Genomic DNA, 71,474 nt, shown 5'->3' with positions numbered 1-71,474 from the left:
AAAACAAACATAATAATTATATTTAGTGCAGAACATGATATTCTTCTTATGGTCATGACCGTACAGGGAAATACACACACACACACACACACACACACACACACACACACACACACACACACACACACACACACACACACACACACACACACACACACACACACACACACACACACACACACACACACACACACACAGTAGGAGACAGACAGACAGACAGACAGACAGACAGACAGACACACACACAACTTCTCATCCAATAGAGGCAACCAATAAAGTACAATTGATCAATTTGAAAGGCATCAATAATTGTAATTGATCAAAGTCTAATTGATCAAGCAAATGTATACAATAATATATTATATGTATTAATGTGTATAAGAAGAACACTTAAAAACAAAGTTGCAATAGTGTAAGTACCTCACCAGTCTAAGGATATTTAACACGTCCTATACCAGATAGAGACCTAACACCTATGTAAATCAAATCAAAACATTCCATAGGTATTAGATATACAGTTATATCTCTGGACAGGTTAAGTGCTATTTCCTCCATATTGCTTCCACCTATCCACACACACTGACTCCGGTGAGGGCTTCCCAATCCTGGTCCGGGGACCCAAGGCGGTGCACAGGTTTTGTTTTTAGCTTGATTCAACTAATCAAACTATCATCAAGCATTTGGTTGAATCAGGTTTGTGAGTGCAGAAAACTAAAATGTGCCCCCCTTAAGGGTCCGCGGGACCAGGATTGGGACACACGGGTAGGGGCTTGGAAAGGATTTGGAATTTTGATTTGGAACACAAACAACAGGAAGTTAAAATCAAATCAATCAAATCAAATTTTATTTGTCACATACACATGGTTAGCAGATGTTAATGCGAGTGTAGCGAAATGCTTGTGCTTCTAGTTCCGACAATGCAGTAATAACCAACAAGTAATCTAACTAACAATTCCAAAACTACTGTCTTGTACACAGTGTGAGGGGATAAAGAATATGTACATAAGGATATATGAATGAGTGATGGTACAGAGCAGCATAGGCAGATACAGTAGATGGTATCGAGTACAGTATATACATATGAGATGAGTATGTAAACAAAGTGGCATAGTTAAAGTGGTTAGTGATACATGTATTACATAAGGATACAGTCGATGATATAGAGTACAGTATATACGTATGCATATGAGATGAATAATGTAGGGTAAGTAACATTATATAAGGTAGCATTGTTTAAAGTGGCTAGTGATATATTTACATCATTTCCCATCAATTCCCATTATTAAAGTGGCTGGAGTTGAGTCAGTGTCAGTGTGTTGGCAGCAGCCACTCAATGTTAGTGGTGGCTGTTTAACAGTCTGATGGCCTTGAGATAGAAGCTGTTTTTCAGTCTCTCGGTCCCAGCTTTGATGCACCTGTACTGACCTCGCCTTCTGGATGATAGCGGGGTGAACAGGCAGTGGCTCGGGTGGTTGATGTCCTTGATGATCTTTATGGCCTTCCTGTGACATCGGGTGGTGTAGGTGTCCTGGAGGGCAGGTAGTTTGCCCCCGGTGATGCGTTGTGCAGACCTCACTACCCTCTGGAGAGCCTTACGGTTGAGGGCGGAGCAGTTGCCGTACCAGGCGGTGATACATCCCGCCAGGATGCTCTCGATTGTGCATCTGTAGAAGTTTGTGAGTGCTTTTGGTGACAAGCTGAATTTCTTCAGCCTCCTGAGGTTGAAGAGGCGCTGCTGCGCCTTCTTCACGATGCTGTCTGTGTGAGTGGACCAATTCAGTTTGTCTGTGATGTGTATGCCGAGGAACTTAAAACTTGCTACCCTCTCCACTACTGTTCCATCGATGTGGATAGGGGGGTGTTCCCTCTGCTGTTTCCTGAAGTCCACAATCATCTCCTTAGTTTTGTTGACGTTGAGTGTGAGGTTATTTTCCTGACACCACACTCCGAGGGCCCTCACCTCCTCCCTGTAGGCCGTCTCGTCGTTGTTGGTAATCAAGCCTACCACTGTTGTGTCGTCCGCAAACTTGATGATTGAGTTGAGTGAGTTGAGTTAAGTGCTGAGAGGGTGGGGTTTCTTTCCTTACATCAGTGATTTCCTGTCCTCCAGTTCCTCTGTGTACGTTGGCTCTGAAGGGGTTAACACAAAGAGCAAACCTGTTAAAACAGACCCAGGATAAAGGTAGTGTGTGTGTGTGTGTGTGAGCTAGCTGTTCCTGTAAACTTCCCGTCATTATGCTAACGCTAGTTAGCAATGGGCCAGAAACTACCTTCAAACTGCACACTGAGACATTCAAATGTCCATTAGTGATAGAAACCACAAACCTACTCTAGACTTGATCAGTATCTACAGATAACTTCAACATAAAAGTCATTATAAAAGCTACAAGAAGAAACAGATCACACAGCAGCATCTTCAAAGTGGAAAAGCATAAGAGATCGGTTCTCATGCTTGGTTAAAAAAAGGGGATTGACAACCTGTCAACTGCTTGACAGCCAATCAATTGGTGAGAGGCAGGGACATTCTTGGCCACTGCTGTACCCTGATTGGTCCAGATCCATACCAATCATTCTGATTTCAGTGTCAGGGTCCGTTGAGTCGAGTGTAATCGGTGTACTCAGCAGGAATTGGTTCAGGACAGCATAAAATATATATATATATATATATATATATATATATCACTGTTCTCGTCTGTGATTGGTTGGTTGCAGTGTCAGTCACTGAGTGCTACCCGATAGGATGGTTAGTGCCGCCTCCACACTGGCGGTGTGTCTAAGATCCGGCAGGTCTGCTGCCAACAGGACCTCCAAGACCGAATACTGAGAGAGGGAGACAGAGGGAAGAGAAGAGAGAGAGGGAGACCGAGGGAAGAAAAGAGAAGAGACAGAGAGAGATGCAATCAGTCTGATTATACTTCATCATTGTTGGTCGACTAATGTACCTGCAGGCCAGAACACACCCAGTCAGTCAGTACCTGCAGGCCAGAACACACCCAGTCAGTCAGTCAGTACCTGCAGACCAGAACACACCCAGTCAGTCAGTACCTGCAGGCCAGAACACACCCAGTCAGTCAGTCAGTACCTGCAGGCCAGAACACACCCAGTCAGTCAGTCAGTACCTGCAGGCCAGAACACACCCAGTCAGTCAGTACCTGCAGGCCAGAACACACCCAGTCAGTCAGTACCTGCAGGCCAGAACACACCCAGTCAGTCAGTACCTGCAGGCCAGAACACACCCAGTCAGTCAGTACCTGCAGGCCAGAGAAGATGAGTCCGACCCCTCGTAGTTTGAACTGTCGTAGCAGGTCCCTGAGCTCGTTGACAACTGTATAGTCTACAGTATTGACATGATGACAGTCCAGGACCACTGACCTAGGAGGAGAGGCTGAGGGAGACAGGGGGGGGGGGGGCACGCACAAGAGGAGGAAAGATTAGTCTCCCTAGGCAGACGGATTGCCTCCCACATTAACAATGTTCCAGCATTCCAGAATACACACACTCTCTCTTACCCTGCAGTGCCTGAGTGTATAGGACAGTGTTGAGGTACTCTGTGGAGGGGAAACTGAGTCCACTATCTAACTCCATCACCAAAACACCATGATCACACACCTGTACACACAGAGAGAACACACACACACACCTGTTACACACAGAGAGAACACACACACACACACCTGTTACACACAGAGAGAACACACACACACACACACCTGTTACACACAGAGAGAACACACACACACACACACCTGTTACACACAGAGAGAACACACACACACACCTGTTACACACAGAGAGAACACACACACCTGTTACACACAGAGAGAACACACACACCTGTTACACACAGAGAGAACACACACACCTGTTACACACAGAGAGAACACACACACCTGTACACACAGAGAGAACACACGTTACACACAGACACACCTGTTACATGCGCACGTGCACACACACACACAGCCCATAGTATTATGCACACACACACAAATGAATGCACGCACGCACACATACATACACATTACCTTTATGCTGGGCCTGGCTACATTGTAGAGCAGCATGAGTCCAGAAACAACTACACCTCCCACAATGCCGTACTGCACCTCCCAGAAACTCAACAGGAAGGTGATCAGGAACGGCACCAGATCAAGCTCTAAGACACACACACACACACACACACACAGATTTGAAACACACACACACACAGAGATTTGAAATATACACTGACACACAAAGATGTGAAAACTGTGAGACAAACACACAGATTCAACACAAAAGACTCACTGCGTATCCTCCAGAACTGCATGACGACACGGTAGTCGACCAGGGGAGCTACAGCACAGATGATGACTGCTGCCAGAGAGGCTTTAGGGATGTAGTAGAACGCTGGCATCAGGAAGGCCAGGGACAACAGCACTACCACACCTCAACACCAGACAGACATCACACATTAATTACAGTATACTAACTACTACACAACCCCACCTCAACACCAGACAGATACCACACATTAATTACAGTATACTTACTAACTACTACACAATACACTACCACCTCAACACCAGACAGATACCACACATTAATTACAGTATACTAACTACTACACCTCAACACCAGGGGGCGTCAGACACTACACAATAATTACAAGTATACTGCTGTATTATACAGTAAACAACTATACTACAACAACATTGCAGTACAGTACAGAGAAAGAGAGAGATGGATGGATAGGAGAGAGAGAAAGATGGATGGATAGGAGAGATAGAAAGATGGATGGATAGGAGAGAGAGAAAGAGAAATGGAAGTGATATTTGTAGTAAATTCTGTCTTACCAGTGACTATGCCTCCGGCTGGTGTACACACCCCTGTCTGGGAGTTCACTGCAGTCCTGAACATGGGCAGATTATACATTAGTGTGTATATAACACAAACACACACACTACACAGGAAACACACGGACATTAGTGTTGTCACCATGTCAGTATTTTCCATGGCAAAAAATAAAACACTAAGCAGACTAAACTCCTTTAAAACCTACTTTTGTAACATATTGTGTGGTACAACTTGCAAAATAAACAACTGTGATTCTGGGTGACAACATCAGGCTGTTTGTTTCCAACATTAGGACTGTTTCAAGAGCTTCAGTCTGCTTCATGTTGCGTTTCCTTTGTTTCCTGACTTCCTAGTATCACCATACTGGTGTCATGGCAACACTAATGCACACACACCTTCCGAAGCTTCCTGTGACTGGATAGGCTGAGACGAAGGATCCCATAATGTTGGTTAGACCAATAGCAAACAGTTCCTGGTTGGCATTGATCCTATAGTCATTCTGACTGGCTGGGGATTCAAATCAAATCAAACTTTATTCAAAGTGCATTTAAACTCACTTAACAGCAAAGAAGATAGAGAAACAGAATAATTATGCAAGATTTTTGAGATATTCCATCTTCAATGTGACTTCTCTGGTCAAATAAATAACAAATAAACATTTAACAACACACGTTGGTACAGAAGGAGCGCACCATTAACATCGCTCAAACACACACACACACACAGCTCTCACCGAAGGCTTTAGCGATGGCAATGCTCTCCAGTACTCCCATGAAGGGGATGACAGCCAGTCCTCCTCCAAAATCCTGCCACGGGATTGGTCAGAAGGGGTTTTCAATCACTCATATCCGAGATGTGATTGGACAACGGCGTTCTAATGACTAATTACTGTTCCCTGATTGGCTTAGCATACTGACCAAGAGCGACTGGGGGCCTTTGCTGTAATAGCTACTTGTTACTTTTCACTGTAACCTAATTGGAAACATAATACTGTGACAACTCAACACTGTAACAAATCAATACTGTAATATCATTGGTTCAGCTCACTCTCCCCCTGCTCTCCCCAACGGTGATAACTAAATTACGACACCCACTCTCCAGTGTCAACTCTGTATCCAAATTGGTCCATCCACCTGCCACTCCCCCACCCTGTATCCCTATTGGTCTGTCCCCCTGTCACTCACCAACTCTGTATCCCTATTGGTCTGTCACTCACCTCTATGATCTCTCCGAAGCTGATGCTGGTACCGTTGGGCGTGGTCTCGAAGAGGGGAGGGGCTCTGAACGGCGGCAGGCCCTGGGATGTTTTCCCGGTAATGGTGAAGACCGGTGAGCCAAACGCGTTCCATGAGAACGCCACGAAGGTCGCCGCCACTACGACCAACGCATTACGCACTGAGGTGGGGAGACACACACATTATACTCTCTCTCTCACACACACACACACACACACACACACACACACACACACACACACACACACACACACACACACACACACACACACACACACACACACACACACACACACACACACACACACACACACACACACACACACACACACACACACACACACACACACACACACACACACACACACACACAACTGACCGGTAGCGATGCCCCAGACCAGACTGTGAGCGGCCCTGGTGAGGAGGGCGTTCTGTTCTGACGGGGGTTCCAGGGTACTCTTCATCCACTGCAACGTCACCAGCAGACACAGACACAGCAGACCTAGAACCACGTCTCCTATCCTACACACAGACACAGCAGACCTAGAACCACGTCTCCTATCCTACACACAGACACAGCAGACCTAGAACCACGTCTCCTATCCTACACACACACACACACACACACACACACACACATTACAACGATATTACACAAACACACACACATTACAACATTACACACACGTTACAACAACATTACACACACACACACACACACAAAAGTGTAGCCTACTGTAGGCCTACTCTACCTGGTCTCAGGTGTCCTGTAGAAGGTGTAGACCGGTCCTCTACTCTACCTGGTCTCAGGTATCCTGTATAAGGTGTAGACCGGTCCTCTACTCTACCTGGTCTCAGGTATCCTGTATAAGGTGTAGACCGGTCCTCTACTCTACCTGGTCTCAGGTATCCTGTATAAGGTGTAGACCGGTCCTCTACTCTACCTGGTCTCAGGTATCCTGTAGAAGTTGTAGACCGGTCCTCTACTCTACCTGGTCTCAGGTATCCTGTAGAAGGTGTAGACTAGTCCTCTACTCTACCTGGTCTCAGGTATCCTGTAGAAGGTGTAGTAGACCTGCAGGAAGAACTCATGAGGTATGTCCTTCAGTCCCAGCACATTCTGGAGACAAAACAACACTGAATTAACACTGTCCTCACACAGGGATGGTGTGTGTGTGTATGTGTCTCACCTTGACTTGACCGAAGCCTATGGTTACCGCGGCAGCACAGGTGAAGCCTTTGATCACCGGAAATGAGATGAAGTCCAGAAGAAACCCTGAAACCAGAAATTATCTAGAAATAGAACTTTGAGGATGATCTAGAACTAGAACTATGAGGATGATCTAGAACCATATCTATGAGGGTAATCTAGAACCAGCACTATGATGATCCCGAACCAGCACTACGAGGATGATCTAGAACCAGGACTACGAGGATGATCTAGAACCAGGACTACAAGGTTAATCTAGAACCAGGACTACGAGGTTCATCTAGAACCAGGACTACGAGGTTCATCTAGAACCAGGACTATGAGGTTCATCTAGAACCAGGACTATGAGGGTGATCTAGAACCATAACTATGAGGGTGATCTAGAACCATGAGGGTGATCTAGAACCAGAACCATGATCCAGAACTACGAGGATGATCTAGAACCAGAACTACGAGGTTGATCTAGAACCAGGACTACGAGGTTGATCTAGAACCAGGACTACGAGGTTGATCTAGAACCAGGACTACAAGGTTGATCTAGAACCATGACTACAAGGTTGATCTAGAACCAGGACTACGAGGTTGATCTAGAACCAGGACTACGAGGTTGATCTAGAACCAGGACTACGAGGTTGATTTAGAACCAGGACTACAAGGGTGATTTAGAACCGGGACTACAAGGGTGATCTAGAACCATAACTATGAGGGTGATCTAGAACCAGAACTGAGGGTGATCTAGAACTAAAACTGAGGGTGATCTAGAACCAGAACTATGAGGGTGATCTAGAACCAGGACTACGAGGTTGATCTAGAACCAGGACTACGAGGTTGATCTAGAACCAGGACTACGAGGTTGATCTAGAACCATGACTACGAGGTTGATCTAGAACCATGACTACGAGGGTGAACTAGAACCAGAACTACAAGGGTGATCTAGAACCAGAACTATGAGGGTGATCTAGAACCAGAACTATGAGGATGATCTAGAACCAGAACTATGAAGACAATCTACAACAAACTATTATTTCTCCCCTACCCAAACGTAGTAGAGCCATGGCGGTTTGTATGGTTCCACAGATCAGGCTGAGGAGGACGGCTCGGACCGGGTCTCCCCCCACGTAGGAGGCACACAGCAGGGACATGATGGCAGTAGGACCCAGGGTTACATCCTTGGAGGTTCCCAGAAACGTATAGATGAACCCACCCATGAAGGCTGAGTACAAGCCGTACTGTAGAGAAGGGGATAATTTGACTTAAAGGAAGTAGAGAGAGCTGCACTTCCTAACCTCCTGCCAAATGTATAACCATATTAGAGACACATATTTCCTTCAGAATACACAGATCCACAAAGAATTTGAAAACAAATCCAATTTTGATAAACTCCCATATCTACTGGGTGAAATACCACATTGTTCCATCACAGCGGCAAGATTTGTGACCTGTTGCCACAAGAAAAGGGCAACCAGTGAAGAACAAACACCATTGTAAATACAAGCCATATTTATTTATTTTCCATTTTGTACTTTAACTAACTATTTGCACATCGCTACAACACTGTATATAGACATAACATGACATTTGAAATGTCTTTATTATTTTGGAAAATGTGTGAGTGTAATGTTTACTGTTAGTTTTTAGTGTTTATTTCATGTTTGTTTATCCATTTCACTTGCTTTGGCAACGTTAACATATGATTCCCATAACAATAAAGCCATTTGAATTGAATTGAGAGAGAGAGAGCGACAGACAGACAGACAGACAGACAGACAGACAGACAGACAGAGAGACAGAGAGACAGAGAGACAGAGAGGGGTCTGGGTAGGAAACAAAACGAGAGTAGAGGAGAAGTGAGGGGGATTGTAGGAGAAAATGGAGGGAGAAGAGTGTTATGTCAGGTAGCAGGTAAAAGAGTCCCTAAGGTAAAGCTGTAGTGTACTAAAACATGAGAGGACTTGATGTCTATGGTCTATAGACACTCAGGCCTATGAACTGTGTCCCAACTGTGTCCCTATTCTCTAAACTATTCATTCCCCCATAGGGCTCCGGTCAAATGTAGTGCACTATATAGGAAATAGGGTGCCATTTGGGATGCACTCTGAGGTCTATAAAGCTATATGATCCAATAACATGTTCAACATTACACTCAACTATGCTTACTGTGAGGGGTTGGAAAATGTAACAACATGGGTGTGCCAAAAGTGTATTAATACAACACTAGAAACAGCATGTGATCCTTCTGGTGTGAGAGGCCTTGTCCCAGAGATATAGCAGGTACTTCTACTACCACTCACCTGTACAGGTAGGCCGGCCACCTCAGCATAAGCCAGGGCCTGTGGTACGGTGGTTAGACCCACGGTGAGACCTGCTATCAGGTCCATCTGGAGCCAGCTCAGCCTGTACCTGGAGGTGGAGAAAACACAGAAAGACTTGTGTTAGCTCCCCAAGGATTTAGATTGAAAGAGAGAGAGAGAGAGATCAAGACATATTTGAAAGTAAATAAATACCGTGCTTCAATAAGACTTACTAACCCTGCTAGTTTAGTTTGGGTTAACTGTTCTGAACTCCCAGCACAGATAAGCAGATGAATTCCCATGTGTCCTAAGTATCAATCAGGCAAATACATGTATTTTTTATTGTGGCAAGGCGTCAGTGACATTCATATCTGTGCTCTTCTGTTCTCTATCCATGGAATTAGTCCACTGCGCCACCAGGATGGAGCTAGCAGGCCATGTTTTCTTAACTCTTTCAAAGCTGTTCCTTTTAGCTCATTTAGACCCAATATCAAAGTAATCAACCACTCATTAAGATCAGGGTTGGCCAATTAGTGGGCACGGGGCCAACAACTGAACATTATGTTAAAAAAATAAAGGAGAGAGTTTTGTTGACGCTGAGAACGGAATGTATATGTTTTTAAATAACATTCTAAGAACGTTTAGAATGTTTTCTCGTGGTTTTTCTGGAAGGTTCTCTTAATGTTCTGAGAACATGACTTTAAATCGAACCATGAAGAAACCTGTAGAAAACGTCATGCTGAAGTACTGACGTTTCCACCTAAGAAACACGTGGTTCTCAGAACATTATGTGCTAGCTGGGCAGCCTTTGTCTCTCATCACCAGAGAAAGAGATGAGGGTGGGACACCTACTTGGGTAACCAGGTGAGGATGGGGAGCCAGGCCTGGAGGGTTCTGTAGGAGCAGCAGGAGGCCATTCTCTCCCCCAGAGAGGACCTTCCTATCTGGGGCCCGGGCCGGTCGACTAGGGGCTCCATCATGTTGCCTGGAAGCAGGACGGAACAGGACAGAGGAGGGTCTGTAGTTGGTGAAGGGCCGAACATGAGATGGAGGAGGCGGAGAGATGTTAATGTAGACAGAGAGCAGAGTCATAGACAGACAGGCAGACACACAAAGTGCTGACAAGCAGATTTTGAGACTACAGTACACACACACACACACACACACACACACACACACACACACACACACACACACACACACACACACACACACACACACACACACACACACACACACACACACACACACACACACAAATCCAATGTCTTCATTCCATAGACACACAAACAGGTAAAACCAGGAAGGTACTGTAGGTGGCAGCAGTAGGCCAGGTAGGTTGTGTTTGCTTACCTCAGTCCTCAGACCTCAGTCCTCAGACCTCAGTCCTCAGACCTCAGACCTCAGACCTCAGACCTCAGACCTCAGACCTCAGACCTCAGTCCTCAGTCCTCAGTCCTCAGTCCTCAGTCCTCAGACCTCAGACCTCAGACCTCAGTCCTCAGTCCTCAGACCTCAGTCCTCAGACCTCAGTCCTCAGTCCTCAGGGTGGGTGAGGTTCAAACTCGACTATAATATGACATCCACGTCTCCACACTCCAACTAGGCAGGTAAAAGAGGACGAAACACCAAGAGAGCAGAGAATCACCAACGTTCCCAGAACCGTCAGATCTCACATCATTCTAGAATCCAGAAAGGCAAGATCCTCCCAGTGTGTCTCCATTCCATGTGTGGTATTACTGGTGCACTCACTGTGATGAAAGAACAGAAAGAAAGGAGAAAAGTGGTCAATTAAATCCAGCAATAAAAGCCCATAAAGAACGAAGACAAAGATGGTAAAATAGAGGACATACTGTAGACTGTCGTCTCCTGACAGACTTAAAGGAAAATGGTTTTGCTTGTCAGCAATCGAGTTTTCAAGATAAGCTACTTTCAAAATACAGAAATCATCCTCGTATGACGTATTCGGCATCATATGGTGATGATGTCGCTATTTTGAAAGTTGCTTATCTTAAAAATTGGATTGCTGACTGGCATAACATGTTGGGACTTTGTCAACAATGGACTCATGAAACAAATACTGTACCAAAGGGTTGTTTTTGGGTGGAGTTTTCCTTTAACTATTAAAATCCTACCCACAAGTCTGAGATTTATATCAGGGTGCCAACCAAGATGAACTAGACTGTGAGCTACGTGCATTTATCAGTCAGTCTACTGTACTCTACTTTCACGAGTTCTGAGTTCTACTGTACTGCCAACAGAGCATGAGCAAAATATTTTTGTCTCACTTATTTATTGAATCTATAGTTTCTAAATTCAGTCGAGGCAAAAGAACATACGCAGATTGATTTAACTATCACCATGCCAACCCACTCCATTTAAAATCTATGGCTATGGTATCACCATGCCAACCCACCTGATTCCATTTAGAATATACGGCGATGGCATCAACATGCCAGCACACCCATCCCATTTAGAATATACAGCTATGGCATCACCATGCCAGCACACCCATCCCATTTAGAATATACGGCTATGGCATCACCATGCCAGCACACCCATCCCATTTAGAATATACGGCTATGGTATCACCATGCAAACACACCCCATCCCATCCAGAATTTATGGCTATGGGGTCACCATGCCAACCCATCCCATTTAGAATATATGGCTATGGTATCACCATGCCAACCCACTCCATCCCATTTAGAACATATGGCTATGGTATCACCATGCCAACCCACCCCATCCAGAATTTATGGCTATGGGGTCACCATGCCAACCCATCCCATTTAGAATATATGGCTATGGTATCACCATGCCAACACACACCATCCCATTTAGAACATATGGCATCCCCATGCCAACCCACCCCATCCCATTTAGAATTTGCTATGGTATCACCATGCCAACTAACCACATCCCATCTAGAATATACGGCTATGGTATCACCATGCCAACCCATTTATAATATATGGCTATGGTATCACCATGCCAACCCACCCCATCCCATTTAGAATATACAGCTATGGTATCACCATGCCAACCCACCACATTTAGAATATATGGCTATGGTATCACCATGCCAACCCACCCCATCCCATTTAGAATATACAGCTATGGTATCACCATGCCAACCCACCACATTTAGAATATATGGCTATGGTATCACCATGCCAACCCACCACATTTAGAATATATGGCTATGGTATCACCATGCCAACCTATCCCATTTAGAATATATGGCTATGGTATCACCATGCCAACCCATCCCATTTAGAATATATGGCTATGGTATCACCATGCCAACCCACCCCATTTAGAATATACAGCTATGGTATCACCATGCCAACCCACCCCATCCAGAATATATGGCTATGGTATCACCATGCCAACCCACCCCATTTAGAATATATGGCTATGGTATCACCATGCCAACCCACCCCATCCCATTTAGAATATATGGCTATGGTATCACCATGCCAACCCACCCCATCCCATTTAGAATATACTGCTATGGTATCACCATGCCAACCCACCACATCCCATGTAGAATATACTGCTATGGCATCACCATGCCAACCCACCACATCCCATGTAGAATATACTGCTATGGTATCACCATGCCAACCCACCACATCCCATGTAGAATATACTGCTATGGCATCACCATGCCAACCCACCACATCCCATGTAGAATATGCTGCTATGGTATCACCATGCCAACCCACCACATCCCATGTAGAATATACTGCTATGGCGCTGGCTGCCAAATTTATTTGACACTGGCTAGCCACGATCACATGACAATTTGGTTGAAGATCTACTTTACAATTTGCATTCTGGTCTCATACAGTTTTAAATTTGTCATTGGGTCCACAGTCATTTTCATAGCTGCTCAGGCCTCAGGCGCGCACGCACGCACGCACACAATGGTATGTACGGCCTGCACCAGGAAGTCCATCACTTCAACTCGTTTGACAGAGTACAAAGCCTACCTTTACTGCTGGGTCAAGCTAACATACGTACAGGTAGTTAACACACATTCACCCGTCACAATCATCATTACACGTACCCACACACACACACACACACACACAGCATTGCCAAGACCTTACACACACACACACACACACACACACACACACACACACACACACACACACACACACACATTGTAATGACCCTGGGTTTATTACAATATACATTGTACAGACAGAGACAGACACACACGGACGGACGGATACACACACGGACGGACGGATACACACACGAACGGACGGATACACACACGGACGGACGGATACACACACGGACACACATACTGGGCAGGCAAATACTGATTGGAAATAAAATGATCCAGTGGAATGGACATAGAATGAATTACTTAAATAGACAAACCTATTTCCAGGCGATCTATTCTTTATGAAACGCCTGTGTTCTTCAATCACAATACATCTATTCTTTCGTTTACTGACCGCAGCAACTAAGCGAGGTCAGCAACATAATCACTGCAGTGACCACTTCCCTTAAATGTAACTTGTGCTGATCAAGAAACCACCTTCCCTAAATGTCACTTGCGCTGAGCAAGAAAGTAAAAAAGAGAGACTTCCGTTGCGTCCACTCTTCTCCAGGCAAAACTTAAACACTCCGCCTCATGTGACCACGATCATGTGACCAAAGTGGGCGGGGTTTGAAGCGCTGTGTTCGCGCTGTTTCCGGGAGTAGATCAAATTGATTTTCACACGGCATTTTGTTTGAACAAGAGAAAACAAAACATTGATTATTGCGAAAGTAATCAGTAAATAGAGGATAGGCTTACTTCAATGTAGAATATGTCAATCATGTCAAACAAACACTTTGACTGGAGTGTTTGAGATAAGCTTTATAGAGCTGATGCTATATTTTCTTAAAAAGTGGACTCTGCAATTTACTGCAACTGAAAAGATTGTGTTTATGATTTGGAACTTTATGAGACGGATATGGCCGTTGGTCATGATGTGATAGTGTTGTTGCTGGCGGTAATATGCTGTGTTGTAGAGTGCAAGAAGAGGAATGTACTTCTTATTATCGGTAAGTCACTTTTTGCTTTGGGTTATATTAACTGCAGTTAAATTAATCAAAGATCGACACTGCGTGTCACTTATCAATGAATACGATCAGATGTATTTGTGAGTTTTTGACATCAGTTCTTCTACTTAGCTACTCGGTCAACACACTTCATCTCTCCCCCCTTCACTCTCTCCACTCCCCCAATCCCTTCCCCCCTCGCTCTCTCAGCGGACGACGCAGGCTTCGAGACGTCGGTCTATAACAACACCGTGGTCCGCACGCCTCACCTAGCCGCTCTGGGTCGACGCAGCCTGGTGTTCCAGAATGCCTTCACCTCCGTCAGTAGCTGTTCTCCCAGCCGATCCACCATACTGACAGGCCTGCCACAGGTGTGTGTGTGTGTGTGTGTATAGAGAGAAAGCAAGAGCGAGAGAGAGGAAAAAGTGTGTGTGTTCACCTCCTCCCTATGGTTCCTGGTCAAAAGTAGTGTACTAAATAACAGGGTGCCGTTTGGAACACACTCCTAATTTTCCTTCATGATGCATAAATCAAATCAAATTTATTTATATAGCCCTTCGTACACCAGCTGATATCTCAAAGTGCTGTACAGAAACCCAGCCTAAAACCCCAAACAGCAAGAAATGCAGGTGTAGAAGCCTGCATACAGCAACATAAAGTGGGGACATCCCAGATGGAACACTATACCCTATACAGTGCACTACTTTTGACCAGAGCCACATAGGGAATAGGTTGCCTTCCAGGGCAGGTCTAATATTCATCCATTTTGTTTTCCCGTGTTCCTCTGTCCTCAGCATCAGAATGGTATGTACGGCCTGCACCAGGGAGTCCATCACTTCAACTCGTTTGACGGAGTACAAAGCCTACCTTTACTGCTGGGCCAAGCTAACATACGCACAGGTAGTTAACACACATTCACCCTACACACTCATCATCACACACCCACCCGTAGCATTGTCAAGACCTTACACACACACACACACACACACACAGGTAGATAACACACACATCATCACACGTAGCATTGTCAAGACCTTACACACACACACACACACACACAGGTAGATAACACACACTCATCATCACACGTACGCACACACATTCATGACACGTGCGCGGGGACATGTGTGTTTTGATGGAGTGTACCAGAGTGCCAGTTTCCCTGTTCCTCCTCCATACAGGGATCATTGGGAAGAAACACGTAGGCCCTGGTCCTGTCTATCCCTTTGACTTCGCCTACACAGAGGAAAACAACTCTGTACTTCAGGTACAATCATTAAACCATTATTTTATATAGTTTGTTTAGCGTTATTATGCTATTTTAGAATCTTATTTTATGACAATCTATGATTGTAAATTGGTGTATAATTAATAAACAGTTAATCAGCTCAACCAATAAATTGTACTGCTACTACTACTACTACTACTACTACTACTACTGCTACTGCTACTACTACTGCTACTACTACTGCTGTTACTACTCCTCCTATACTGCTACTACTGCTTCTGCTACTGCTGCTACTACTACTACTGCTACTACTACTACTCCTCCTCCTATACTACTGCTGCTACTACTACTACTACTGCTACTACTACTGCTGTTACTACTCCTCCTATACTGCTACTACTACTGCTACTACTGCTTCTGCTACTGCTGCTACTACTACTACTGCTACTACTACTACTCCTCCTCCTATACTACCGTTGCTACTACTACTACTACTACTACTACTACTACTACTACTACTACTACTCCTCCTATACTGCTACTACTGCTTCTGCTACTACTACTGCTACTGCTACTACTCCTACTACTAGGTGGGTCGGAATATCACCCGGATCAAACTACTGGTCAGGAAGTTCTTCCAGACCCAGAGAAAGGAAGAGGAAGAGAGACCGTTCTTCTTGTATGTGGCGTTCCACGACACCCACCGCTGTGGCCATTCCCAGCCGCAGTACGGAGCATTCTGTGAGAAGTTTGGGAACGGCCAGAGTGGAACGGGGAGGATTCCAGATTGGAAGCCAGAATACTACACCCCAGACCAAGTCAAGGTAAGGATTTGGTGCTGGTTCTGTTGTACTCTGTTCTATGCTCATCTATTCTAAGACACTATATCACTTTACACCTGCTATTTGAGAGTACGGTCATTCATTATTTCATTGAATATATTATCATATGTAATTTAACACTTACCCAGGTGCCCCACTTCGTCCCAGACACCCCTGTAGCGAGAGCTGATTTGGCTGCCCAGTACACTACAGTTAGCAGACTGGACCAGGGTAAGAGGAGGAAGAACACACACACACACACACACACACACATGAATAGAGAGAGGAACACACACACACACACACACACACACAAACACCGATATGAATAGAGAGAGGAACACACACACACACACGAATAGAGAGAGGAACACACACATGCAAGAACACACACAAACACCGATATGAATAGAGAGAGGAACACACACACACACACACCGACATGAATAGAGAGAGGAACACACCGACATGAATAGAGAGAGGAACACACCAACACACACACACACACACACACACACCGACATGAATAGAGAGAGGAACACACCGACATGCAAGAACACTCACAGACGTGTATTTGAACTCTATTTATCACACAGCTAATACATGACTGGTAAACTTCTCCGCTGTAGGTATTAGTCTGATTCTACACCATGAATCCATCCACGGCCGTGTCCCAATACCCACACTAGCGTACTACATACTTAAACTGCATACTCATTTCTAGTAGAATTCACTCGTCTTTTCCCACCTCACGTGTTTGACAACAGCTGATAATCAGATAAATTGACTCACTACCAAAATGAACTAATGGCGGGAGGCAACACAATCGCTCATCACATGACCCATTCAGAGTTCTGTTTTCTACATTTCACAAACTATACTGAACAAAAATATAAACGCAACAATTTGAAAGACTTTGTCTGAGTTACAGTTCATATAAGGAAACCAGTCGGTTGATATAAATTCATTAGGCCCTAATCTATGGATTTCACATGACTGGGAATACAGATATGCATCTGTTGGCCACATTACCTTAAAAAAAAATGGGCCTCACAATGGGCCTCAGGATCTCGTCACGGTATCTCTGTGCATTCAAATTGCCATCGATAAAATGCAATTGTGTTCGTTGTCCGTAGCTTATGCCCATACCATAACCCCACCGCCACCATGGGGCACTCTGTTCACAACGTGTCCTCTCCTGTCTTCCATAGGTATTGGTCTGGTGCTGGCTGAGTTGAGGGAGGCTGGTTATGAGAATGACACCTTGGTGATCTACAGCTCTGATAACGGTATCCCTTTCCCCAACGGACGCACCAACCTGTACGGATCAGGCACCGCAGAACCCATGTTGGTGTCATCACCTGAACACAGGGAGAGATGGGGAGGGACCAGCCAGGCCTACGTCAGCCTACTGGGTGAGAGGGTGGGAGGGGGAGCAGGAGGGAGGGAGGGGGAGCAGGAGGGAGGGAGGGACCAGCAGGAGGGAGGGAGGGACCAGCCAGGCCTACGTCAGCCTACTGGGTGAGAGGGAGGGAGGGGGAGCAGGAGGGAGGGAGGGACCAGCAGGAGGGAGGGAGGGACCAGCCAGGCCTACGTCAGCCTACTGGGTGAGAGGGAGGGAGGGGAAGCAGGAGGGAGGGAGGGGGAGCAGGAGGGAGGGAGGGACCAGCCAGGCCTACGTCAGCCTACTGGGTGAGAGGGAGGGAAGGAGGGACCAGCCAGGCCTACGTCAGCCTACTGGGTGAGAGGGTGGGAGGGGGAGCAGGAGGGAGGGAGGGACCAGCCAGGCCTACTGGGTGAGAGGGAGGGAGGGGGAGCAGGAGGGAAGGAGGGACCAGCCAGGCCTACATCAGCCTACTGGGTGAGAGGGAGGGAGGGGGAGCAGGAGGGAGGGAGGGACCAGCCAGGCCTACATCAGCCTACTGGGTGAGAGGGAGGGAAGGAGGGACCAGCCAGGCCTACGTCAGCCTACTGGGTGAGAGGGAGGGAGGGAGGGGGAGCAGGAGAGATGGGAAGGGAGGGACCAGCCAGGCCTACGTCAGTCTACTGGAGGGAGGGATGAGAGAATGATGGTTGGAGGGAGGGAGAGAGAATGATGGTTGGAGGGAGGGAGAGAGAATGATGGTTGGAGGGAGGGAGAGAGAATGATGGTTGGAGGGAGGGATGAGAGAATGATGGTTGGAGGGAGGGATGAGAGAATGATGGTTGGAGGGAGGGATGAGAGAATGATGGTTGGAGGGAGGGATGAGAGAATGATGGTTGGAGGGAGGGAGAGAGAATGATGGTTGGAGGGAGGGATGAGAGAATGATGGTTGGAGGGAGGGAGAGAGAATGATGGTTGGAGGGAGGGATGAGAGAATGATGGTTGGAGGGAGGGATGAGAGAATGATGGTTGGAGGGAGGGATGAGAGAATGATGGTTGGAGGGAGGGATGAGAGAATGATGGTTGGAGGGAGGGATGAGAGAATGATGGTTGGAGGGAGGGATGAGAGAATGATGGTTGGAGGGAGGGATGAGAGAATGATGGTTGGAGGGAGGGATGAGAGAATGATGGTTGGAGGGAGGGATGAGAGAATGATGGTTGGAGGGAGGGAGAGAGAATGATGGTTGGAGGGAGGGATGAGAGAATGATGGTTGGAGGGAGGGAGAGAGAATGATGGTTGGAGGGAGGGAGAGAGAATGATGGTTGGAGGGAGGGAGAGAGAATGATGGTTGGAGGGAGGGATGAGAGAATGATGGTTGGAGGGAGGGATGAGAGAATGATGGTTGGAGGGAGGGATGAGAGAATGATGGTTGGAGGGAGGGAGAGAGAATGATGGTTGGAGGGAGGGATGAGAGAATGATGGTTGGAGGGAGGGAGAGAGAATGATGGTTGGAGGGAGGGATGAGAGAATGATGGTTGGAGGGAGGGATGAGAGAATGATGGTTGGAGGGAGGGATGAGAGAATGATGGTTGGAGGGAGGGATGAGAGAATGATGGTTGGAGGGAGGGATGAGAGAATGATGGTTGGAGGGAGGGATGAGAGAATGATGGTTGGAGGGAGGGAGAGAGAATGATGGTTGGAGGGAGGGATGAGAGAATGATGGTTGGAGGGAGGGAGAGAGAATGATGGTTGGAGGGAGGGAGAGAGAATGATGGTTGGAGGGAGGGAGAGAGAATGATGGTTGGAGGGAGGGATGAGAGAATGATGGTTGGAGGGAGGGATGAGAGAATGATGGTTGGAGGGAGGGATGAGAGAATGATGGTTGGAGGGAGGGAGAGAGAATGATGGTTGGAGGGAGGGATGAGAGAATGATGGTTGGAGGGAGGGAGAGAGAATGATGGTTGGAGGGAGGGATGAGAGAATGATGGTTGGAGGGAGGGATGAGAGAATGATGGTTGGAGGGAGGGATGAGAGAATGATGGTTGGAGGGAGGGATGAGAGAATGATGGTTGGAGGGAGGGATGAGAGAATGATGGTTGGAGGGAGGGATGAGAGAATGATGGTTGGAGGGAGGGATGAGAGAATGATGGTTGGAGGGAGGGAGAGAGAATGATGGTTGGAGGGAGGGATGAGAGAATGATGGTTGGAGGGAGGGAGGGAGAGAGAATGATGGTTGGAGGGAGGGAGGGAGAGAGAATGATGGTTGGAGGGAGGGATGAGAGAATGATGGTTTGAGGGAGGGATGAGAGAATGATGGTTGGAGGGAGGGATGAGAGAATGATGGTTGGAGGGAGGGATGAGAGAATGATGGTTGGAGGGAGGGATGAGAGAATTATGGTTGGAGGGAGGGAGAGAGAATGATTGTTGGAGGGAGGGAGAGAGAATGATGGTTGGAGGGAGGGATGAGAGAATGATGGTTGGAGGGAGGGAGAGAGAATGATGGTTGGAGGGAGGGATGAGAGAATGATGGTTGGAGGGAGGGATGAGAGAATGATGGTTGGAGGGAGGGATGAGAGAATGATGGTTGGAGGGAGGGATGAGAGAATATTGGTTGGAGGGAGGGATGAGAGAATGATGGTTGGAGGGAGGGATGAGAGAATGATGGTTGGAGGGAGGGATGAGAGAATGATGGTTGGAGGGAGGGATGAGAGAATGATGGTTGGAGGGAGGGAGAGAGAATGATGGTTGGAGGGAGGGATGAGAGAATGATGGTTGGAGGGAGGGAGAGAGAATGATGGTTGGAGGGAGGGATGAGAGAATGATGGTTGGAGGGAGGGATGAGAGAATGATGGTTGGAGGGAGGGATGAGAGAATGATGGTTGGAGGGAGGGATGAGAGAATGATGGTTGGAGGGAGGGATGAGAGAATGATGGTTGGAGGGAGGGATGAGAGAATGATGGTTGGAGGGAGGGAGGGAGAGAGAATGATGGTTGGAGGGAGGGAGGGAGAGAGAATGATGGTTGGAGGGAGGGAGGGAGAGAGAATGATGGTTGGAGGGAGGGAGGGAGAGAGAATGATGGTTGGAGGGAGGGAGGGAGAGAGAATGATGGTTGGAGGGAGGGATGAGAGAATGATGGTTTGAGGGAGGGATGAGAGAATGATGGTTGGAGGGAGGGATGAGAGAATGATGGTTGGAGGGAGGGAGAGAGATGGTTGGAGGGAGGGAGAGAGAATGATGGTTGGAGGGAGGGAGAGAGAATGATGGTTGGAGGGAGGGAGAGAGAATGATGGTTGGAGGGAGGGAGAGAGAATGATGGTTGGAGGGAGGGAGAGAGAATGATGGTTGGAGGGAGGGAGAGAGAATGATGGTTGGAGGGAGGGAGAGAGAATGATGGTTGGAGGGAGGGAGAGAGAATGATGGTTGGAGGGAGGGAGAGAGAATGATGGTTGGAGGGAGGGAGAGAGAATGATGGTTGGAGGGAGGGAGAGAGAATGATGGTTGGAGGGAGGGAGAGAGAATGATGGTTGGAGGGAGGGATGAGGAATGAGAGAGGGAGAGAGAATGATGGTTGGAGGGAGGGAGAGAGAATGATGGTTGGAGGGAGGGAGAGAGAATGATGGTTGGATGGGGAGATGATGGTTGGAGGGAGGGAGAGAGAATGATGGAGGGAGGGATGAGAGAATGATGGTTGGAGGGAGGGAGAGAGAATGATGGTTGGAGGGAGGGTTGAGAGAATGATGGTTGGAGGGAGGGAGAGAGAATGATGGTTGGAGGGAGGGAGAGAGAGAGAGAGAATGATGGTTGGAGGGAGAGAGAGAATGATGGTGGAGGGAAGGAGAGAGAATGATGGTTGGAGGGAGAGAGACAGGAAAAGGGAGGAGGGAAGAAGGTATTGGTGGATTGACTGATAATAGCTGGGGAGAATTAATTAATGGATGTGTTGATGTATTTCTTGATGCATGTGTAATACCACTGTTACCTATAGGGGGAGACATAACTACCCTTCTACGGTATATGTTAGGGAGATCACCTCAAGGAAAGGAGGAAGGAAGGCTTTTAAAAGTAATTTAACCACTATGTTTAAATCTCAATTTGCCTTTCCACGATTCCTCACATCCTCTCTCTCCTCTTTCTCAAAGCCCATTGGTGGAGAAGTTCAGAGGGGGAAACCTTGGATGTTCTCCTCCAATGTGCTTTAAGGAGGCAAGGAAATTGGATAAATTGTGATAGAACCTAACCATCTCTCCCTCTCTACCTCCCTCCAGACATCACCCCCACCTTACTGGACTGGTTCTCCATCCCGTACCCCTCATACTTCCTCCCGGGCACCCCCACCACCCCTGTCAGCCTCACAGGCCGCTCCCTCCTCCCTGCCCTTGTCTCCGAACCCTCACCTGCCGCCTGGCACACCGTCTACGCCAGGTAAAACCCTCACCCACCGTCTATGCCAGGTAAAACCCTCACCCGCTGCCTGGCACACCGTGTATGCCAGGTAAAACCCTCACCCGCTGCCTGGCACACTGTCTACACCAGTTAAAACCCTCTCCACTGCCTGGCACACTGTCTATGCCAGGTAAAACCCTCACCCGCTGCCTGGCACACCGTCTACGCCAGGTACAAAGGAAGGAAGGAAGGCACGGTGTGTTATATGTTGGTGTTATAACCAGTTAACCACTGAGACTATATATATATATATATATATATATATATATATATATATATATATATATATATATATAAATAGGGTGATTTCCCAGACACTGATTACACCTACTGTAGTCCTGGACTTAACAGCATGTTCCATGCAGATTCTCCGTTGAGAATGATTTTTAGTTCAGGACTAGTTAGAATCTGTGTCCGAGAAACTGGCCCATAGTGTGACTTTCTTTCTTTGTGTGTATTAGGTAACACTTTACATTACAGGGTCCTTATTACTGTTTAATTATTATTTCAGTCTAACGAGTATTGTAATTACTCATTACTACACTGTACTTTGGATTATTGCTTTTTTAAAATGTTTTCTTTGTTCTTCCGCAATGTCTACGGCAGCCAGTCCCTCCATGAGGTGACCATGTACTACCCTATCCGCTCCATCCACCAGGGGGCGTACCGCCTGCTCCACAACCTCCACTACCGCATGCCCTTCCCCATAGACCAGGACTTCTACGTCTCTCCCACCTTCCAGGACCTGCTGAACAACACCCTGACCGGACAGCCCACAGGCTGGTTCAAGACCCTGCAACAATACTACTACAGGTACTGGTATAATACTATTATACACTATTATATTATACACTATTATATTATACACTATTATATTATACACTATTATACACTATTATATTATACACTATTATATTATACACTATTATACACTATTATATTATACACTAGTATACTATATTATACACTATATTATACACAAGTATACTATATTATACACTATTATATTATACACTATTATACTATATTATACACTATTATATTATATAATATTATACTATATTTTACACTATTATATTATACACTAGTATACACTTATATTATATACTATTAAACTATATTTTACACATATTATACACTATTATATTATACACTATTATACTATATTTTACACTTATATTATACACTATTATACTATACACAATTATATTATACACTAGTATACTATATTATACACTATTATACACTATATTATATACTATTAAACTATATTTTACACTATTATACTATATTTTACACTATTATATTATACACTAGTATACTATATTTTACACTATTATATTATACATTATTATACTATATTTTACACTACTATATATCTGAATAACACCCTGGCCAGGCGACCCACAGGCTGGTTCAAGACCCTGCAACAATACTACTACAGGTACTTTTTGAAGGAGATCCCTTTCTGTATCTGAGTTTAGAGAGGACAGATAGACATAGTGAGAGGTGTAGAAACCCCAGAGAACCCCCGTCGCTGCAGTGGCGGTTGTGGTTCGGAGTCAGGAGCTTAGACCGATACATCCAACACTATTATACTAGACTATAAACCGGGAACTTTGGGTCCTGGATGCTGATTGGCTGAAACAACTTTTCAGCCGTATGTACAGTGCATTCTGAAAAGTATTCAGACCCCTTGACTTTTTCCACATTTTGTTACGTTACAGCCTCGTTCTAAAATGTATGAAATGGTTGTTTTTTCTCATCAATCTACACACCGTGATGATAAAGCAAAAACAGGTTTTTAGAAATGTTTGAGAATAAAATAAGTGAAATAATACATTTCCATAAGTATTCAGACCCTTTACTCATAAAGGCCTGATTGGTGAAGCTGCAGAGATGGTTGCCCTTCTGGAAGTTTCTCCCTCCACAGAGGAACTGTGGAGCTCTGTCAGAGTGACCATTGGGTTCTTGGTCACCCCCCTGACTTAGTCCCTTTTCCCCGATTGCTCAGTTTGGCCGGGCGGTCAGCTCTAGCAAGAGTCTTGGTGGTTCTAAACTTCCTCCATTTAAGAATGATGGATGCCACTGTTCTTGGGGACCTTCAATGCTGCATAAATGTTTTGGTACCCTTCCCCAGATCTGTGCCCCGACACAATCCTGTCTTGAAACTCTACGGGCAAATCCTTCACTCTCATGGCTTGGTTTTTGCTATGACATGCACTGTCAACTGTTGGACCTTATATAGACAGGTGTGTGCCTTTCCAAATCATGTCCAATCAATTGATTGGAGTCCGCCTGTGGTAAATCCAAGTTGTAGAAACATCTCAAGGATGATCAATGGAAACAGAAAGGACCGGAGCTCAATTTTGAGTCTCATAGCAAAGGTTCTGAATAATTATGTAAGTAAGGTATCTGTTTTTTTATTTGTAATAAATTTGCAAACATGTCTAAAAACCTGTTTTCACTTTGTCATTACAGGGTATTGTGATGTCATTACAGGGTATTGTGATGTCATTACAGGGTATTGTGATGTCATTACAGGGTATTGTGTATAGATTGAGGATTTTTATTTATTTAATCCATTTTAGAATAAGGCTGTAACGTAACAAAATGTGGAAAAAGTCAAGGGATCTGAATACTTTTCAGAATGCACTGTATATCAGACATTATACACTGTGTGGTTCCAGCCCTGAATGCTGATTGGCTGACAGCCAGGGTATATCAGACCGTACACCACATGTATGATGACATGTATTTTTACTGCTCTAATTTAGTTGGTAACCAGTTTATAATAGCAATAAGGCACCTCGGGGGTTTGCGGTATAGCCAATATACCATGGCTACGGGCTGTATCTCCACGTTGTGTCGTGCCTAAGAACAGCCCTTGGCCATATACCACACCCCCTCGTGCCTTATTGCTTAAATATACCACGGTTGTGCAAAAATACTTGTTTACTTTTCTATTTATGTTGGTAACCAGTTTATAATAGCAATAAAGCACCTCAGGGGGGTTGAGGGACATGTCAATAGGGGGGGTTGAGGGACATGTCAATAGACCACACACCTTTGGGCCTTTAGTATTTGCTTAATTATTCTCTTATGTAGCGGTATAAGAACAGTAGTACCATCTTCATTACCATAGAAATGAAACCATACAATATAAACACTATACAATATAAAACTATACAATTTAAAGCATAGGATTCTATATACAATATAAAACTATACAATATAAAATAAATGGTTCTATATCTATGATACTACTATTACCATAGAAATATAATTAATAGAATGGGCTTGGAACCTCTAACCCTGGAAATTCATTCTATTTCTATGACTACGACAGGGACCGCTGGGAGCTTTTTGACTTGCGGTCGGACCCAGAGGAGGCTGTGAACCTGGCTGGGGACCCGGCTCTCGCCCCGGTCCTGGAGAGCCTCAGAGACAGGTTAGTATTACTGTTCTATAGGGATGTTATGGATAGATTAGTGTATCATCGATATGGATATTATGGAGGGTTGCAAAATTCCCAGAAATCCGGTTTGGAAGATTCCCAGAACCAGGATGGAATCAGCAAGAAATATGGAATTCTTCAAACACAAACTTGGGAATTTCGAGAAAGCCAAACCATTTCCCCCTTGGGGGTATTTCTTATGTAATATCTTATGTTATGTGTTATGTTAATTATTTCCTAATGTAATGTTGCCAGGCTGCTGAAGTGGCAGTGGGCCACTGGGGATCCGTGGGTCTGTGGACCAGACGCTGTGCTGGAGGACAAACTGGAACCACACTGTCGACCGCTCTACAACGGACTCTGACCGCAACTAGACCACAACTGGACTGTGATTGATTGTGGATCCAATCATATTTATTTTATAAAGCCCTTTTAACATCAGCAGTAGTCACAGTGTGCTTCATAGTTAGCCGGCCGGAACCTCCACAGAGCAATCAATGCAGAAGACGAATCACAGTGGCCAGGAACATCTCCCTAGAAAGAAGGACAGGAATCCGGCTCCGACGATGACCCATCCTTTTCTGGCTGTACCAGGTAGAGGTTAAGGGTACATGTGGCCATTAAAGGAGTACTTGGGGATTTTGTGCCAGCCACAACTGTCTTTATTTTAATGTGAGTTATAACCAATGAGTTATGACTATAGGGCCAGGGGTTTTGACCAGAAACCACCTCGTGACCTGAACAGGAAGAACTATGGGTTGTGATTAAGACCATCGATGGCTGAAAAACAAAACAAATGTGGTATAGCTTCAGTGCAAATGTTCTGGACTTCACACAATGTATGTTTTGTACGATGTCAGTTTAACATCTAGATGTCGTTGGGATTTGATTTATGTTCTGTATGATGTCAGTTTAACATCTAGATGTCGTTGGGATTTGATTTATGTTCTGTATGATGTCAGTTTAACATCTTGATGTCGTTGGGATTTGATTTATGTTCTGTATGATGTCAGTTTAACATCTAGATGTCGTTGGGATTTGATTTATGTTCTGTATGATGTCAGTTTAACATCTAGATGTCATTGGGATTTGATTTATGTTCTGTATGATGTCAGTTTAACATCTAGATGTCGTTGGGATTTGATTTATGTTCTGTATGATGTCAGTTTAACATCTAGATGTCGTTGGGATTTGATTTATGTTCTGTATGATGTCAGTTTAACATCTAGATGTCGTTGGGATTTGATTTATGTTCTGTATGATGTCAGTTTAACATCTAGATGTCGTTGGGATTTGATTTATGTTCTGTATGATGTCAGTTTAACATCTAGATGTCGTTGGGATTTGATTTATGTTCTGTATGATGTCAGTTTAACATCTAGATGTCGTTGGGATTTGATGTATTTTGTCAAATAAAGTATTTTTTTGCTTCTCCTATTTGTTGTTTATTTCATAATGTCATCTGTATTTAAGTTCTTAAAAGCTGATATCGTTTTATGAACTTTGGTATCAAACTTATATTTGGGGATGGGATGAACGGAAATGTAAGAAGGAAACAAATGTTCTGTTTTATTTACAGACCTTTTCATTCCAAGCTTGTGTTAAGTATTTCTGATGATGAAAACGCATGTGTGATAGGCTACGTAGGCCTAACAGTGCACTGAAAACATATTTTATAGCCCAAGACGAAAATCTAGGATTGTTTCTAGGCTATATTATATCATCAGCCTGTTGCATGTGGATCACACAAGTCGGCTACCATCAGATCAGGCTGAATCACAAGAACCACCGACGATTTGATTCACCGATTCGTTTTTAAATCAGACTACTCAATTCCATTCGCGTTATTTGGTCAGATTATTGATGATCTGTTCTCCAATATTGGAGATGGCCTTTGATCAGCACTTTTAAGTTAACCTAGTTTTTAAAAAAACAGTTAATGGAGCCTCTGCGTAATTATTATATTCCCATTTGGTCATGTATGGACGACAAGGTGGTATTTGGTATTTAATTAGGATCCCCATTAGCGGTTGCGATAGCATCAGCTACTCTTCCTGGGGTCCACACAAACCATGACATAATACAGAACAGTAATAGACAAGAACATCTCAAGGACAGAACATCAATTTTTAAAAAAAATGGCACATGTAGCCTACATATCAATACATACTGTACACCCAAACTATCAAATAGGGGAGAGGCGTTGTGCCTTGTGGTGTTGCTTTATCTGTCTTTTGAAACCAGGTTTGCTGTTCATTTAAGCAATAAGAGACGGGAGTTCCCTTCAATAATGACTATATAATACTGTACGCTTTCTTGAATTTGTTCTGGATTTGGGGACTGTAAAACAAAAGACCCCTGGTGACATGTCTAGTGGGTTAAGTGTGTGTGTCAGAGCTGTGTGTAAATTGAGCTCTCTGATTACAATGAAGAGCAAGACGTGTCGCTCTGTTCTGGGCCAGCTGCAGCTTGACCACTCGACTGGGCAATAATCAAGAGAAGACTAAACTAGAGCCCACACTTGCTTTTTGGAGTGAGATGTCATAAAAGCAGATGATTATTTATTACGGACAGACCTCTCCCCATCTGTACAACCGTTGAATATTTATGTTTTGACCATGACAGTTTAGACTCTAAGGTAACACCAAGTAATTTAGTCTCAACTTGTTCAGCAGCCACACCATTCATTGGTTATATAGGCTGTTATCTAAAAATGGGGATCTTATTTACACTGTTGTGGGGGTACGGGGTTCTACAGAAGGATAAACTAACAACTGAAAACGTGTGCTTTTTAGGATAGCCTATAATTTACGAGCACTTGAACACATTTCCTAATCCATTCAGTGGGCTCTCTCTCTCTCTCTCTCTCTCTCTCTCTCTCTCGTTAAAGCATCTGAAGCTGGACCATTTATGACGAAATTCAAGTCATATGCCAATAAACGTAATTTACTTTCTAGTTTTCAAGAAACAGATGAGGATCGGTGTGATGTCACTATGTCAACCTCCCCAAACACAGGGGTAAAGAGAAAACGCATAAATCCGGATTGGATTGTTCATCTGCGTGCGTAAAAGATGAATCATTCAATCTTTCTGATCCAATTGACAGGTCACGATCGTGCCGCGCGCCTATATAAAACGGTCACAACATTCGAGAACACCCAACCAACGGAAGAACCCGCCAACAAGAACGTCCGTTGATATTGGTAACCTAGGCTACAGCTCACCAGAGAAGAAGACAAGAACAGAAGAACCAAAAACATCCCGAAGACAACCGAACCAACCAACCGAACCGAACCAACCGTCAAACCAACATTCCATCCAGCTGCGTAAAAAAGGCGTCACGAGATGGAGAGGTCTGTTAGATTCGCCGTGGTGTGCGTCTGTATCTCCATGCTTATCTCGTGCCACCCTATCGAGGCGTGGTACAAGCAGTCCACCGGACCGAGCTACCACTCGGTCGGCCGAGCCTCGGGTCTGCTGTCCGGGATCCGGAGGTCCCCGTACATCCGGAGGTCTGAGTCAGAAGAAACGGTGATGGACAGCGGGGAGAACACCGGCACCGAGAACAACTTGGTGACTGACGGTAACCGACAGACCCCCGTACTCAAAAACATGGTAAGTGTGATTTGGGAGGTAAAATCGTTGAATTAAAGTCTAAGGTAGATGGTACCCAAAGAGAGGCCCTATTAGTTCGATATGTGGTAAAATACAGTACATTTCTGCTGAGATTCTACCTGCACGCAAATTAATGAAGTGAATTGATTACCATTATAACAATGGCCAAATTTGACAATGTATTTTTGGGGGGCAAAGTGCCGTAGTCACATTTAAAAGTTTAAACATCTTTTAAACGTGAGATTATATAAATTGGAATCGACTAGGAAGTAGCGCGCCAGACATCAGACCACTGCGTAAAAGGCGCTGTCCTTCAGCACCAAAGAGACGCGCAATTTGCCTACTGTCAGAGAAATTAAAACGTTTTAGCAGTCTTTATACCCGATAAAATACATTGTAGACTATAGGCTAGACCTACTTGAATAATAGCCTATAAATAGTAACCTGAATGTGACAAAAACGGAACTAAAACCAACCTTTGACAAGACAATTTCTCAGTAGTCGGTCTATATTTCAATGTGACAATAAGTACAAATCATTTTCATTTCTTGAAAATTTGTATCCATTTCTATTTTTCTACATTTCAGCACATTTCCCCCAAACAGGTCTACTTTAATGTGCCACAATTAATGACTGAACATCATTTAACTCGCCGTTTCTCTCTCAGGCTATCTGTGTGACAGACATCTCTCCCAACCTGAAGAGCTGCGAGCTGCTGCGGGACGGGACGAGTACGTTCCAGTGCAAGGCTGACGTGTTCCTCTCCCTCGACTCGCTGGACTGCCTGGCCGCGTGAGACCCAACAAATCTCCCGCCGGCGCCAACAACAACAGTTGACCGAGGTAGACGGGCGAGAACGCAGGCAGCGTGAGAGAAAAAGGACCGGTGATCGATGATGACATTGAATGTTTTCTCATCATTTATATATATATATAAATAAAAAAAACGGATGTGAATAATGTTTGTTTAATACTAGCGGTGTAAAACAAAACAAAAAAAGACCAAACGAAAAACCCAAAGTGCAATGTGTGTGAGAGGAAGTTGTTACTAGGCTACAAAGCTATCTTTTGTCACCCCCCTATATTCCTATGCCGACCCTCACCCAGACCCTCCCTTGTAGGTTACCTGCGTTGCCTAATGTAGGCTATTATTACACGTTCATAAATCGTTGCCTGCTGAGCAGAACCTGTCCAAGTACTTTTATTTATTTTATTAAAATGAACAAATATTGCTAATTTGATTGGTGTACATTTTGTATTTATGCTTGACTGATAGTAGCCTAGGCTACATATTCATTGTGGAAACAAATGAAGATGTTCTTTTGTGCAGTAGGACCTAGCCTATTTCGAAGCCTCAGCAACACAAATCACTTATATTTAAGTATTTTCATCCAGACAATGGTTTTCACTGAAACACATTTTTCTGCAGTCAGTTGCACTACATAGCCTATTCTAAACTGGGTAGTTAGAGCCCTGAATGCTGATTGGCTGAAAGCCATGGTATATCAGACCATATACCATGAGTATGACAAAAAAGTACTGTTCTAATTACGTTGGTAACAAAGTTTATAACAGCAATAAGGCACCTCAGGGGTTTGTGGTATATGGCCAATATACCACGGCTAAGGGCTTTATCAAGGCACTCCGCAGTGTGTTAATCAATCTGCTTTAATCTGACGAGAAACATTCAAATAATTACATCGGCATAGCCAATTATTTCACAAGATCGACTGAATTATAATCCAATTCTGTGTCCAAATCTCAACCCAAAAACTCAAGATTAAAATGTTATTAGATGACAGAAACATATTAAACAGAATTTAAATACTACAAGGCGTACATAAAAATATACTTTTTTTACCCCCCAAGACCCCCATAAACGGGCACAATTAGGAATGATTCACATAAATACATAATGGTAAGATTTTATTTCTCAAATGCTTAGACAATAGTTTGATAGCAATAGTCTTCCAACAGATACTTGTCTGTTGAGCAACTTAGACAAAAATCCCCAAATGAATGACAGAATAAAACATGTAAATTAAGAAAAAAGAGGAGCGAGAGAAAAAGGAAGAGGTGTTTGAGAGAGGGAGAGAGAGAGAGGGGGAGGGAAAGGAGAGCAGGACACAAGAGTGATGAGATTTACTGCAGTTAAATAATGCCAGTTGTTTTCTGTGATCTCTGTCCCATTAAGGAGTGATAGGCATTGATGGATGGAAGGAAAATGCACGTAGTCTGTATGCATGAGTGAACCCCTTAACACACACACACAGTATGGATGAGTGAACCCCTTACCTCACACACACAGTCTGTATGGATGAGTGACCCATAACTCCACACCTCCACATCAGTACCACACTGCCCGCGCATCTAATGGACAAACGGTAAATCCTCCTGCCTGCCTGCCCCCACACACACTAAGACATGCACTAAGCTGAGTGAGCATTTAGCTGGATGACAGTAACCGAGCAACCAAAGCTGAGAGGAAGCCTATCATTACCGTCTACAGGGTCCCTCCTATGAGCTCTGGTACGAATAAGAAATATAACAAGTATGTTAAGAATTAAAATGTTGATGTTGTATTATTCCTATTCTGATTAGGGTTGCATAACAACAACAATAACACAAATAAATATGTACCATAGTCCATGATTGTTCACAAAAACAAGGAGAGGGAAGTGAAATGTTTCCCCAAAGGACCTCGTCCTCGTTCCAGGAAGAGAAATGTTTCCCCAATGGACCTCCTCCTCGTTCCAGGAAGTGAAATGTTCTCCAATGGACCTCGTCCTCGTTCCAGGAAGTGAAATGTTCTCCATTGGACCTCGTCCTCGTTCCAGGAAGAGAAATGTTCTCCAATGGACCTCGTCCTCGTTCCAGGAAGTGAAATGTTCTCCAATGGACCTCGTCCTCGTTCCAGGAAGAGAAATGTTCTCCAATGGACCTCGTCCTCGTTCCAGGAAGAGAAATGTTCTCCAATGGACCTCCTCCTCATTCCAGGAAGAGAAATGCTCTCCAATGGACCTCGTCCTCGTTCCAGGAAGTGAAATGTTCTCCAATGGACCTCCTCCTCGTTCCGTGAAGTCATGTAAACAGTTCCTGAGGAACTGAACCGAGGGGTCTTTCATTATGAAGTCGACTTCAACACGCTTTTCTTCCAGAACCAGAAAACGGAGTAGGGTGCCGGAGCCCCTAGTCACTGATCTTGGGTCAGTTTTCCATTATCCCCACTAACGGTTAAAGGGGAAATCAGCAGTTGATCTTGGGTCAGTTTTCCATTATCCCCACTAACGGTTAAAGGGGAAATCAGCAGTTGAAACGATAACAAACCGTCTCCCCGCCCGTTTTGGTAAACAGCTGAGGGACGGGGCTGGAGAATTGTAACCTCTCTCAAATGCATAGCTAGAGCTATGGATGCAAAGACTGTCAATCCATGATATCAACATTCTAGTTTTAACCATGTTGAGGCTATTTGTTCACATTTACGTTGTTTACAAACGGAGTAAAACAAGCTTATATTTTGAATTAAGCTCATGAGGCATTTATTTATAAGTTACATTCAAGAATCAATGGGCCAGTTGCTAAGTCCAAAAATGGACGTAGCAACAGCTGATTGACCCTTTAAGGTTATGATTTGTTGAGGGGAAGCTGCGTCTAGCTCTGTACCGAGGGAAACTTCACCCCAGAGTCCAGAAGCCAACCAGCACCATCGGAACTGTTAGAACTCATAGGAACTCTTAGAACCAATCATAGCAGAGAGACGGCCTCTAGGTTCTCTTTGATGATGGTGTCCATGACGACCTGGAAGACAATCTGTACGTTGGAGGTGTCCGTTGCCGTGGTGAAGTGGTGGTAGATGAGTTTGCTGGGCGTGGCGTTGAGAGACACAAACATTCCGGCAATGTACCGGGCCGCAGCGTCAACGTCACAGTCTGCACCTGAGGAGGGAGAGAGCGAGAGAGAGAGGGAAGAGGGGGAGATGGAAAGAAAGAGGGTTTAAGGCAATACCGTTTTCAGAGTTAGTTTCATATCTTGATAAGATGTTGTATTATCATGATGGCTTCATCTGATCTCAAGCCTGTATATTGTTATTTTATCAATGACAAAGGCGGCCATTTCATGTCAAACACCAATGGATTGCAATAGCATTATCAGTCTGGTCACATATGTTTTACCTATTGCGTGTGGTGCACGTGTCGTGTGTGTGTGTGTATTAGGGTGTGGTCAGCGTGACTGACCTTTGAACTGCGGCACATACAGCCGCAGATGCCGCCCCGAATGTAAAATCTTCTCTTGAAAAAGATCGATCTTGTTCATAAATAAGATCTGCAATAAATAAACAAATACATTAATAAATACAAAATATCCGACATCCCTGGCCGGCAATTATACACAAATACATTAATAAATACAAAATATCTGACATCCCTGGCCGGCAATTATACACAAATACATTAATAAATACAAAATATCTGACATCCCTGGTCGGCAATTATACACAAATACATTAATAAATACAAAATATCTGACATCCCTGGTCGGCAATTATACACAAATAAATAAAGTGGTAAACAAACATACAGATGAACAACAGGGAGGACGTTTAATCAACGTTCAAACAACGTTCAATCAACGTTCAATCAACGTTCAAACAACGTTCACACAACGTTCACACAACATTCAATCAACGTTCAATCAATATTCAATCAATATTCAAACAAGAATAATATTGTGGTTACTGGTGACAAACCATTTACTGTAAATACCACTTCCATGTGATACGGATATAACTGCAGAACTATATTGCTCATCAATCAACCGTAAATGCCAGTTGATGATTGGTCAAATCTGTACATGAGATTGGGAGAGCGATCACTGGCGAATTCAGATCAATTACCTAGTGAAGCCTTGGCTACAGGAGGATTGATTGAGCTAGCTGTCGCAAGTATTGTGGGGTGAGTCAACACACTGTCCCTCCACTGACTGTCCCTTTCACAGTACACAACACTCTGACTCAGAGGCTTGCATCCCAAATGGCACCCTATTCCCTATATAGTGCACTACTTTTGACCAGAATGGCACCCTATTCCCTATATAGTGCACTACTTTTGACCAGAATGGCACACTATTCCCTATATAGTGCACTACTTTTGACCAGAATGGCACCCTATTCCCTATATAGTGCACTACTTTTTACCAGGGCCCATATGAAGGGACATAAAGGGAACCGGGTGACATTTGGGACGCATCTTAGTTCACTAGTTGACCAATTAAAAGTCTATGAGGAGTTCTCATTCTACCTGGCTTTGGTTCATTTGGTTAAAAGAACAACAACTGGCTAGATAATGATGGATGAACTGAATTGAATGAAGAGAATAATGAGAGTGTGTGTGTGTAATTAACACAGTGGAACAGTGGGTGGAGGGTTATAGGTTAGCAGACTCACAGACACGCCCTGATAGATGAATTACTCGGTCTCACACACGTACGCATGCACACACCACCACACCAAGTGGGCATGAAAAACACACTAAAGGAGGTCCCATTAAACAACAAGCTCGTTACACTGTCCTTCATTTGATGAGGGCGGGTGCGTGTGTTGGTGTGTGTGTGTTGGTGTGTGTGTGTGTGTGGGTGGGCTGGAAGCAAGCAGAATGCACATCTAAATTACTGTTCGCTGTTTAATTACGAGTGACAAGGGACCTATTAGAACAAAGGCTGTGGTCGGTCGGTCGTGTGTGTGTGTGTGTGTGTGTGTGTGTGTGTGTGTGTGTGTGTGTGTGTGTGTGTGTGGTGACAAAGACATTGCAGAGGCATGTCCACTCAGGAGCCACGAGTGACATAAATGACAAGTGAGAAAGAGAGAGAACGAGATGGAGAAAGACTTCCTCCATGTTTGCTTCACTCATCCGTTCCCACTCACTCTGTCCTCCCCATGGACTCTCTATGCGTAACAGTGAGTGTGTAGTGTGTGTATCGTGTGTGTGTAGTGTGTGTGTGTGTGTGTGTAGCGTGTGTAGTGTGTGTGTGTGTAGTGTGTGTAGCGTGTGTAGCGTGTGTGTGTAGCGTGTGTGTGTGTAGCGTGTGTGTGTGTGTAGCGTGTGTATGTGTGTGTGTGTGTGTATAGTGTGTGTGTGTATAGCGTGTGTGTGTGTGTGTAGCGTGTGTGTGTAGCATGTGTGTGTGTGTAGTGTGTGTGTGTGTAGCGTGTGTGTGTGTGTAGCGTGTGTGTGTGTGTGTAGCGTGTGTGTGTGTGTGTAGCGTGTGTGTGTGTGTAGCGAGTGTGTGTGTGTAGCGTGTGTGTGTGTGTAGCGTGTGTGTGTGTAGCGTCTTCTCCATCCTGTCCATTAGCAAAAGGACAACTAGAGGACAACCATGTCAACCAAACCCTGTTTAGACTTGGCCAAGTAGCTGTAACTACCAATGGAAGAGTTTCTGTACGGATGGGACTTTTCTAGCCATAATAAAATAAAATAAAATAAATCATGGCAAAATCTGTGCACTACAACATTTGAAAAGATAAATAAATGAACTTTGCATGCTAGGCTAGTTTGGCAAATTTTCTTCTCGCCCAGCCTGCTGGTCACATGATCTCTTACCAAACACCATTCTGTCAGACTTCTGACATCGTTGACGGTCCATCTGTTCTCTCTCATTCACTCCTGTGTATTCTAATTACAGCGTGTACAAGGTTGTTTACAAACTGGGGAAAAAAAAAGTGCTTTTCATTTGAATTGGGCTTTAGACTAGGGCCTTACCATTGAGGTACCCCGTTATAGAGACTGTCTGTTACCACTGAGGTACCCCGTTATAGAGACTGTCTGTTACCACTGAGGTACCCCGTTATAGAGACTGTCTGTTACCATTGAGGTACCCCGTTATAGAGACTGTCTGTTACCACTGAGGTACCCCGGTATAGAGACTGTCTGTTACCACTGAGGTACCCCGGTATAGAGACTGTCTGTTACCACTGAGGTACCCCGGTATAGAGACTGTCTGTTACCACTGAGGTCCTACAGTATAGAGACTGTCTATTACCACTGAGGTCCTAGGGTATAGAGACTGTCTATTACCACTGAGGTACCCCGGTATAGAGACTGCCTATTACCACGGAGGTCCTACAGTATCTAGACTCTCTCTTACCATTGAGGTACTACAGTATAGAGACTGTCTCTTACCATTGGGGTACTACAGTATATACACTGTCTCTTACCATTGAGGTACTACAGTATATACACTGTCTCTTATCATTGAGGTACTACAGTATAGAGACTGTGTTACCATTGAGGTACTACAGTATAGAGACTGTCTCTTACCATTGAGGTACTACAGTATATACACTGTCTCTTATCATTGAGGTACTACAGTATAGAGACTGTGTTACCATTGAGGTACTACAGTATAGAGACTGTCTCTTACCATTGAGGTACTCTTGAAGAAGATGTTGTTGCAGATGGAAGAGAAGAGTTTCAGACTCTCCTGTAGGCGGTTCTGAAAGAGGGGAAATCATTAGATGTAACATTAGTAAAACAGGCGTCTGTCACGTCAGACCATGTGTAGTAATATTGTCACAGTGTTCATCAGGGAAATGACAGGTAAAGATGTCAGGGTAACAATAGAGAGGGTGTCTCACCATACATGGGTCCTCTACTAGAGTCATGTCGTATCCACTGAGAGAAACAACAAATACCACGGCCCGGACGTCCTCGAAACAACCAATCCACTTCCTCCTCTCTGTCCTCTGACCCCCTACATCATACATCCTGGAGAGGGGGAAGGGGGAGAGAATTATTTTGTATAAATATATCATTTTTTTAATGAGCGAGTGAGAAATGTGTACATTAGATGGAACACATCAGAGTCATTGATTATGTGGAGTAGTGAACTTGGGCAGCCAGTGAGACAGGTTATTAGTGTGGTCGTGGTTTGGCCAATGTGTTTAGAGTGTTTTAGATCCATGTGATAATGACAGTTAGCTGTCAGCAGGATGTTCACAGCATAGGTTCAAATAGGACACCTGCTACTATTTAGATAGTGTGTGTGTGTTTATCAATTAGCTAAAAGACAATTAGTAAGTTCATTAATTTACTCAGATTGAGGGAACCGTCGGTTGGGTCCTTCAGGAACACCTGGGTCCTCCGTGAAGCCCCTCGAGGTCCACACAGAGCTTGCGTCCCAATTGGCACACTATTCCCGATTCAGAGCAGTCTTTTTGATCAGGGCCCACGGGGCTCTGGTTGAAGTAGTGCACTATATGGGGAATAGAGTGTCATTTGGGACACGGCCAGAGGGCTTAGAATAAGCCAGAGATGATGGAAACCTCTGTAGTATTTTAGCGTAAGCCAACGTCATTAAAACAACAAGGGATCTCATTTGGGATTTAGTGATGCCAGTCTCTTTTCTCCTCCCCTCCTAAAAGGTCCGGGGGCAAACGGTTGAACACCGTCACACTCTGCGGCAATGAATACCGTTTTTAAAAAAAATCACTTTTTACTCGCAATAAACCATAACAATTATTAATTTGCTATTAACTTGATATGCTACAGTCCATGTTGAGTATTGGTGAGTTTGTCTCTGCTCTCTGAAGATTCTACACTAAAACTGGTGCTGGCTAATATGGTGTGAAATCAGCTGATAATCAGATAAATTGACACGCTGTACCAAAATGAACAAATGGCAGGGGTTAACGCAATGGCGCATTAGAGGATGCAATCAGAGTACAATTTACAAAACGTCACATCCTAAAACGGTTTGTTTTTCGCATACTATTTATTTGGGGTTATTATTCGTACACAACGATGTCTAGCAGCTCCATCTGTTCAGCTAGTGTTATCACTGTGTTCGGTGTGTGTGCAGTATATCATATCATCCAGCCACATCTATATCATTTGAGCAGCAGATCATCTGGTCTGTAGCTAATTGGACTTAATAGTTTATTTCTCTTGATGTGTTTTGAGGGTTTTATCTGAGGTAAATAAGTCCAAGGCAATAGACAGATACAGTGAGATGCATTCTACATCCCAAATGACTCCCCTAATTCCTATATAGTGCACTACATTTGACCAGAGGCAATAGGGCCCCATGTATGGAATGCCAATAAAAAAAAACGAATTTCAACCACAACTCAAAATCACAAAATTAACTAATGATGCTAGCCAATACCCTCTTTTCTCTTTCCCCTCCCCTAGCCCCACCCCATTCTCTCTTTCCCCCAGCCCCACCTTCTTCTCTTTCCCCCAGCCCCACCCTCTTTTCTCTTTCCCCCAGCCCCACCCTCTTTTCTCTTTCCCCCAGCCCCACCCTCTTTTCTCTTTCCCCCAGCCCCACCCTCTTTTCTCTTTCCCCCAGCCCCACCCTCTTCTCCTCCCCCAGCCCCACCCTCTTCCCCTCCCCCAGCCCCACCCTCTTCCCCTCCCCCAGCCCCACCCTCTTCCCCTCCCCCAGCCCCACCCTCTTCTCTTCCCCTCCCCCAGCCCCACCCTCTTCTCTTCCCCTCCCCCAGCCCCACCCTCTTCTCTCCCCCCCCCCAGCCCCACTTAACTTGTAAATTCCTTGGTCATTCATCAATGTTGGTTAATTATCTGATGCTCTGATGAAGACAAGGTGAAATGGAGAGAGGCCGCGTCCCCATAGCACCCTATTCCCTATATAGTACACTACTTTTCACCAAAGCCCTATGGGGCCTGAATAGGGTGCCACTTGGGATGGTGTCTCATCTCTCTAGAGGCGGAATGAGGGGGTCACAGGTCAATGGTAAGCAGGCTGTGTGTGTGTATGCACTAAACTGTCCCGTGATATCTGGGCGGCGAGGGCTGGTAGACGGAGGAGACGATGTGATTGGAGGATTAAACAAGTGTTCTTTCATTACATAGTTAATTAGGGGTTAGCTAACGATCTGCGACCTACGTTGACCTTGACTGAGGAAGAGTGTGTGTGTGTGTGTGTGAGGTTCAGGAATACATCTCTCCATCCCCATCTTCCTCTGGGTCCCTCACCACATACTTTAGAGAGAATGAAAGAGAGAATAGAGAATGCAGATATTATAATGAAGCCTGCCTCTCCTCCTTTTACCTAATCAGGTATTACAGCTCCGCCCACAACGCAAACACACTGTCAACAACTATGGGTCATAAAAAGCCTGTGAAAGCCTGTGTCTTTTCGAAAGAGAGGCAGACAATGGGTGACAACGAAGGCCTTACACACCCATTCATCCACTGGTCCTTTTAGTGCTCTACCATTTAACCTGCCCCCGCAGTGCCCCCGCAGTGCCCCCGCAGTGCCCCCGCAGTGGCTGTGGGATTTAGCAGTAGTCAACGTGACAGAAAAACAACAAAAGCAAAGCGTGAGGAGGAGGAGAGAGACCAGAAAGGAGGAAAACGAGAAAGACCGAGAGAGACCAAGAGAGAGACCAAACAGAAACCACTTCCTGTCAGCCAGCAATAATTCAAAATACTTTTATTTGACATCTAGATGACGCACACACACACCTATGGGGCTGAAACGTAGACTACTACAGGGGCCGTATGTATCGAGACGTCTACAGACGGTCGAACATTTCAAAGCACAACACACCCTATATAAAGACCAGGAAGAGCCTCTGCCCAGAGACGTGGTGCAACATGCCTGGCCCAATGTTTACGTTTCAATTATTCAAATAATGAACATTTGGCGTGATTCATAATTTATTATGTGTTTGAAAACATAAATTGAAGTGAAATTGGGTGTGAAATACACACAGGAAAAGTCTCATCTCATAAATGTTACAAGATATTCCAGAGAACTGTCATATGTTTTTTTCTGTCTCTCCTCTCCTTTCTCCTCTCCTCTCCTCTCCTCTCCTCTCTCCGTAAGTGTGTATAACAGATACCTCCACTTCAGTATCTATCTTGTTTAGACAAAGGTGAAATGGACAAAAAAAATCATTTTCTTTGGAGAGATTTGACCTTTTCCCCGTCTGTCCGTCCGTGTTGTGTTGTGCTGAGGGTTATTGTCTTTGAGGAAATTGAAAATGGGGGACTCGGTCCCCGTACCCCCATCCACAGATATTTACGACTAGAGTGGGGTGTGTGTGTGTGAGAGAGTGTGTGTGTGTGAGAGAGTGTGTGTGTGTGTGAGAGAGTGGGGTGTGTGTGTGAGAGAGTGTGTGTGTGTGTGAGAGAGTGGGGTGTGTGTGAGAGAGTGGGGTGTGTGTGAGAGAGTGTGTGTGTGTGTGTGAGAGAGTGTGTGTGTGAGAGAGTGTGTGTGAGAGAGTGTGTGTGTGTGTGTGAGAGAGTGTGTGTGTGAGAGAGTGTGTGTGAGAGAGTGTGTGTGAGAGAGTGTGTGTGTGAGAGAGTGTGTGTGAGAGAGTGTGTGTGTGTGTGTGTTTTATGTGATGGGTCATTTTTGTCAATAAAAGCTTCTATAGTGCAGTTTGATTGACAGCTTTCAATTTCATGTGTCCATGACCCTACATGCTGATTGTATGTGCGTGTGGTGTGGTGTTGATTCAGGTAAACCAAATCAACTATTGTATTGCTCCTAGACAGAGGCCATCACACAGATATTCTGCCAATTTGTGAAGCGCACACACACACACACACACACACACACACACACACACACACACAGGTAAAAGGGTCTGTGTCGTATTGACATGCAGTTCCCACAATGCAGTGTGACAATGTTTAGATGCAAAACAAAGGCACCTTATGAAAAGCCTCTCGCCACAGCCCAGGTAATATGGTTTATCATTTTAAATACAGAGGTAATATTGTTACGTTTTCATAATTCATATGAAATGCAGAGGTAATATTGTTAGTTATTATAATTCATAGGAAGTGAATTTTACAGAGCAGGTGTAGGAGACTGGAGTGTGGGTTGCATCCCAAATGACACCCTATTCCCTATAGGGTACACTACTCTGGTCTAAAGTAGTGTATTATTTAGAGAATAGAGTCCCACTTGGGATACAGATTGTGTTTGGAACAGTTGTTGAGAGAGAGAGAGGAGCTCCATTGGAACAGTTGTTGAGAGAGAGAGAGGAGCTCCATTGAAACAGTTGTTGAGAGAGAGAGAGAGAGAGAGAGAGAGAGAGAGGAGCTCCATTGGAACAGTTGTTTAGAGAGAGAGAGAGAGAGAGAGAGAGAGAGAGGAGCTCCATTGGAACAGTTGTTTAGAGAGAGAGAGAGGAGCTCCATTGAAACAGTTGTTGAGAGAGAGAGAGAGAGAGGAGCTCCATTGAAACAGTTGTTTAGAGAGAGAGAGAGAGAGGAGCTCCATTGGAACAGTTGTTTAGAGAGAGAGAGGAGCTCCATTGAAACAGTTGTTTAGAGAGAGAGGAGCTCCATTGGAACAGTTGTTTAGAAAGAGAGAGAGGAGCGGCATTGGAACAGTTGTTTAGAAAGAGAGAGAGAGAGAGGAGCTCCATTAGAACAGTTGTTTAGAGAGAGAGGAGCTCCATTGGAACAGTTGTTTAGAAAAGAGAGAGAGAGAGAGAGAGAGAGAGAGAGAGAGAGAGAGAGGAGCTCCATTAGAACAGTTGTTTAGAGAGAGGAGCTCCATTAGAACAGTTGTTTAGAGAGAGAGAGAGAGAGGAGCTCCATTAGAACAGTTGTTTAGAGAGAGGAGCTCCATTGGAACAGTTGTTTCGTCTTACTGTTTTAATGGAAGCCGATAAAAATAAGTGGCAGTTTAACATGAACGTTTCTCTCCATTTGTCACATCCCTGCTATGTTTGTTTGTATGTGTGCCCGGTTATCAGACTCTAGTCCACTGTGTGTTGATAAGGCCTGTTAGGGTATTGACATATTGACTTCCTGCTGACTCAATCACAGACCAATCAGATATAAGTTTGTCTGATTGGCACTAGCCAAATTGGCTGTTAGAGATAAAGTCTCAGTGACAAAATGAGGCTGTGTGAGATGACATGACATGGTCCCAAAGATGAAAAGATACCAGCACCTGTCACAGGTATTTTTGATCACTTTTAAGTTAAAACCTGAAAACTATCGTCAGCGGGGCTTTAAAGACCAATGCGACTAAAATATTTTGCAGTGTGACCACGAGTTTTATTTTGGGAGCATTGTGTCGTGGGCTGTTCTAAAACTACTTGTGCATCGTTAACCACTTGTTCACTCTTTGTTCGGTCGTGTCACCTCATTGGCTAGCTAGCTGACAACCTGGTAACTTGACCAGTATTATCGAACAGTGGAGGCTGGTGGGAGGAGCTACAGGAGAATGGGCTTGTTGTAATGGCTGGGATGGAATGGATGGAAAGGTATCAAACACATAGAGCGTATGGAAACCACCTGTTTGACTCTGTTCCAGTCATTCCAATCCAGCCATTACAACGAGCCCATCCTCCTATAGCTCCTCCCACCAGCCTCCACTGATATCCAAACAGTTGGAACGAAAGGAGAAGGGATAGCTTCTTCAGGAGATCAATAACCATAGCAATTAATTAATTTATGAATTCATGACAGATTTCTTGCATATAGTCAACGCACAACGTTTTTAAAGAGACAGTGCACCATTTTCAATGTAATATATCTCAATAGGGCAATGATGCTTTTACACCATGTAAAAAAAATCAATATTACACGAATGACTCTGTAATTTCAATGACAGGTATTCATATCAACATTGGAGCTTTTATAATAAACACATGTCTTAGAAGTGTTACGCGTTAGTTTCTAGGGCACAACATGTGCTTCAGAAGTAGCTAGAATTCATATAGGCCCAATATACGCTCAATCAATTGGGAAAACATTTTCTGGTGCTCCTAAATTTAATCTGGTGCTCCTAAATTTAATCTGGTGCTCCTAACATTTAATCTGGTGCGCCTAAATTTAATCTGGTGCTCCTAAATTTAATCTGGTGCTCCTAACATTTAATCTGGTGCTCCTAACATTTAATCTGGTGCTCCTAACATTTAATCTGGTGCTCCTAACATTTAATCTGGTGCTCCTAACATTTAATCTGGTGCTCCTAACATTTAATCTGGTGCTCCTAACATTTTTAAAATTGGGAGCACCAGTGCTACCAATTCATTTCTTTACAATGTAGAGCCCTGATAGTAGGCCTTCGTATTTTGGGAAGGTTGTATTTTCTACAACAACAAGAGAAGACACACAATAGTATTATTTACCTGAAGAGCAGGTGTTTGACTTTGAACTGCGTCTCTATGACCCCGGTGGTCCTCAGTCTGACCCTCAGGACATCCGTCTCCGTGGGAACGTAGTCCGGAGAGATGATACGACCCATGTTCTCAAAGAAACTACAGGAGGAGGATGAGAAAGACAAATATTAGATTATTTGATCTAAACATTGTATATCTGAAAAGGTAACAATTTCAAAAGCTAGAGAAAGAGAGATGGAGAGAGACAGACAGACATACAGTATGCCTGTCAGGCTGTGCTTAATTTAAGCCGGATCCTGCCGGAACAGGATCCAGCACCTCTCAGTTTTGGACTGTTTTATTCCGGTTCCTCTCGAAGCATGAAAAATAATTGTTTCAAAATTATAATAAAAAGCAAATCAAAGTTAATTCGAGTTGCCTCTTCGATTAATTCTCCTGCCCCCACAAAAAAAAAATGCAATGCGAAAAAGTAGATTTTCAGCCCGGGCCTAATATTTCTAAGAGTAGATTCGGGCTGGGTCGCGTTTATGGTTTGTGCAACATTGTAACCCATGTTTGAGACCAACGCGTGGCTGTGTGAGAAGTGAGTATGTTCTCTCTCTGCTCTGATAGACAGGAGCCTGCAACTCATCTCTCCTGCGTTGCATTTGATCACTTATTTCCTTATAGAATCACAAGGTTCTGGAGGGGCTGCAGCTCCCTTATAGAATCACAAGGTTCTGGAGGGGCTGCAGCACCCTTATAGAATCACAAGGTTCTGGAGGGGCTGCAGCACCCTTATAGAATCACAAGGTTCTGGAGGGGCTGCAGCTCCCTTATAGAATCACAAGGTTCTGGAGGGGCTGCAGCACCCTTATAGAATCACAAGGTTCTGGAGGGGCTGCAGCACCCTTATAGAATCACAAGGTTCTGGAGGGGCTGCAGCTCCCTTATAGAATCACAAGGTTCTGGAGGGGCTGCAGCACCCTTATAGAATCACAAGGTTCTGGAGGGGCTGCAGCACCCTTATAGAATCACAAGGTTCTGGAGGGGCTGCAGCACCCTTGATAAATGTAAATACATCTGCCAAAGCTATAGAATTACTGCTGTCTGTTCAGAAATAAATGAAACCATTCAGTATGTCCTACTACACCATGAGAAGGCCCATAATTTTGCCACAGAGGATCAATAGCATCTTTTTGTTTCATTGCTTAGCTGTGGATTGTAGCCCAATAACACGGAATAGCCTACCGTCTGGAATGAGCCACACATCTGTCAGTGACAAAACATCATGCAGGTAATATTTCAAATACAACTGCAGGAAAACACAGGTAGGAGGCAACTGTCTCCTCCTGAAAATAGAAGACTCTGTGCTGTAGGCCACCAAAACATTTGATCAACTTCACAATACTGTTTTATAAGAGAGAGACAGAGACAGAGACAGAGACCAGAGAGACAGACACCAGAGAGACAGAGACAGAGACAGAGAGACAGAGACCAAAGAGACAGAGACGAGACAGAGAGACTTTTGGCACCAGCGCATCAGCCATCACCAGTGAGTGATCTGCTCATCATTAGGTGAGTGATCTGCTCATCATTAGGTGAGTGATCTGCTCATCATTAGGTGAGTTATCTGCTCATCATTAGGTGAGTTATCTGCTCATCATTAGGTGAGTGATCTGCTCATCATTAGGTGAGTCAGTGAAACTGGAAAGCATTTTTAGGACAATAATTTCCTCCTCATATTGTGTCGCCACACACCTAGACCTGGACTATTGATGGGTTCAAGACAAGGTCAATATGTATTGATTTTTGATTCTCAGTTCGTCAGTGTCAAAGTAGCCTGCCATTTCAATTATTTGCGTGGAGTTAAAAAAATTATAATAAAAAGATTCTACCAAAGTCTACAGTCATGTAAAATTACGTATAACTGCATGAAATGTGTTGATAAAAGGCTTTCCCCGGACCCTCGACTACTCAACATGTTCCCAGTGTGGGCAACCTGTGTAAGTGTCTCTACTCAACATGTTCCCAGTGTGGGCAACCTGTGTAAGTGCCTCTACTCAACATGTTCCCAGTGTGGGCAACCTGTGTAAGTGTCTCTACTCAACATGTTCCCAGTGTGGGCAACCTGTGTAAGTGTCTCTACTCAACATGTTCCCAGTGTGGGCAACCTGTGTAAGTGTCTCTACTCAACATGTTCCCAGTGTGGGCAACCTGTGTAAGTGCCTCTACTCAACATGTTCCCAGTGTGGGCAACCTGTGTAAGTGCCTCTACTCAACATGTTCCCAGTGTGGGCAACCTGTGTAAGTGTCTCTACTCAACCTGTGTAAGAGCCTCTACTCAACATGTTCCCAGTGTGGGCAACCTGTGTAAGTGTCTCTACTCAACCTGTGTAAGAGCCTCTACTCAACATGTTCCCAGTGTGGGCAACCTGTGTAAGTGTCTCTACTCAACATGTTCCCAGTGTGGGCAACCTGTGTAAGTGCCTCTACTCAACATGTTCCCAGTGTGGGCAACCTGTGTAAGTGCCTCTACTCAACATGTTCCCAGTGTGGGCAACCTGTGTAAGTGTCTCTACTCACCATGTTCCCAGTGTGGGCAACCTGTGTAAGTGTCTCTACTCAACATGTTCCCAGTGTGGGCAACCTGTGTAAGTGTCTCTACTCAACATGTTCCCAGTGTGGGCAACCTGTGTAAGTGTCTCTACTCACCATGTTCCCAGTGTGGGCAACCTGTGTAAGTGTCTCTACTCAACATGTTCCCAGTGTGGGCAACCTGTGTAAGAGCCTCTACTCACCATGTTCCCAGTGTGGGCAACCTGTGTAAGTGTCTCTACTCAACATGTTCCCAGTGTGGGCAACCTGTGTAAGTGTCTCTACTCAACATGTTCCCAGTGTGGGCAACCTGTGTAAGTGCCTCTACTCAACATGTTCCCAGTGTGGGCAACCTGTGTAAGTGCCTCTACTCAACATGTTCCCAGTGTGGGCAACCTGTGTAAGTGCCTCTACTCAACCTGTGTAAGTTCCTCTACTCAACATGTTCCCAGTGTGGGCAACCTGTGTAAGTGTCTCTACTCAACATGTTCCCAGTGTGGGCAACCTGTGTAAGTGCCTCTACTCAACCTGTGTAAGTGCCTCTACTCAACATGTTCCCAGTGTGGGCAACCTGTGTAAGTGCCTCTACTCAACATGTTCCCAGTGTGGGCAACCTGTGTAAGTGTCTCTACTCTACCTGTGTAAGTGTCTCTACTCTACCTGTGTAAGTGCCTCTACTCTACCTGTGTAAGTGCCTCTACTCTACCTGTGTAAGTGCCTCTACTCTACCTATGTAAGAGCCTCTACTCTACCTATGTAAGAGCCTCTACTCTACCTGTGTAAGAGCCTCTACTCTACCTGTGTAAGAGCCTCTACTCTACCTGTGTAAGAGCCTCTACTCTACCTGTGTAAGTGTCTCTACTCTACCTATGTAAGTGCCTCTACTCTACTGCTCTGTGCCACGACGCAAATGTGATGATATGCATGCAAGGATTTATTATAAAAGGGCATCTTCTCCTCATGCGTTCTGGTACCTGAGAACTCCCCAGCTCACCCCCCTCTCACGCTCACTTTCTGTTCCGTCACCTCCTGATTTATAAATGAAGCTGCTGTCAGGTGTAGAAGTGATAAACTAACCCCCAGGAGATGCTACGATACTAATCTCCATACTGAATATTCATACTACTGGATTAATGGGTTTTAGATAGAGTTATAGCTTTACATAATACTGGTTCTCTGAGGCTATGGATTATCTAACAAATGTATTATACTGGGGTGTGTGTGTGTGTGTGTGTGTGTGTGTGTTATGTGTCGGTTTCTGTGTGTGTGTGTGTGTGTAAGTGTGTGTGTGTGAGTAAGTGTGTGTGTGTGAGTAAGTGTGTGTGTGTGTGTGTGTGTGTGTGTGTGGGAGTAAGTGTGTGTGTGTGTGGGAGTAAGTGTGTGTGTGTGTGTGGGAGTAAGTGTGTGTGTGTGTGTAAGTGTGTAAGTGTGTAAGTGTGTGTGTGTGTGTAAGTGTGTGTGTGTGTGTGTGTGTGTGTTACAGCCCAAGTAGCTGATAGGGGATGACTGGGATAGAACGTCACCATCACTTTGATGCGGCAAAGCTTCCATTCTGTGTGTTTCTGTGTTTGCAAGCATTTGTGTGGGTGTTTCTGTGTGTGTTTCTGTGTGTGTGTGTGTCTGCGTGTGTGTGTGTGTGCGTGTGCGTGTGTTTGCGTGTGTGTGTGTCTGCGTGTGTGTGTGTGTGCGTGTGCGTGTGTTTGCGTGTGTGTGTGTCTGCGTGTGTGTGTGTGTGCGTGACTTTGTCCGAGGCGTATTTCCCAGGCTGTGGTGTCCGGCTGGTGCTCAGTGGGTCTCCAGGGGACCTGTCGCTGTAGATAAAGCCAGAGCAGAGGCCTCATGCTGGGGGAGAGGAGGAGAGATGACAGCCTCCTGCTGGGCTGGTTGGTTCAGCCTTCTCTCTGTTCGTTTTCCCTCTTTCTCCCTCTCTACTTCAGACTCACCTCCGTCACATAGATTTGTCCATAATGACCACCTCTTCTCTCTCGTAATAGGTATTCTCTCCTTTGTCTGGCTCTCAGGGTGATCATGGTTGATTCTTTGTGACAGTGTGTGTGTGTGGATTGTCAGTGACACACCACAAGGCTAATCGCAGGACAGCAGGCCTCCACACTCAGATAATTAGACCCCTGGATCTCTCTATAACATACGCTGATCCAACCAGTGTGTGAGAGAGACAGAGAGACACACAGACAGAGACAGAGAGACACAGAAATATAGAACGAGTGAAAATATAGGTGAGTTGTACAGGTGTACAGTGCAGGTGTGTTCAGGTAAGACGTGTGTCAGGTCAGTATTCACCCTGCAGTGTGTTGTAACAGGTCAGTACTCACCCTGCAGTGTGTTGTAACAGGTCAGTATTCACCCTGCAGTGTGTTGTAACAGGTCAGTATTCACCCTGCAGTGTGTTGTAACAGGTCAGTACTCACCCTGCAGTGTGTTGTAACAGGTCAGTATTCACCCTGCAGTGTGTTGTAACAGGTAAGACGTGTGTCAGGTCAGTATTCACCCTGCAGTGTGTTGTAACAAGTCAGTACTCACCCTGCAGTGTGTATTAACAGGTCAGTATTCACCCTGCAGTGTGTTGTAACAGGTCAGTATTCACCCTGCAGTGTGTTGTAACAGGTCAGTGTTATTAGTTTACTCACTACAGGGCAGAGTCGTTGAGTTCAAACTCGTAACCCCTGGCTGCGGCCTCTCGGACCCCCTGGTCAGCCCACAGACAGGAAAGGGCGTGGCCAATGAAAGGAAACAGCACCTGATCCTCATCAAAACACCTCCCGCAGGACAACACAGAGTGGGCGTGCACCTGGGGGGGCGAGAACAAAGAGGGTATCATGTCCATACAGTTTACAAGACACAGTACTGACTGGACATGAAGCTACACACGCTGCCGACCCCAAACTCTCTCACACAGCACGAATAACAAGGAAAAGGTTATCAGTAGATGAAAACAGAATTCCTCACAGTTTCACAGCTCCAGTTAGGAGCCGTCAGACTCAGTGTGGGTGGGGATGCTTTGAGCTCTGTTACCTTTGGCAATAAAGGTATTCAAATTGAATGGAACCTGACAATAACACCTCCCACCCAGTCTCTCTCACGCACCGTCTCCCGATCATACCTCTGTACCATGTCATTACAGAGCAATTACACTACAACTCATTCACTTAACTGGCTATTATTGATGCCCATTTGAACTATGACATTCTAACACAAAATAAAACTAGAGAGAGTGTGTTTGTGCATGTGTATCTGTGTCCGTATCTCTGTGTGTGTGCGTGTGTGTATCTGTGTGTGTGTATGTGTGTGTATGTGTGTGTATGTGTGTGTATGTAGGGAATGTCCTGAGCTGCCAGCAGACTAATGGGTCAGGGCTGAGTAAACATGGAGAGCAGCAGCAGCCAATCAGACCACTGGGACCCGCCAGCCTTCTGTGTGTGTGTGTGTGTGTGTGTGTGACAGACACTACTGTCTGCTGTAGGCATGCTGCCCTCTAGTGTTTGTCTGACACTAGTCTGTGTGTGTGTGTGTGTGTGTGTGTGTGTGTGTGTGTGTGTGTGTGTGTGACAGACACTACTGTCTGCTGTAGGCATGCTGCCCTCTAGTGTTTGTCTGGACAAATCACACTAAAGCCATCAAGTGAAGTAGTGTTTCTATGAGGTGGAGACTACGAGAGCAAGAAAGAGAAACAGACAGACAGACAGAGCAATAGACAAGACAGACAGACAGAGCAATAGACAAGACAGACAGACAGAGCAATAGACAAGACAGACAAACAGAGCAATAGACAAGACAGACAGACAGACAGACAGACAGACAGACAGACAGACAGACAGACAGACAGACAGACAGACAGACAGACAGACAGACAGACAGACACTCTATCTCCCTCTCTAACCTTGTTCTTGCTGTTAGTCAGGTTGATCCGGAGAATGCCCATCCCGTGGAGGACAAACTTCATAGAGGTCAGAAGATTGTCCAGCACCGCCGGCTGTACGGGGTCAACAGGGCAGGGGTCAGAGGTAAAAATGTAAAAACAGTTACCACGGCAACGGTGTTCACGCCACACAGGAAAAGTACATATAGAACGCATCAGAAAACCCTGTGTATGAAACTGCTTTAGTCAAATTAGTGCACTATGGGTAACGGTGCCATTTCAGACACAACTGTGGCCTCTATAACCAAAAAAATCAGACAGGAATTACATGGCAACAGTGACAACACCATACAGACAGCCTTTATAGAACCTCTTCAAATAAAATGGGTGTTCATTCAAATCAGACTAAAGAGGAGATATCAGACCTGTTAAGAGGAGATATCAGACCTGTTAAGAGGAGATATCAGACCTGTTAAGAGGAGATATCAGACCTGTTAAGAGGAGATATCAGACCTGTTAAGAGGAGATATCAGACCGGTTAAGAGGAGATATCAGACCTGTTAAGAGGAGATATCAGACCTGTTAAGAGGAGATATCAGACCTGTTAAGCGGAGATATCAGACCTGTTAAGAGGAGATATCAGCCCTGTTAAGAGGAGATATCAGACCTGTTAAGAGGAGATATCAGCCCTGTTAAGAGGAGATATCAGACCTGTTAAGAGGAGATATCAGACCTGTTAAGAGGAGATATCAGACCTGTGTGAAGACTGATGTCTGAAGATGACCAACACAAAACCAAAAACTCAACTGGATCCAAGGTTGGGTTCAATTCCATTTAAAATTCCAGTCAATTCAGGAAGTACACTGACATTCTAATTCCAAAAGTGTCCTCAATGCTTTTTAATGAGGAACATTTGGAATTTGGTTTACTTTCTGAATGAACTGGAATTGAAATGGAATTGACCCCAACCCTGACTGTAACTAAACACAAAACCCAATATCAACTGAACTCAAAACTGTTTGAATCCGAGTGACTCAATGGGATTAGGGGATCTATGATAGTCTCTAACACCCCTCCCTCCCTCTCTTCCCCCCCCTATCTTTCCCCCCTCTCTTTCCCCCTGCCAGAAAGAGATAAGCATTACATTCCATCCTGATGTTGTCAGTCTCCTCTCTGTCTCTCTGTCTCTCTGTCTCTCTGTCTCTCTGTCTGTCTGTCTGTCTGTCTGTCTGTCTGTCTGTTTTTTCTGAAGTTTATTGGAGGTGTTTGACTTTCTCAGTGGGGCGTACCTACCTTTCTCAGTGGGTCGTACCTACAGTGTGATAAGAGATACTGTAACTAACTATGAGAGTGGTGACACACAACTTCAGTATCAGTAATGTGTTAAGCCGGGCCGGGCTGAGGACAGTCAGCTGTCAGGGAGTAATGATTCTTTATTAACACATTCTCCAATATTAATCTTTGCTGACACCTGTATATTGATTTGTGTCAGAAAAATAAGCAGCTCAGAGTGAGAGACTCTCATTCCTTCTCTCTCTCCCATCTCACTCTCTTCTTCGCCTCCTCCAGGATGTAAGGAAAGAAAATAAGGGAGGGGAAAATCTGCTTTTCTAAAGTATGAGAAGAGGCTCCAAATCAGACTTTAAATCTCCTGCGTACCTTTCCCTGGTCCTAACAAGCAGCATGTGGCTCGGCTTGGTGACCTCTAACCCCGGTCTGCTGCTGTCCCACGGGCACCAAGTTCTAAATTCTCACCTCAAAGAAAGGGCATCTGTACCTACACATTACTCACTGTCTGTGTTTGTCAAGACCTCCCCCCTGTACCCTCACTGTCTGTGTTGGTCAAAACCTCCCCCCTGTACCCTCACTGTCTGTGTTGGTCTAGACCTCCCCCCTGTACCCTCACTGTCTGTGTTGGTCAAAACCTCCCCCCTGTACCCTCACTGTCTGTGTTGGTCTAGACCTCCCCCCTGTACCCTCACTGTCTGTGTTGGTCTAGACCTCCCCCCTGTACCCTCACTGTCTGTGTTGGTCAAAACCTCCCCCCTGTACCCTCACTGTCTGTGTTGGTCAAAACCTCCCCCCTGTACCCTCACTGTCTGTGTTGGTCAAAACCTCCCCCCTGTACCCTCACTGTCTGTGTTGGTCTAGACCTCCCCCCTGTACCCTCACTGTCTGTGTTGGTCAAAACCTCCCCCCTGTACCCTCACTGTCTGTGTTGGTCAAAAACCTCCCCCCTGTACCCTCACTGTCTGTGTTGGTCAAAACCCTCCCCCCTGTACCCTCACTGTCTGTGTTGGTCAAAACCTTCCCTCTGTACCCTCACTGTCTGTGTTGGTCAAGACCTCCCCCCTGTACCCTCACTGTCTGTGTTGGTCAAGACCTCCCCCCTGTACCCTCACTGTCTGTGTTGGTCAAGACCTCCCCCCTGTACCCTCACTGTCTGTGTTGGTCAAGACCTCCCCCCTGTACCCTCACTGTCTGTGTTGGTCAAGACCTCCCCCTGTACCCTCACTGTCTGTGTTGGTCAAAACCTCCCCCCTGTACCCTCACTGTCTGTGTTGGTCAAAACCTCCCCCCTGTACCCTCACTGTCTGTGTTGGTCAAGACCTCCCCCCTGTACCCTCACTGTCTGTGTTGGTCAAGACCTCCCCCCTGTACCCTCACTGTCTGTGTTGGTCAAAACCTTCCCTCTGTACCCTCACTGTCTGTGTTGGTCAAAACCTTCCCTCTGTACCCTCACTGTCTGTGTTGGTCAAGACCTCTCCCCTGTACCCTCACTGTCTGTGTTGGTCAAGACCTCCCCCCTGTACCCTCACTGTCTGTGTTGGTCAAGACCTCCCCCCTGTACCCTCACTGTCTGTGTTGGTCAAAACCTTCCCTCTGTACCCTCACTGTCTGTGTTGGTCAAAACCTCCCCCCTGTACCCTCACTGTCTGTGTTGGTCAAAACCTCCCCCCTGTACCCTCACTGTCTGTGTTGGTCAAGACCTCCCCCCTGTACCCTCACTGTCTGTGTTGGTCAAGACCTCCCCCCTGTACCCTCACTGTCTGTGTTGGTCAAAACCTCCCCCTGTACCCTCACTGTCTGTGTTGGTCAAAACCTCCCCCCTTCAAAAGTGTCACAGTGTGCAGGCCAAAAAAGGCTCCTTTACACAGTGATGAGATCTGTCCTGATGACATCTGTCCTGATGAGATGTGTCCTGATGAGATGTGTCCTGATGAGATGTGTCCTGATGAGATCTGTCCTGATGAGATCTGTCCTGATGAGATCTGTCCCCCACCACCTCCATCCTACTTTCTCTCCCCCCTCCCCCACCATCTCCCCCACCTTCTCTCTCCCCTCCCCCACCATCTCCATCCTACTTTCTCTCTCTCTCTCCCCTCCCCCACCATCTCCATCCTACTTTCTCTCTCCCTCTCGATTTTTCTCCCCTGCACCCTCCCTCTTCAAAGAAACATTCTCCATTGACTAGAAACTTAGCCTCCTCTGTTAACAGACTAATGGACACAGACCCTCTCTCCTCCCCCCAGGTGTTTGTAAAGTAATCTGATCTCAATATCTGAGGGCTACGTCACCCCTGTGTATAGTCTATATGTGTGTAGGAAGGGGGATACAATTCCAGATACCCCCATTCACCTCTGCAGCTATTGTCTGCTATGCTGTCAGCATAGCTAATGCTCCAGTCACTACTCACCCCGAGGCGAGATACGGGAACACACACACACTACAGAGAGAGTAAGGAGGGTGAGCCAGAGAAAAGGAGAGAGGGAAGAGGGGAACCGTGAGAGAACAATGAAGACTGCAGAGGGAAAAAAAAACAACACGTCAGAAAAGACTGAGGGCCTCAGTTTGCATCCCAAATGGCACCCTACTCCCTATATAGTGCACTACTTTAGACCAGAGCCTTATTCCCTATATAGTGCACTACTTCTGACCTGGGCCCATAGTGCACTATAGAGGGAATAGGGAGCCATTGGGACGCAGCCTCAGTCTTCACTACTCCTACGGCAGCCTCAGTCTTCCCTACTCCTACGGCAGCCTCAGTCTTCCCTACTCCTACGGCAGCCTCAGTCTTCACTACTCCTACGGCAGCCTCAGTCTTCACTACTCCTACAGCAGCCTCAGGTCTAGACAGGTTTTAAGGACTAATCCCAAGGTAGTGTGTGTGTGTGTGTGTGAGTTTCCACCAAACCCCTCATTCAACCACACCTTACAGAGCAGGTCCAATAGAATGTATGTATGACAGTTGTGTGTACATTGTTTATTGGGGCGGTATGTGCAGGTCCATGAATGAAAACGTACCCAGGACGTTATCAGACAGGATCATGTAGAACTACAAGTGAATCGGTACCCTGGTACAATAATGGTCCCAAAGGACGACGTCTGGACCACAAACTGGATGTGGTTCAGCTGTACATTCATATTGTATGGATGAGCAGGTTCAAACTGCCACATCCCCGACCACGAAAACAACCCTGTGATCACGAAGGACACAGACATACAAAACCACCTACTAGCCTGCCAAGGGACTTGGAGGGACAGATTGCAGGGGTGTCACATAATGGTTGTCCAACTTCCTTTCTTTTTAGGGCTGGGGGTATGTTTGTATTGTCGTGGTAGCGAGAGGTTACTATGTACAGCCTGGAAGTGAGGATTCAACATTCTCTTCTTGATATAGTATTTATGGACAATGTTACAAAAACAATATGTGGAATGCAGCTGAACTGGCTGAGATCTGGCGTTCAATCATTAACTACTGCAGTGTTGTGTTAAAGCTGAGAGCTTTTCTGCTCAACGGAATTCTCTACACTGTTCTAGAATTGGACACAGTTCAAGAATCGTCAACACTGTTCTAGAATTTTCAACACTGTTCTAGAATGCTCAGACAATGAAATTACATCCCCAGAGTTCTGAGTGCCCCCCTCCTTGTTGACATAGCTGGTGGAATGAGAGAAAAATCTCTCTCTGCTGAATAAAACCACTCTACAGCCCCAGGCCTGGGATCTGAGGCAAATAAAGGAGGGATGAGACAGAGGAAGGGCCTTCTTTATGTCTCTATGTCAAATCAAATAACATTTTATTGGTTGCGTACACATATTTTGAAGATGCTAATGCAGGTGCAGCGAAAATCTTATTTTTCTAGCTCCAACAGCGCAGTAATTCCTAACAATACAAAACTATACACACTAATCCAAAAAATGAAAAGAAAGGAATTAAGAAATATCAGAAGGAGAAATGTCAGAGTCCGGAATATAAAAATACACTGAGCATCCAAAACATTAGGAACACCTTCCTCATATTGAGTTGCACCTCCTTTGGCCCTCAGAACAGCCTCAATTCATCGGGTCATGGACTACAAGGTGTAGAAAGTGTTCCACAGGGAGGCTGGGCCATGTTGACTCTACAAGGTGTTCCACAGGGAGGCTGGCCCATGTTGACTCTACAAGGTGTTCCACAGGGAGGCTGGCCCATGTTGACTCTACAAGGTGTTCCACAGGGAGGCTGGCCCATGTTGACTCTACAAGGTGTTCCACAGGGATGCTGGCCCATGTTGACTCTACAAGGTGTTCCACAGGGAGGCTGGCCCATGTTGACTCTACAAGGTGTTCCACAGGGAGGCTGGCCCATGTTGACTCTACAAGGTGTTCCACAGGGATGCTGGCCCATGTTGACTCTACAAGGTGTTCCACAGGGATGCTGGCCCATGTTGACTCTACAAGGTGTTCCACAGGGAGGCTGGCCCATGTTGACTCTACAAGGTGTTCCACAGGGATGCTGGCCCATGTTGACTCTACAAGGTGTTCCACAGGGATGCTGGCCCATGTTGACTCCAATGCTTCCCACAGTTGTGTCAAGTTGGCTGGATGTCCTTTGAGTGGTGGACCATCCTTCATACACACGGGAAACTGTCGAGGCCCTGGGACCCAGTTTGGGAAACCCTCCTGGAGGGCAGGCAGTGTGCCCCCGGTGATGCGTTGACCACACCACCCTCTGGAGAGCCCTGCGGTTGCAGACAGTGCATTTGTCGTACCAGGCGATGATACAGCCGGACAGAATGCTCTCAATGGTGCATCTGGGGGGGGGGGGGGGGGGGGTCTTAGGGGCCAATTTCCTCAGCCTCGCGGTTGCGCCTTCTTCATCACACTACCTGTGTGGATGGACCATTTCAAGTTGTCAGTGATGTGCACGCCGAGGGAACTTGGAACATTTTCTCCACTGGAGTTCAGTCCCTGGACAATAAAGTAGACGAGCTCAGGGCGAGGATCTCATTCGAGACATCAAGGACTATAACTTACTCTGTTTCACAGAATCATGGCTCTCTCCGGGTATACTGTCCCCGTCCATACAGCCAGCGGGGTTCTCCGTACATCACGGACAGAAAGAAAGAACTCTCCGGCAAAAAGAAAGGGGGAGGTGTTTGTTCCACGATTAACTACTCATGGTGTGATTAAGGTAACGTACAGGAAATCAAGTCCTTTTGTTCTCCCGATTTGAAATACCTCTCCATCAAATGCCGGCCACACTACCTCCCGAGAGAATTGGGTCATCGTCACGGCCGTGTATATTCCCCCTCAGGCAGACACTGACGGCTTTCAAGAAAATACACTGGACTTTGTGTAAACTGGAAACCGCATATCCTGAGGCCGCATTTATTTTACAGATTTTTTAAATTTATTTTTATCTCCTACGCTATTCGCTCATTGAGAACTCTGACCATTGCTACTCCCCCTTCCGGGACAGCTACAAGGCCCTCGGCAAATCAGATCATGCCTACATTCTGTTCCTCCCCTCTTATAGGCAGAAACTTAAAACAGGAAGTACCCGTGATAAGGACAGTTTAACATTGGTCTGACCAATCAGAATCTATTCTTCAGGATTGTTTTGGTCATGTGGACAGCGATATGTTCCGGGTTGCCTCTGAGAATAGCATCAACGTATACACTAACTCAGTGACTGAGTTCATCAGGGAAGTGCATAGACGATGCTGTTCCCACTGTGAAGATCAGAGTTTATCCAAACCAGAAACCCTGGATAGATGGCAACATCCACACAAAACTGAAAGTGCCAAAACCACCACATTTAGTGGTGCCAGGGAATTAACCTCTCCCTCAACGTCAACAAAAGGAAGCAGCCGATCGTGGACTTCAGGAGACAGCAGAGAGAGCACGCACCCATCCACATCGGTCTATCTTGTCACAGTGCTACAACACATGCCCAACGGTGGGACAGAGAAAGGAGTGGGTTCCAAATGGCACCCTATTTCCTATATAGGGAATAGGGTGCCCTATAGGCTCTAGTATAAAGTAGTGCACTATATATGGAATAGGGTGCCCTATGGGCTCGGGTCTAAGTAGTGCACTATATAGTGAATAGGGTGCCCTATGGGCTCTGGTCTAATGTAGTGCACTACGTAGGGAATAGGGTGCCATTTGGGCTCTGGTCTAAAGTAGTACACTATGTAGGGAATAGGGTGCCATTTGGGATGCTTCCTGCTACAGAATGTGGTTAATCAAAGAGTCTCTACCAGTCTGCAGCAGGCCTAGAGCAGAGATCTGCTGTACAGGGCATAGTCGGGACAGGACAGGGGAAGGCGGGGTGAGTGAGTGTGTGTGTGTACGTACGTAAGAGAGAAAGCAGGGTGTGTCTCTGTTTTTGTTGGTTCAGGGAAGGGAAAGGCATATAGATAGGGCAGTGAGGCAGCGTGTGATTTATTCCACTGGAAGAGAGTGTTCAAGTTACCATGGTGTTAATGTGACCATGGTGTTAAAGTGACCATGGTGTTAAAGTGACCATGGTGTTAAAGTGACCATGGTGTTAAAGTTACCATGGTGTTAAAGTTACCAAACGTGTCTCTTTAGATGAAAGGGAGACTGATGGGGCAGTGATGGTGGAGTGAGTCTTGGATAATCTGACTTTTATGAGAAAGAGGAGGGAAAGGCCATAACCTTCCCACATCACCACCCAGGACCTTCATCTGGCATATGTGTGTGTGTGTAACATGACAGCAGACAGCTGCCAAGGACCGATTCAGAGCAAGAATACTCCAAGTCTAGAAAATATTATTTACACACACACACAATGACGCACTAATAACTCAAACCAAATTCCTCTCATAATTGAACATTTTTGCTGCTGCACACCTGTTAGTAAACTGGTAGCCATCAAAGTGCTCACCCTTTAAAAAACAGGTCATTCCTCTCAACACCTGTTCATTATGTTGCTACATTATAGAGAATTCAGAGTGAGGGAAGGAGAGGATAGAGGGAAGGAGAGGAGAGGAAGGGAAGGAGAAGAGAGGGGGGAGGGAAAGAGAGGGGGAGGAAGGACAGGACAGGGGAGGGAAAGAGAGAGAGGGAAGGAGAGGAGAGAGGGAGGGGAGGGAAGGAGAGGAGAGAGGGAGGGGAGGGAAGGAGAGGAGAGAGAGGGGAGGAGAGAGAGAGAGGGGAGGAGAGAGAGAGGGGAGGAGAGAGAGAGGGGAGGAGAGAGAGAGGGGAGGAGAGAGAGAGGGGAGGAGAGAGAGAGGGGAGGAGAGAGAGAGGGGAGGAGAGAGAGAGGGAGGGAAGGGGAGGAGAGAGGGAGGGAGGGAAGGGGAGGAGAGAGGGAGGGAGGGAGGGGGAGGAGAGAGGGAGGGAGGGAAGGGGAGGAGAGAGGGCGGGAGGGGGAGGAGAGAGGGAGGGAGGGGGAGGAGAGAGGGAGGGAGGGGGAGGAGAGAGGGAGGGGGAGGAGAGAGGGAGGGAGGGGGAGGAGAGAGGGAGGGGAGGGGGGGAGAGAGGGAGGGAAGGAGAGAGGGAATGAGAGGAGGGGGAGGGAAGGAGAGGAGGGGGGAGGGAAGGAGAGGAGGGAAGGAGAGGAGGGAAAGAGAGGAGGGGGGAGGGAAAGAGAGGAGGGGGGGAGGAGGAGAGGGAGAGAAGGAGAGAGGGAGGGAAGGAGAGAGGGAGGAGATGAGGGAGAGAAGGAGAGGAGAGAGGGAGGGAAGGAGAGGGGGAGGATGGAGAGGAGGAGGGAAAGAGGGGGAGGGAGGAGAGAGAGAGGGAGGGCAGGAGAGAGGGAGGGAGGGCAGGAGAGAGGGAGGGAGGGCAGGAGAGAGGGAGGGAGGGCAGGAGAGAGGGAGGGAGGGCAGGAGAGAGGGAGGGAGGGCAGGAGAGAGGGCAGGAGAGAGGGCAGGAGAGAGGGCAGGAGAGAGGGCAGGAGAGAGGGCAGGAGAGAGGGCAGGAGAGAGGGCAGGAGAGAGGGCAGGAGAGGAGAGAGGGAGGGAAGGAGAGGAGAGAGGGAGGGAAGGAGAGGAGAGAGGGAGGGAAGGGGAGGAGAGAGGGAGGGAAGGAGAGGAGAGAGGGAGGGAAGGAGAGGAGAGGAGAGAGGGAGGGAAGGGGAGGAGAGAGGGAGGGAAGGGGAGGAGAGAGGGAGGGAAGGGGAGGAGAGAGGGAGGGAAGGGGAGGAGAGAGAGAGAGAGGGAGGGGGGAGGGAGAGAGGGAGGGAGGGAGGGAGGGCGGGCGGGCGGGAAGGGGAGGAGAGAGGGAGGGAAGGAAGGGGAGGAGAGAGGGAGGGAAGGAAAGGGAGGAGAGAGGGAGGGAAGGAAGGGGAGGAGAGAGGGAGGGAAGGAAGGGGAGGAGAGAGGGAGGGAAGGAAGGGGAGGAGAGAGGGAGGGAAGGAAGGGGAGGAGAGAGGGAGAGAGGGAAGGAGAGAGGGAGGGAGGGAAGGAGAGAGGGAGGGAGGGAAGGGAGAGAAGAGAGGGAGGGAGGGAGGGAGAGGAGAGGAGAGGAGAGAGGGGGAGGGAGGGAAGGAAGGAGAGGAGACAGGGGGAGGGAAGGAGAGGAGAGAGGGTAGGGGAGGAGAGGAGAGGGAAGGAGAGAGGAGAGAAAAGGAGAGGAGAGAGGGAGGGAAGGGGATGAGAGGGAGGAGGTGAGGAGAGAGGGAGGGAAGGAGAGGAGAGAGGGAGGGAAGGAGAGAGGGAGGGAAGGGGAGGAGAGGGAGGGAAGGAGAGGGAGGGAAGGGGAGGAGAGGGAGGGAAGGAGAGGGAGGGAAAGGGAGGAGAGGGAGGGAAGGAGAGGGAGGGAAGGAGAGGGAGGGAAGGAGAGGGAGGGAAGGAGAGGGAGGGAAGGAGAGGGAGGGAAAGGGAGGAGAGAGGGAGGGAAAGGGAGGAGAGAGGGAGGGAAAGGGAGGAGAGAGGGAGGGAAAGGGAGGAGAGAGGGAGGGAAAGGGAGGAGAGAGGGAGGGAAAGGGAGGAGAGATGGAGGGAAGGGGAGGAGAGAGGGAGGGAAGGGGAGGAGAGAGAGGAGGAGGGAAGGAGAGGAGAGAGGGGGAGGGAGGGAAGGAGAGAGGGGGAGGGAAGGAGAAGAGAGGAGAGGAGAGAGGGGGACGGAGGGAAGGAGAGGAGAGAGGGGAGGGAGGGAAGGAGAGGAGAGAGGGAAGGAGTGAGGGAAGGAGAGAGGGAAGGAGAGAGGGGAGGGAAGGAGAGAGGGGAGGGAAGGAGAGAGGGGAGGGAAGGAGAGGAGAGGGAAGGAGAGAGGGGAGGGAAGGAGAGAGGGGAGGGAAGGAGAGAGGGGAGGGAAGGAGAGGAGAGGGAAGGAAAGAGGGGAGGGAAGGAGTGAGCAAGGGAGCAATGAAGAGAGGAGTAAAAATCTAAGTGAGAAGGAGAATAAAGAGGAATGGAAGAAAGGGAAAGTTGGTGGGAAAAGAGGGAGAGACCGAGAGAGTCGGTGGTTCACCCAGTCAGTGTGTCTCAGTATTGTCCACATTCCTCTATTTAACCCCAGACGTTAGGACAAACACACAGGAAGAGTTGATGCAGATGTGTCCCCAGAAGGCACCATGCCCTCACTCAGCTTATTTCCCCTCACCCCCCCCCTCTCTCTTATTCCACTTCTTATCAGATGAGTGATATGATCATCTATCTATCTATCTCACCTGGCCAGTTCCATTAGAGTGAGTAGCAACCAGCACCTGGTCTGTGTGGATAGGACAACTGAGACGCCCATACAATGACTGGCAAGCAATTTGATCAGGCTTCTACTGTATTTAGATTACCTGTGGGACTTTCTGTGTGTGTCTGTCTGTGTCTCTGTGTGTGTGATTATATATATATATATATATATATATATATATATATATATATATATATATATATACATACACACACACACACACACACACACACACACACACACACACACACACACACACACACACACACACACACACACACACACACACAGAGAGAGTCCCACAGGTAATCTAAATACAGTAGAAATACAGTATATATATACAGTGCCTTGCGAAAGTATTCGGCCCCCTTGAACTTTGCGACCTTTTGCCACATTTCAGGCTTCAAACATAAAGATATAAAACTGTATTTTTTTGTGAAGAATCAACAACAAGTGGGACACAATCATGAAGTAGAACGACATTTATTGGATATTTCAAACTTTTTTAACAAATCAAAAACTGAAAAATTGGGCGTGCAAAATTATTCAGCCCCCTTAAGTTAATACTTTGTAGCGCCACCTTTTGCTGCGATTACAGCTGTAAGTCGCTTGGGGTATGTCTCTATCAGTTTTGCACATCGAGAGACTGACATTTTTTCCCATTCCTCCTTGCAAAACAGCTCGAGCTCAGTGAGGTTGGATGGAGAGCATTTGTGAACAGCAGTTTTCAGTTCTTTCCACAGATTCTCGATTGGATTCAGGTCTGGACTTTGACTTGGCCATTCTAACACCTGGATATGTTTATTTTTGAACCATTCCATTGTAGATTTTGCTTTATGTTTTGGATCATTATATTGTTGGAAGACAAATCTCCGTCCCAGTCTCAGGTCTTTTGCAGACTCCATCAGGTTTTCTTCCAGAATGGTCCTGTATTTGGCTCCATCCATCTTCCCATCAATTTTAACCATCTTCCCTGTCCCTGCTGAAGAAAAGCAGGCCCAAACCATGATGCTGCCACCACCATGTTTGACAGTGGGGATGGTGTGTTCAGCTGTGTTGCTTTTACGCCAAACATAACGTTTTGCATTGTTGCCAAAAAGTTCAATTTTGGTTTCATCTGACCAGAGCACCTTCTTCCACATGTTTGGTGTGTCTCCCAGGAGGCTTGTGGCAAACTTTAAACGACACTTTTTATGGATATCTTTAAGAAATGGCTTTCTTCTTGCCACTCTTCCATAAAGGCCAGATTTGTGCAATATACGACTGATTGTTGTCCTATGGACAGAGTCTCCCACCTCAGCTGTAGATCTCTGCAGTTCATCCAGAGTGATCATGAGCCTCTTGGCTGCATCTCTGATCAGTCTTCTCCTTGTATGAGCTGAAAGTTTAGAGGGACGGCCAGGTCTTGGTAGATTTGCAGTGGTCTGATACTCCTTCCATTTCAATATTATCGCTTGCACAGTGCTCCTTGGGATGTTTAAAGCTTGGGAAATCTTTTTGTATCCAAATCCGGCTTTAAACTTCTTCACAACAGTATCTCGGACCTGCCTGGTGTGTTCCTTGTTCTTCATGATGCTCTCTGCGCTTTTAACGGACCCCTGAGACTATCACAGTGCAGATGCATTTATACGGAGACTTGATTACACACAGGTGGATTGTATTTATCATCATTAGTCATTTAGGTCAACATTGGATCATCCAGAGATCTTCACTGAACTTCTGGAGAGAGTTTGCTGCACTGAAAGTAAAGGGGCTGAATAATTTTGCACGCCCAATTTTTCAGTTTTTGATTTGTTAAAAAAGTTTGAAATATCCAATAAATGTCGTTCCACTTCATGATTGTGTCCCACTTGTTGTTGATTCTTCACAAAAAAATACAGTTTTATATCGTTATGTTTGAAGCCTGAAATGTGGCAAAAGGTCGCAAAGTTCAAGGGGGCCGAATACTTTCGCAAGGCACTGTATGTATATATATATATATATATATATATATATATATATATATATATATATATATATATATATATATATATATATATGTATATGTGTGTGTGTGTGTGTGTGTGTGTGTGTGTACCTTGAAGCTGGTCAGCTCTTGCTTGGTAAAGCCGTGGCTGTGGATGATCTTCATCTGTTTGACCAGAGTACTCTTCCCACTCTCTGCTGCTCCTGAATGAGACGCAGGGATGGAGAGAGAGACATTTCAAGTGTTATATTATCATGTCTCTCTTTGTTTTTGAAACCTTGAGGGTAATGTTTACTGTTAAATTCTAATTGTTTTTTGTTCATGGTTTGTGTCTTCTCACTTTTGTTTATTTCACTTGCTTTGGCAATGTAAACATGTTTCCCATGCCGATAAACCCCTTTGACGAGAGAGAGCGAGCGAGAGAGAAAAAGAGAGAGCGAAAAATAGTTTCTTACATTGTATTACAACAAGTTCAAGGACAATGGCTTTATCTTGACGCCTGGGTCCCAGATCAGTTTGTGTTGTGATTGGACAATGACCATAGATAGGAGAGTTGACAAGACAGCATAAAACATCTTAAGTGTTTCCCTTAAGGAATCATTTTCCTACACCTAAGGGAATTGTTTAAGGATGTTGCCCTTTAGGTGAGGGCATCATTTAAGGGTTTTACGGTAGTTTGAAGACACGTACAACAGAAAGAGTCTCTGGTTACCATGGAAATTACTAAGTTAAAGTCTTAAGTAAAGTCTTAGTTAATTAAAAGTTTTTTTTTAAAGTATTCAAAGACATCGCATGTATTTTTGGGGATCGCAAAATAGAAATTCTACGTTCAAGAACAGAGAAACAAATTGATTCATTAGATAATAAAATGTGTTTATTTTTAGTAACTTTTTACTCAACTTGTTTCTATTAATTTCTAGCACGTCAAGCGAAGTCCAGAGCCGCGGAGGCTGCAGAAGGGAGGGCGACTCATAATGGAATGACATAGAAAGCATGAGTTTTTCTCAGGAGCAAGCGAGGGTCAGAGTATAAATCCATATCAAAGTATGCGAAACGGAGCACACTTCTCTAATGCCTACTCCGTTTGTACATATTTTGAAGCATGCATCGATGCTTCAACAGAAAGTACGCAAAGAAATATGACTCAATCATGTAAAAAATGAAGGAACATTTATTGAAATCATTGGCGGCCAATTATTTGAGCTGAAGTGAGAGAACACACTCCGAATTTGGAATAAAATGTTGCCTATTCACATATTGTATGTTGCCCGACTACAATATTTGACCTTGATACGTTAATTTTGGCATGTCTGTCTGCCTCCGTACTGTAGATCGCATGCCCATAATAAGTCAATAGGGCTAACTGGCTAGCTACTAGTAGTTACTTTTTCTCAACATGTTTCTAGTAGTTTCTAGCACATCAAGATAACGCAGTACTGTTGACTAGCCACGAAGAATTGACATCTACTTTGCATAACATTAGTCATTTTTGCCTGTTAAACTATCTGGTTAGCTACATTATTACAAGTCACATATAGCTAGCTAGCTTATAGTTATGAAGTAAAACGTTTGAATTGCGTATATCTTGATTCCTCTCTATTGTCATTGTCCTGGCTGGAAGAAGGTTCAGTGAATGGGTAAGTCCATAGTCAAGTCAATAGCTAGGCACGAATAATTGTTAGCTAGCTAGTTGCCCACTAAACATTTACATCTACCTTGCATAACATTAGTTTTAGGCCCTTTTTGCCTGTTTAACTAGCTGGTTAGCTAGATTACTATGGCTCACATATATCTAGCTGATAATTATGAAATAAAACATTTGTTTTGTGGTGCAGTGTGAGATAAGCATTACTCCCCCTACTGTGTGAAATGTTAAGTTTTAGGATTTCTCCACACGCTTGTCCCCACAAGAACGTACTCGAGAGAACATCCTGGCACTCAGAGCATGAGTGTGGGAGCACGGTAGTATGCATACAACACCACGTGTTTGATACCGTTCCACTTATTCCGCTTCAGCCATTAACACACATATGTCAGAGTCAAGGCCCGCGGGCCACATCCGGCCCGCAAGAAGGTTTTTTACGGCCCCTGGGATGATCTTGATTTATTATTAGAACCGGCCCGCAGCAAGCCGGCAGCCCGCAGATCTTTTACACGCACCAATACTACATTTCCCACAATGCAAAGGTGACGCACCGAGCAGTAGGCTGCTTCATTTCAATATTTATTGGCACAGCAGTCGTCAGCATCACAGTAAAATTAACTTTCAGATACCCATCAAAAATGGCAAAACGGAAGGTGGATACTGAGAACCGGGGGTTTCAAACAAGGTGGGAGTCGGAGTATATGTTCACGAAGGTAGCTGGAAAACCTGTGTGTCTTCTGTGTGGAGAAAGTGTGGCGGTACTGAAAGAGTATAATCTGAGACGACATTATGAAACGAAACACGCGGACACACACGCGGACGCAACTGTCAAGGCCAGTTTTATTTTGGCAGAAGAGATCGCTAAATCAGCCCGGCCATTTACGGAGGGGGATTTCATCAAAAACTGCATGATTAAAGTTTGTGACGAAGTTTGCCCAGAAAAAAGGCAACTCTTTTTAAATGTGAGTCTGAGCAGAAACACCATTGCCGAGAGAGTAGACCAGTTGTCCATCAATCTAAAAGAGCAGCTTGTGAAAAAGGGAAAAGATTTTATTGCATATTCCTTGGCTGTGGATGAGAGCACCGACATTTCTGACATTGCCCAGTTGTCAATTTTCATCCGCGGAGTGGACTCCAACCTAAGCGTGACAGAGGAGTTTTTGGCTTTACGTCCTATGCATGGCACAACTACGGGGCATGATTTGTATGAAGAGGTGTCAAGATGTGTAAATGAGATGGAGCTGCCTTGGGAAAAACTCGTGGGTTTGACAACCGACGGAGCACCTGCGATGTGTGGACACAGGAGCGGACTGGTGGCGAAGATACGGGAAAAGATGCAAGAGGAAAACGCGACAGGTGAGCTGACAGCTTATCATTGTATCATACACCAGGAAGCGTTGTGCGGTAAAGCCTTGAAAATGGAGCATGTAATGAGCATCATCACGCGCACAGTTAACTTTATCAGAGCCAAAGGTTTGAATCACCGCCAGTTCAAGGCATTTCTGACGGAGTTAGAAACGGAGCATGGTGATTTGCCTTATCACACAGAGGTGCGATGGCTAAGCCAGGGAAAGGTGCTTCAAAGATGTTTCGAGCTTCGTGAGGAGATTTGTCTGTTCTTGGACAGCAAAGGGAAAGACACAACACAACTCCGAGACGAAATGTTTCTGTGTGAAATGGCTTTTCTGTGTGACATTACGAGTCATCTGAATGCAATAAACTTGCAGCTGCAGGGTCGGGATCGTGTCATCTCTGATATGTACAGTACAGTGAAGGCATTTAAAACCAAACTGACTCTGTGGGAGACGCAGATGCGGAAAGAAAATTTGAGCCACTTTCCCAGCTGCCAGACCATGAAAGAGAAGCTCTCTACCAGTGCGTTCCCGAGCACACAGTTGGCTGATAAAATAGGTATGCTTGCCGCTGACTTTCGACGCCGATTTGCTGACTTTGAAGCACAAAAAAGCAGGTTGGAACTGCTCGGTAACCCATTTGCTGTTGACGTGGAAAGCTCACCACCAAACCTCCAAATGGAGTTGATTGACCTCCAATGCAATGATGCACTGAGGGCAAAATATGCGGCAGTGGGTGCTGCGGAGTTCGCCCGTTTCCTCCCCGGCACAATGCCCCAGCTGCGCATCCAGGCTGCTCAAACGTTGTCTATGTTTGGCAGCACATACCTGTGTGAACAACTGTTTTCTTTGATGAACCTGAACAAAACATCACACAGAAGTCGACTTACTGCTGAACACCTCCACTCAATTCTGAGGATTTCTTCAGCTCAGAGCCTTACCCCGAACATTGATGAACTTGTGGAAAAGATGGGACACCACCAAGTATCACCCTCAACCTCAAACAAGTGAACATTACTGTGCAATCACATATTTAGAGTTTTTACTCAGTTCAAGTTTAAAAGTTAAAATGTAATATTTGTTTTCACTGCATGTTACTTCTCCTTAAACAAAGTGTTGTTTTTGATTAATAGATTTTTGCACTTTATTTTTTTGTATTTCAATCCAATTATATTTTAAAAATATTTCAGTTGAGTGGATGATAGAAAATTGCTATTATTGTTTTTTCTTTGAAGTAAATTTAGCCCACTTTTGCTAAAATAGAAAATATAGTCTACTGATGGTGCCTTGAATACCGGTTTCTTTCATTTAATGTTCATGTTATGGGGATATTTATATAAAGGAAATTTGTCTTTTGTGTCTGTTGAAAATTAAAGATTACTGACAGATCCATAAGAAAATATTGCTTTATTTATCTGATCATATTGTAATATATTTGTTAGGTTTTCAGTAGGTTCAATTAGGTTCACTAGACTATATGCGTCATTTAAAAATTTTTCAATGAACATTCGAACAGTCCGGCCCTCGTCTTGTAGCTGATTTTTTTATTTGGCCCTCCGTCCATTTGACTTTGACACCCCTGCATTAACACAAGCACGTCCTCCCGAATGAATGTGCCACCAACCTCCTGTGGTATAGAGTATGTAGTCAGCTAGCTGTGTAGCCAGCTAGCTGGTTAGCCATGGGTTGTGCACCTTTCCTTGTTCAGCTACCTAGCTAGCTGGTGGGAAGTTTTTCTTTTGAAACCAGGGTAGAGGAAAGAAACATTCCCTTCCACAAGTTCTGTTTACATTGATATCCCTACTGAATGCTGTTTACATTGATATCCCTACTGAATGCTGTTTACATTGATATCCCTACTGAATGCTGTTTACATTGATATCCCGACTGAATGCTGTTTACATTGATATCCCTACTGAATGCTGTTTACATTGATATCCCTACTGAATGCTGTTTACATTGATATCCCTACTGAATGCTGTTTACATTGATATCCCTACTGAATGCTGTTTGCATTGATATCCCTACTGAATGCTGTTTACATTGATATCCCTACTGAATGCTGTTTACATTGATATCCATACTGAATGCTGTTTACAATGATATCCATACTGAATGCTGTTTACATTGATATCCCTACTGAATGCTGTTTACATTGATATCCCTACTGAATGCTGTTTACATTGATATCCCTACTGAATGCTGTTTACATTGATATCCCTACTGAATGCTGTTTACATTGATATCCCTACTGAATGCTGTTTACATTGATATCCCTACTGAATGCTGTTTACATTGATATCCCTACTGAATGCTGTTTACATTGATATCCCTACTGAATGCTGTTTACATTGATATCCATACTGAATGCTGTTTACATTGATATCCCTACTGAATGCTGTTTACATTGATATCCATACTGAATGCTGTTTACATTGATATCCCGACTGAATGCTGTTTACATTGATATCCCTACTGAATGCTGTTTACATTGATATCCCGACTGAATGCTGTTTACATTGATATCCCCACTGAATGCTGTTTACATTGATATCCCTACTGAATGAAGCACTTAAGGGGCCTCAAGGGCAACACACTTTGTTCACTTACTTTAAGGGGCAAATTTGGGAAAAGCTACTTAAGATGTTTTATGCAACCGGGCCCTGGGTATTTATCTTGTTCTGGTTAATCTCAACACAAACCACATTGGCCTCTATCTGCACTGTGATTCATTCACTGTGACTGACCAGGAAGAATGTTAGACCATTGTGTGGAAACGCCTGCCCTGCACCCTTTAAACTCCTCACTGTGTTTCTGTTAAACCAATCATTTGGTCTAGTATGGGTCTTCTTTAGCTCGTTGCTGTTGTTCCAATAGCCCCGTTTAAACTAGAAGTGTGTGGGGCTTTTTAGTTCATTAATGAACATAGGCTAAACTTGCAAATGTGTTGTGCAAAGCCTAGTGTCTTAGCTTAGGGCCAGGAGTTTGTCCAGTTGATCTGACCAGAGTACACTCGGCCGCACAATACAGAACATCAACATACTCTTCTGCCGAAGGTGGAATATTGTCCACTAACTACTATTAGTACTACCACCACCACACAGAGAGAGTAGAGTGACATTTCTATTCCACTGAAACTTGCGACTGTAATGTTTACTGTTAATTTTCGCTTTTGTTTATCTATTTCACTTGCTTTGGCAATGTAAAAACATATGTTCCCATGTCAATAAATCCCTTTGAAATAAATGTAATTGAGAGAAAGAGAGACTTACCGAGCATTAGAATTTTGACCACGTTCATCTCCCTCTTGGCGTATTCATACAGGTCCCTGTCTATCTTCGCGCTCTGAAGCTTCGCCTTCTTCCCCTCCTCCGTTAGGTCTTGTTCTGAACTGAGACACTGTCCCATCTCGCCTTGCTCATCTCCTCGTTCACCGGACACGCACGAGCTAGAATAATACCGGGGAAGGGGGGTCCACTTTAGGGATCAGTCACCGTGGGTTGACGGTGATAGTTGACTGGAACATGTTTATCCAATTGGGTTTTGATTATCGCTTTTTCCTCTTGATGTATCACCTTTTGGGGTGGTTTTCTAAGCCAAATGTCTGCAACAATATGGCCAAATGTTCTGTCCTATTCCTTTTTATGACTAAATTAATAACGAAGAAAACAAGTAATTGAATAGGTTAGAAGTTATTCAATCGGTTCGCATTGGAAGCGCATGTCTATCCGTTGTTACATGATGCGGAATCGCTCGCAATATATCCAATCGAAAAAGGTGAAAACGTTTACCTACTCACTAGCCAAAAAAAAGTCTCTCGTTACCCAACCGACCACCAAATCAGCAAGGCTATTGTGAATACTTCCTTGTTGTGTTAGACTCGAGAGACAAACAACATTTTCAAAAAATAGACTACCTTCAAATGGCCAATGAGACCGTGAGCGCCGCTATAGTAGCCTCCAGAATCCTAACTCCCGAAGTTTCCTCACCTAGTTGATTTAGGACGGGAGATCCCTCCCACACAGCCTCATAGACTCCCACGGTATTGCAGCATTGGAAAAGTTTCAGATATCCCGTGGAAGTGACGTTTCGGGAGGAGAAATTGACGCCTGAGTGAGTGCTGCCATGTCCACTGTATCCACAAGGTGCGGTACTCTGAAAATAACAAACATAATAATCCCAGTTTTGAATGTCAGTGCGTTCACGCTCACCAACGCCTCAAATCCTGCCAAACGCGTGGGTCAGGGATTAGTTTCCCTTTGTGTTCCTAATGAGGTGAACGTTTTTTATTCAAGAGACTCGAGCCGTGTCCTCATTTCGACAGCTCAGCGTAATCTGTGACCACACAGCCGCAACCACCGGTCTAGTTGACCGGTTTTCCGCGCAACATGCTGACCTAAACGGTTGTTAATCAGTTGGGTATGGGGTGGTGTGATTTGAGTGGATGTAGACATGTAGTTGACCCCGTCAGAGCTTTGGCGAAACGCCACAGACAGCTTTCATTTTCAAAAACTCTCTCTAAATAGTTTAGTTTAAAGCCCCCATGTAGTCGTTTAAATTGTATTTTAAAATCATCACTTGTATGTCCAATAAATCCCTCTTATTTTTTATGAAAATCCAATATATCTTTTTTTTTATCATTTATTTCCGAGCCTCCTTTTGCCATTGGAATGCTCTCTGGTCACGAGGGGGTTGATACACACTTAAATATATTTACACACACAGCCCTGGTTGGCAGATAGGATCTTCAGGACCAGTGGTCCTCAAACTGTGGATGGCGACAGGGGTCGAGGGTCACCCCATCACATTCTTTGTACATTGCCACATTTGATTAATTTCTAACCTCTAGAGCAGAGGGCTCTCCAACCCTGTTCCTGGAGAGCTACACTTCTGTAGGTTTTCTGCTCCAACACTAATCTAGCGAACATGAATCTAATAATTAGCTGCGTGAGTCGCTAAATCATGTTGGTTTACAACTGGGGTTGGAGCTAAAAACCTACAGGAGGGTAGGTCTCCAGGAACACGTTTGGAGAGCTCTGTTCAAGGAGGATACATATGCAAATAAGATGACTGGTCATTGGTCAGAATAATTAGATCAGATTGTGATGTCATGCTTTTTCCCCCCCCTTTGTTTATTTTAGTAAATACTTTAACACTTATTTTTCTTTTTCAACTACATTGTTGGTTAAGGGCTCATAAGCATTTCCCTGTAAGATCTACACCCGTTGGATTCAGTGCATGTGACAAATAACATTTGATTTGCTTTGGGCCAAAACCTCCCACTATTTCACTAAAAAGGGTATTATCATAATTTCAGTGTCATTTCAACCTCAGTGTGGAAATCTAAGTTTGTAAGATGGGTGAAGACGATTATAGGAAAAAGTACTATTCTGAAACTATCATTACAGACATCAGTGGTAAGCAAATGTGTGTTTACACAATTTTACTACCA

The 71,474-nt window shown here is 45.3% G+C and overlaps 4 protein-coding genes across 8 annotated transcripts; 2 read left to right on the top strand and 2 right to left on the bottom strand.

The window, feature by feature from the left end:
* Window positions 1-2,057: 2,057 nt before the first annotated feature.
* LOC139370083 (sodium-independent sulfate anion transporter-like) lies at window positions 2,058-10,578 on the bottom strand. The gene is made up of 15 exons (XM_071109399.1): window positions 10,422-10,578; window positions 9,570-9,678; window positions 8,315-8,507; window positions 7,259-7,344; window positions 7,109-7,188; window positions 6,448-6,590; window positions 6,050-6,228; window positions 5,567-5,639; window positions 5,229-5,340; window positions 4,833-4,888; window positions 4,285-4,425; window positions 4,026-4,153; window positions 3,510-3,609; window positions 3,252-3,385; window positions 2,058-2,820 (listed from the first exon to the last, which is right to left on the bottom strand). The coding sequence occupies exons 1-15, from the start codon at window positions 10,547-10,549 to the stop codon at window positions 2,719-2,721; spliced, it is 1,764 nt and encodes a 587-aa protein (XP_070965500.1). The 5' UTR covers window positions 10,550-10,578; the 3' UTR covers window positions 2,058-2,718.
* Window positions 10,579-14,272: 3,694 nt separating this feature from the next.
* On the top strand, window positions 14,273-27,381 carry LOC139370101 (N-sulphoglucosamine sulphohydrolase-like). Its single transcript, XM_071109420.1, has 11 exons — window positions 14,273-14,642; window positions 14,850-15,010; window positions 15,434-15,539; window positions 15,821-15,906; window positions 16,458-16,691; window positions 16,838-16,919; window positions 17,900-18,103; window positions 22,319-22,475; window positions 23,103-23,309; window positions 25,846-25,947; window positions 26,209-27,381. The coding sequence occupies exons 1-11, from the start codon at window positions 14,552-14,554 to the stop codon at window positions 26,315-26,317; spliced, it is 1,539 nt and encodes a 512-aa protein (XP_070965521.1). The 5' UTR covers window positions 14,273-14,551; the 3' UTR covers window positions 26,318-27,381.
* Window positions 27,382-29,124: 1,743 nt separating this feature from the next.
* LOC139370152 (neuropeptide B-like) lies at window positions 29,125-30,400 on the top strand. Its single transcript, XM_071109479.1, has 2 exons — window positions 29,125-29,568; window positions 30,236-30,400. The coding sequence occupies exons 1-2, from the start codon at window positions 29,299-29,301 to the stop codon at window positions 30,362-30,364; spliced, it is 399 nt and encodes a 132-aa protein (XP_070965580.1). The 5' UTR covers window positions 29,125-29,298; the 3' UTR covers window positions 30,365-30,400.
* Window positions 30,401-31,470: 1,070 nt separating this feature from the next.
* On the bottom strand, window positions 31,471-70,391 carry LOC139370135 (guanine nucleotide-binding protein G(o) subunit alpha-like). Of its 5 annotated transcripts, none has more exons than XR_011627103.1 (10): window positions 69,295-70,391; window positions 63,137-63,228; window positions 50,156-50,248; window positions 48,906-49,066; window positions 43,690-43,818; window positions 37,198-37,327; window positions 36,984-37,055; window positions 33,803-33,890; window positions 32,429-33,502; window positions 31,471-32,267 (listed from the first exon to the last, which is right to left on the bottom strand). XR_011627103.1 is itself a non-coding variant. In XM_071109460.1 (9 exons), exons 1-9 carry the CDS (start codon window positions 69,428-69,430, stop codon window positions 33,312-33,314), a joined length of 1,092 nt encoding a protein of 363 aa, XP_070965561.1. In that variant the 5' UTR covers window positions 69,431-70,142; the 3' UTR covers window positions 31,471-33,311. The 5 variants fall into 5 exon arrangements, 2 of the variants coding, with proteins under 2 accessions (XP_070965561.1, XP_070965562.1); XR_011627104.1 differs by having other exon boundaries at window positions 32,389-33,502; window positions 69,295-70,142; XR_011627105.1 differs by having other exon boundaries at window positions 32,469-33,502; window positions 69,295-70,142.
* Between the last annotated feature and the right edge of the window lie 1,083 nt (window positions 70,392-71,474).

The sequence above is a fragment of the Oncorhynchus clarkii genome, chromosome 17 (assembly GCF_045791955.1).
Source record: "Oncorhynchus clarkii lewisi isolate Uvic-CL-2024 chromosome 17, UVic_Ocla_1.0, whole genome shotgun sequence".
In the NCBI taxonomy this organism is placed as follows: Eukaryota; Metazoa; Chordata; class Actinopteri; order Salmoniformes; family Salmonidae; genus Oncorhynchus; species Oncorhynchus clarkii.
Note: the sequence above shows the minus strand (reverse complement) of the source record. Positions and strands in the feature narration are given on the sequence as shown.

Excerpts from the sequence above, each read along its gene's own strand:
- LOC139370083 (XM_071109399.1), bottom strand. The coding sequence starts at position 10,549 with ATGATGGAGCCCCTAGTCGACCGGCCCGGGCCCCAGATAGGAAGGTCC. Across the intron at positions 5,640-6,049 it reads GCTTCGGAGAGATCATAGAG|GATTTTGGAGGAGGACTGGC; the intron begins GTGAGTGACAGA and ends ATCCCGTGGCAG. Across the intron at positions 4,426-4,832 it reads AGCCGGAGGCATAGTCACTG|GTGTGGTAGTGCTGTTGTCC; the intron begins GTAAGACAGAAT and ends TCTGGTGTTGAG.
- LOC139370101 (XM_071109420.1), top strand. The coding sequence starts at position 14,552 with ATGGCCGTTGGTCATGATGTGATAGTGTTGTTGCTGGCGGTAATATGC. Across the intron at positions 15,907-16,457 it reads AAAACAACTCTGTACTTCAG|GTGGGTCGGAATATCACCCG; the intron begins GTACAATCATTA and ends TCCTACTACTAG. Across the intron at positions 16,692-16,837 it reads ACACCCCAGACCAAGTCAAG|GTGCCCCACTTCGTCCCAGA; the intron begins GTAAGGATTTGG and ends ACACTTACCCAG.
- LOC139370152 (XM_071109479.1), top strand. The coding sequence starts at position 29,299 with ATGGAGAGGTCTGTTAGATTCGCCGTGGTGTGCGTCTGTATCTCCATG. Across the intron at positions 29,569-30,235 it reads CCCCCGTACTCAAAAACATG|GCTATCTGTGTGACAGACAT; the intron begins GTAAGTGTGATT and ends TTTCTCTCTCAG.
- LOC139370135 (XM_071109460.1), bottom strand. The coding sequence starts at position 69,430 with ATGGGACAGTGTCTCAGTTCAGAACAAGACCTAACGGAGGAGGGGAAG. Across the intron at positions 43,819-48,905 it reads CTCAACGACTCTGCCCTGTA|TTTCTTTGAGAACATGGGTC; the intron begins GTGAGTAAACTA and ends CTCCTCCTGTAG. Across the intron at positions 37,056-37,197 it reads TAGTAGAGGACCCATGTATG|AACCGCCTACAGGAGAGTCT; the intron begins GTGAGACACCCT and ends CCCCTCTTTCAG.